The 72,089-nt window shown below is 37.6% G+C and overlaps 3 protein-coding genes and 1 long non-coding RNA gene across 7 annotated transcripts in view; 3 read left to right on the forward strand and 1 right to left on the reverse strand.

Annotated features, from left to right (window-relative positions):
* Positions 1 to 2,253: 2,253 nt before the first annotated feature.
* On the forward strand, positions 2,254 to 31,256 carry CLECL1P (C-type lectin-like domain family 1). 3 transcript variants are annotated; one of them, XR_008419527.1, is made up of 7 exons: positions 2,264 to 2,636; positions 6,380 to 6,466; positions 8,497 to 8,595; positions 19,693 to 19,862; positions 25,046 to 25,158; positions 26,185 to 28,475; positions 29,171 to 30,260. XR_008419527.1 is itself a non-coding variant. In XM_019436408.2 (6 exons), exons 1-6 carry the CDS (start codon positions 2,555 to 2,557, stop codon positions 26,297 to 26,299), a joined length of 666 nt encoding a protein of 221 aa, XP_019291953.2. In that variant the 5' UTR covers positions 2,264 to 2,554; the 3' UTR covers positions 26,300 to 31,256. The 3 variants fall into 3 exon arrangements, 2 of the variants coding, with proteins under 2 accessions (XP_019291954.2, XP_019291953.2); XM_019436408.2 differs by having other exon boundaries at positions 26,185 to 31,256; XM_019436409.2 differs by lacking the exon at positions 6,380 to 6,466 and having other exon boundaries at positions 2,254 to 2,636; positions 26,185 to 31,256.
* An 18,025-nt stretch (positions 31,257 to 49,281) lies between these two features.
* Positions 49,282 to 50,184, forward strand: LOC109259064 (uncharacterized). The gene is made up of 2 exons (XR_002076542.2): positions 49,282 to 49,426; positions 50,105 to 50,184. It is a non-coding gene; the product is annotated as an uncharacterized LOC109259064 (long non-coding RNA).
* Positions 50,185 to 55,317: 5,133 nt separating this feature from the next.
* Positions 55,318 to 59,998, forward strand: LOC109259102 (C-type lectin domain family 2 member D-like). The gene is made up of 3 exons (XM_053894993.1): positions 55,318 to 55,484; positions 58,231 to 58,334; positions 59,120 to 59,998. The coding sequence occupies exons 1-3, from the start codon at positions 55,344 to 55,346 to the stop codon at positions 59,241 to 59,243; spliced, it is 369 nt and encodes a 122-aa protein (XP_053750968.1). The 5' UTR covers positions 55,318 to 55,343; the 3' UTR covers positions 59,244 to 59,998.
* Positions 59,999 to 66,109: 6,111 nt separating this feature from the next.
* The window catches only part of LOC109259081 (killer cell lectin-like receptor subfamily F member 1), a 24,696-nt gene continuing 18,716 nt past the window's right edge, over positions 66,110 to 72,089 (reverse strand). For both annotated transcript variants that reach the window (XM_019436411.2, XM_019436410.2), the window contains 3 exons: positions 71,060 to 71,214; positions 70,292 to 70,404; positions 66,110 to 67,727 (listed from right to left, as the gene is read on the reverse strand). In XM_019436411.2, coding sequence (XP_019291956.2) covers positions 67,595 to 67,727; positions 70,292 to 70,404; positions 71,060 to 71,214 — 401 coding nt within the window. In that variant the 3' untranslated portion in view covers positions 66,110 to 67,594. The remainder of the gene's footprint in view (positions 67,728 to 70,291; positions 70,405 to 71,059; positions 71,215 to 72,089) is intronic.

Raw genomic sequence — 72,089 nt, forward strand, 5'->3', positions numbered from 1 at the left:
CCACAACTTTTAATATCCCATTTTTCAATTAATCCATAAATTGACTACCTATAAAATGGTTTTTCTGGCTAAGTGAGTCCTATACCTACAAGAATCATGACAATCAAAAGTTAAATCTCACCAAACCTAGAGATTACTCCATAACTCATACCTTGGTGACTTACTTTGGGCAAGGAGAGAAGGCAGAGATTATTAATATCAAATGTGGGGGTTGCTACATGGCTCAGTTGGTTAAGCATCAGACTCTTGGTTTTGGTTCAGGTCATGATCTCGTGGTTTGTGAGTTGGAACCCTGCCTCGACTCTGCTCTGACATCAAAGAGCCTGCTTGAGATTTTCTGTGTCCCTCTCTCTCTGACCCTTCCCTGCTTGTTTGAGCACTCTCTCTCTCTCATAAATAAATAAACATTAAATATATATATTTACATATATATATTTATATAATCATATATACAATATATATTAATTAAATATATAATATTTATTATATTTATATATATAATGTTATATATATATATAACTGTAAATTCCAAGGATTTATTACATAAATTCTCCATATGCTAGGATTTTATATATAATAAATTTTCCACCTGCTAGGATTTTTTTTTTAGTTTTAGATGGCTGAATCTCTGATAATATTTTTTATACGAATAGAAGTCTACTTTTTAGTCAAAACCGATTGCTCTCATTCTGGAAAAATGTTAAGAGTTCGGTAATAAAATTCAGTGTAGCCTTAACTGTTTTGGTAATTCAATACATAATTATTAAGTGTCTGTTATGTTTCAAGCATAGATTGAGTGATGGATATAACAAAGAAGAAGAATAAAATGTCATTCTCACCCTCAAAATCTAGAAGGCATTATTGTATTATACTATGGACTTCAGACTGTTTGACGTAAATTCAAATCCTCACTCTAAAAATGTGTGGTCATGCAACCATCTTCATATAACCTCTCAAAGTCAGTTTTTCATGTATAAAATTCAGTTCAACATATAAAGTTTTAGAACATCCCAAGAAAGAGAGAGTGTCACAGTGGTCATGAGGTCAACTTATAGCCCATCCTGGGTCAGAAGCCTTGTGAGTCAGAAGCCATGAGGGAACCCTCGATGCCAGAAAATCAAGATCTGTTCTCTATTTGGTTAATATAGGTAAAATCCTTGGATCTGAGGGATTAAGGATAACTACAGTTTAAATAATTCCATGCAACGTATTTGGGTGAACATTGAGGAAACCAATTCCTTCCGGTACAGAAGCCCATTTAATCTACTGCTTATGAACTAAAGCTTTCTGTCATTTTTCATATCTGGCATTTCTGACCTCTGAGTCTTATGAGAATTTCACAGGTAGTTGGGCTCTCTCCTCAGTTATTTCCCTATGAATATTCTAGACGTCACTTTCTTCTACTTTGTTTCATCAATGATGATATCTCTATCTTCCATGAATTGACTGATTTTTTTTCCTTATCTGTTAGAACTCACTTCTTTTTTGTTATTGTTTGAGACTTTTACATTTTTATTATTCCTTTAATATAATTTTAGTGTAACTTTAGAAAAAACAGGAGAACAAAATTTACGTTTTATACATTGCATTCAACAGGAAATTTCTATGAACCTTGTTTAAACATAAGATTTATTTTCTTTAATGGCATAACCTTGAATTATTTTGACATAGAATTTATTTCTGTGCCTTAAATATAATTATCAGCTTGGAAATCCTCTGCATGATCCATGTTTTAACTCAGTTTGATGCTCATATTATAAAACATAGAAAAGAAGGAATAGGCCTAAGGGAATTTTTACCTAGGTTAAAAAGGTATTACCTAGGTAAATACGATGCATTTCAAGATGAGAAGTCTATCAGTTATTTCTATCACATCCATTATAAAATCCCTCGTTTTCAGGTACCGGGGTGGCTCAATCGGTTAAGTGTCTGACTCCTGATTTCAGCTCAAGTCATGACCTCATAGTCATGAGATCAAGCCCTGCGTTGGGCCTTCAGGGCCTTCAGTGCAGGGCCTTCTTGCGATTCTCTCTCTCCCTCTCTCTCTGCCCCTCCCCTGCTCATGCTTTCCCTCTCTCTCAAAATAAATAAACATTTTTTTTTAAATCATTCTTTTTCTTTGTCCTCCCTTCCAAATTGCTATTCCACTTTGGAGAAAATGCTGAATGGTCACAGAATTTCTGCCAGAGAATATATGTCTGAACTAAAAGAGGAAGTAGTTTATAGAAGAAAAAATGGCAGGAGGTCATCTGTGGTAATATCAAAAGTGAAAACTATTCCAAATTTAAGCAGAAAACTAACTGTAGAGCAAGAAACTCCTGTACGAATAGTAGTTTTCTTCCCTATCGTGAAGTGTTTGGAAATCTCTTGTCTTGATTGGTAAGACTGAACACATTGCTTTGTCATTTATTCATAGGAGAAATCCACCAAATTTGGGAGAGCAAAAGAAAATTGTTCATCTCAGTTTATTTGACTTACCGGAAATTTATTTGCAGAACTATGAAACTCCCTTAGCAGAACATCATTTTTGGTCTCTCTTTTTTTAGTATGTGCAATGGCTGGAGATATAATCTATGCGGATATTAAAACTGATGGGGCTTTTTCTCTAGGAAATTCATCTTCGCTTCAGAAATCTGGTAAGTTGGATTTAGGGGTCCTTCTAAAATTAATATTTTACTTCTAATCTCCTTTATTTCTGTCCTGTGCTTGTATATGTCTTACTAAAAAATAGAAAAATGCAAGGATAAGAGTGAATGTTTTTAATGACACAAATGTTCATAAAGTTAATTGTAATTTATGCTTTTCTTTTTCAAATTTTTATAAATTCCAGTTAGTTAACATCCAGTCTAATATTAGTTTCAGGTGTAGAATTTAGTGATTTATCACTCATATAACACCATGGATGGAGTTGGAGAGTGTTTTGCTCAGCAAAATAAGTCAGTCAGAGAAAGACAAATACCCTGTGATTTCACTCATATGTGCAATTTTAAAAAACAAAACAGGTCAACATGGTGGGGGGAGTGGAGAAAAAAGGCAAACCAGGAAACAGACTCTTAACTATAGAGAATAAATTGAGGGTTACTGGAGGGGAGGTGGGGGTGGGGGTATGGGTTGAATGGGTGATGGATATTAAAGAGGGCACTTATGATGAGCACTGGGTGTTATATATAATTCTATTCTTAATACACAGAACTTCGCTTTTGGCTTTTGTAAACTTTCTATTCTTTGCATTTCTTGCAGTGACCATTTATACTCATACAGTGACATCTGTACTCATGACCCCTTTTTTCTCTACACTTTATATACCCCTGATTAAACCTGCCCTTTTAATATAGAATGATACATTTATTTATACAGAGGGGAAAATTCCTGGCTACTATTCACATTGTTAATTATCTTTTTGAAACTTGCAAATTGATAGGGTAACAATGTTAAACTAAACTAAGGAGACATGAAATGATAGTATTTTATTTCATGAAGTTTAGAATTAGTGACTATCTGAGTAATAGAATATTTTTGGAATATGAAGAGATAGGCATATAGCTAAAGATAACATTGCACCTTAATCACAAACCACTCAAAACTGATAGATTTTAAAATTCAATGTGTCTTTTATCCTCCAAAGTACTAGGGAAAATTTCACGTTGCATTTCCATTCTTTTCTCTAGGATAGAGGTTGATGGGGGTGGGAGGGAGGGGAAAGTGGGTGATGGGCATTGAGGCAGGCACCTGTTGGGATGAGCACTGGGTGTTGTATGGAAACCAATTTGACAATATATTTCATATTAAAAAAATAATTAAAAATAATAATAATAAAAAATAGTTTATATAAAATATTTATGTAATTTAAAATCTCCTCATTGCATTTGCCCTTATAGAATGAATATAATGTATGATTTTCTATATTTTCACAGAATGTATTTCTTCTTTTATATTTTTAAATTTGTTATAAAATGAAACTGATGTGTGATTTTCTCCGATTGCAAAAGCATATTATTCCCTACTTTTAAATGTCACCTCTCTAACTTGCCCAATAGAAGCTTATCTGCTTTCTTTTCTCCCTACACTGGGTGCTTTCTTTTTTGATGAGAAGACAGAACTTAATTTGAAAAATAACATGTAATAGAATTGCATTCTTATTCTCCCATTGTGAAAATTCTCACACTATTAGTCCATTTTTCTAGCATTATTTTAACTCACTTCAAGCAACAAAACCAGTGTTTTCAATTCTACATTCCAGGGTTTGATTTCCTTTTTGTTTACAGATAGAACTTTACTTCCCTCCAGGTTTAGAGATTTGAAAATAACATCTTTAATGCCATCTAGTTCAATATTCCAGTATTAAAGAGAGAAAACATAAATATATAAAGATTAAATTACTTACCCACAATGGTGCTTATGACCAGAAATCAAATACTTTATTACTCTTTCACTGCATATCCCTGGTGTTGGATAAATACAACTTCTGTTCTCATGTGTCATATCACAGTAGAGGGAAAAAATTATTTGGTACACTGAATTGTCATGTCCTCTAGAGCCCTACATATGATATGTCAGGTTCTTAGTCTTCTTCTTACTCCGTATGTTTTACTTATTTTGCTCTGGCTATTGTCTTTCTCTTTGCTCCTTAAAGTTACCATATTCCTTACTTCTTCAGAGCCTCAAAAATGCTGAGACCCTGTCCCTAATCTCTTAATCTTTGCATCCCCAACACCTCACATAGTACCAAGTACCTAACAGGCCATCAGTAAATGCTTGGTAAGTGGATGAATGTATAAATGGATAAATAAATAAACGCATCTCATGAGACACTCAATAGATATTATAGGTTCATTTGTTCTTTAAGATATAAAACAAAGAGGTCATGATGAAATTGAGCTGAAGCGAAAAAGTGGAAAAGTATGATGCCACTGAGAATATCCCAGGCTAAAATTGAGAAATTCACACTTTTGGTAAATCGTACCTTGAGGGTCAAAAAAATGAGCTAATATCCCTTATGTCAGTCCCTTCACAAAATCTGAAATTTTATTCTGTAAGTTTTTAGGTCTGTAACCTGAAACATGTTATTAAAAACATGTCTATTTTATATTAAAAATGTGTGTAGGGATACCATCACATTCTTCTTGAGATTATACCTTGACTGGCACCATTCTCATTGTTTTACATGATAAATAAAAATACACAGCCTTTTTTATCTTCTGACAATTAAAATCCCACTAAAGATGTTTTATTCAATAACAGTAAGAATTTGAACATAGAACAAAGCACTCTATAATAATATACCACTGGGACGTCTGGGTGGCTCAGTCGGTTAAGCGGCCGACTTCGGCTCAGGTCACGATCTCGCGGTCCCTGAGTTCAAGCCCTACGTTGGGATCTGTGCTGACCGCTCAGAGCCTGGAGCCTGTTTCAGATTCTCTGTCTCCCTCTCTCTCTGACCCTCCCCCGTTCATGTGCTGTCTCTCTCTGTCTCAAAAATAAATAAACGTTAAAAAAAATTAAAAAAAAATAATATACCACTAAATAAGCATTCAGGTTAACCGGTCTTGACGCTTGACTTTGTAATTGGTTATGTATCAACATTAATTATTTTATTACTTTCTCAGTGTATATATCATCTATCTAGTGGAATTGATATGCTGCAATTATTTTGCATTAGAGATTGCCCGTTTAATTATCAGCCAAAGCTAATAAGTCCTTTTTTTGTGATTTATTATTATCTTTTGACTACTCCAAAGACAATGAGATAGAGTGAACAGCAAACCAACTACTGGTTTGGTAGTCAGTCAAGACAGCTGAGGCCTGATCTCAGCTCTGTCATCAAATAACTATGTGGCTGTGGACTTGAATATCCCCACTAATGTGCAGATGTTGGGTGAGGTCATCTCTAAGAGTACTTTATTTTAAAATAAAAATGAATGAAACATATGAAATCACAGTTATGTATCACAGTATGTAGGCATGTTACATAAGAGAGAAAAGAATGAATCAATCCACATCAGTGGGTGCTGTCAATAAACTTATTAGAGAATCTGGAGAGTATCAGTCTTATATAAAAATTTAGGACTGCACCCAGTAGATCATTGTAATGCTGTGGAATAAGTGCAATGAACCCATAAACAAAAATTCATACCTATTCAAAGTTTTGTAAGTCCCCTCTTCACAAACCAGAAAAGTATATATGTTCTGCGTGAGTGCGTATGTGTGTGTGCATGCATCCGCAAAAAAGAAGCTGGGTGTATATGTTTCAAAGGAGAGTAACTTAAAAGCATGATAACCAAGAAAATTTATTGAGTCCCCTCTTACCTCTCACCATATAAGGAAATATCTGCTGGAGTTACTATCCAATTTTATCTCTCCAATCTATCCAATTTTGTAGATACTCACCATCATGGAATTTTCTTGAAAGTTGGATGTGCAATTATCATCATCCTTCTTGTAATAGTAATTGTGTTGAGCATTTTGGGTAAGTAATTATCAGTATTATTCATTTATCCTGAAGTATTTTTCTCTAGTGACCTGTTGTAATTGTGTTTGCTGTTCAATGGTTCCCTAAACAATGCAGTACAACTTCACAAAAAGTATGAAATTTGAAACAATTAAAATGAAAGATTCTCCATAGAACTTCAGTATGTGATATAATTGTGGATTCTTTTCATTGATAAAAGAAACAGATGTCAAGAATATATTTATATTTTATGATTGAACCGCACAATGCAGTTTAATATTGAGCTATACGCAAGCTGCTCTAAAACTATTTTCCGATGAAAGGAAATTAAATTTATAAGTTTAAATTTGTAAGTTTATTCACATGAGCTAGTCCTGGGCACTATCAATCTTAAATCAATAGGTGAAAACATTTCTTAATAAACCATTTAAAAATTCTACTCATGTACTTTGAACATAACTGAGCATAATCCAATTATTCATATGGCAAATATTTTCAATTATTGAATAAATGCTTGGAGAAAAGTTCTTCACAAATGTCTATAGAACTAAGGTAACACACAGAGTGTATATATTGCAAGGAATCCAGGTTTCCAGATTAAATCAAACTCTAGAACAGGCCAAGGCATACCTGCCTACATCAAGAATCCTTGTAAATGGTATTAGCAATTATGAATGGCCTTGGAAGTTAAGAAGAAATAGGCACAGTGATAGAATTCCAGAATGGGAAAGACCTAGAAGTCCAGGTCGAACCTCTAGTTGAGATGCACACCCAAAACCCCAGAAAGATCAGTTGTTTCATTAGTTTAATATAACTAGTCTATTGTCTAATTGCAGCTATAAAATTAGGGAGGAGGGAAGCAAAAATAATTAGCATTAAAAACCTATTCTATATATGTTTTTATGTTAAGCTAATAGATTTGTTTGTTACTAAAACATCAGTTTGTCAATAAAACGTATTTTTTACCAATAGAATTGTTACCAAAGTAGATTTTAAATATTTAATTGCCTAATACACATTATTATGAAATTATAAATTACCAAAGGTAATTTCAGTTCAATGGCCATCAGAAAGACAGAAATATTTGTCATTGTAGAAAAAGTACTCCGGGCTCACCCTATACTTCTATATATAGCATTTACATGCAAAGTATTGAAACAATTATGAACCAAATCAAAACATATAAAATCTTTTCCCTGAGGGGAGCCTGGGTGGCTCAGCTGATTAAGGATCTGACTCTTTTCTTTTTTTTTTTTAAGTTTATTTATTTATTTTGTGAGAGAGAGAAAGAACATGAGTAGGGGAGGGGCAGAGGGAAAGAGACAGAGAGAATTCCAAGCAGGCCTGTGCTGTCAGCACAGAACCGGACTCGGGGATCCATCCCACGAACCATGAGATCATGACCTGAGATCATGACCATGAGATGATTTCTTGATCATGAAATCAAGAGTCGGGCAGTTAACTGACCACACCACCCAGGTGCCCCAAGCATCTGATTCTTTGGCTCTTGATTTTAGCTCAGGTCATGATCTCATGGTTCATGAGATGGAACCCCAATTCTCTCCCTCACTCTTCCCCTCCCCTACTTGCATGTGCATGCACACACTCCCTTTCTCTCTCAAAATAAATAAATAAACTCATAGAAGAAAATAAAATCCTTTCCCTGAATCAGGTGACACTTGATTGAAACAAGTGTCATTAACACGATATAATTGTGTTTCATTAAACGCAAACTCTCCAAATGAGGCTTATATCCATGGCTGGTTATTTTGTGCTTATTAAAATAAGTATGAAGCCTCCAGGAAAAAATCAGGTGAACAACATCTGGTCCCAGATCGTATCTTTTCATTTTCACTAAAGTTAACATTAATAAGATTAAGAGTCCAAAGGAAAGTCCAAATCTTGGGGGAAATAATGTTGTTTTTCTCCTTAGAATGTTAATTATTTAAGTTCCTATAGAGTTTCTACATGATTGAACTTTAGTCACTAGAACCCAATGGTTTTGTGTTTTTTATTTAGTTAGGAAAATATGTTTCTTCTTTCATCAGTTTCCCAGTTCAAATCTGCAAGACATAATACAATGGATGATGAATCAAAAGAGAAATTCTGTGCTGGGGAAAGTAAATCTGGAACAATCGCCTCAATAGGTAACATTACTATATATTGTCTAATCCCTGAATAGCCAGGCATTGACAGTAGCTTCAGTTTTACCTGAATATATCTGAATAGAAAGGTTCCTCTGCACCTGCAGAGGTATGGTTGAGATCATTACTTTCTATAGACCCATTACAGTCCATGACAAAAATACTCAGAGTTACAAGGCAAAGGAGAAAAATGAGCTTATATAGAGTTCTAACTAAATGTAAAAGTATTTCATTGAAATATTTGCATTTTATTCTTTTTATTTCTAGTGGGGCATGTGCGGATGTAGAATGTGATCACAATATTTTCATTTTTAAAGTCCATGATTATCCAAGGTAGTTTTTTTTCTTACCAGGTGATGTTATTAAATGCAAAATAATTATAAATGGTAATCTTACGTTGGTCTTTCTCTTGCTGTCTCATATGAATGTATTTGCATTCTTTTATTTCTTTAAAGTTTATTTATTTTTGAGAGAGAGAAAGAGAGAGAGGGAGAGGAGCAGACAGAGAGGGAGAGAGAGAATCCCAAGCAGGCTGCGCACTGTCAGCCCAGAGCCCCACGTGGGACTCGAACCCACGAACCGTGAGATCATGACCTGAGCCGAAGTTAGACACTTAACCAACTGAGCCACCCAGGCGCTCCTGTATACTTTTAAAAGTCAAGAAAACACTCAATTACTTTTAGCCTTTCTGCTTTCTATTTTCCAGAGACCTTATTACATGTTTAAATCTATTAATTTAATTTTAACTATATACCGTTCTTCTTCTGAACATCCAGGTATAATTCTATTAGAAAGACTTACCAGTCCATAATACAGAGTACATTCAAATTCTGAGAATTCATTAAAACCTTAAATTGGATTTTGATATTTCCAAGCCCCCTTGACCACATTCTAAAAGCTGTCTGATACAACACATGTTAATTTTTTTTTAACTGGTGTGACGCTGAAGGAAAATTTTGTGGGACGCCATCCCCAGAGCAAGAGTACTATAATGTACTATACCGGAGACACAGGTCATACTAGTGTTATTAAATAAAGCTCTAGCTTTAAATTTTGTTAGACTTGTTTTCTAATCCTCATCCTATTGCTATAGATGTATGTCACCTCTCCTAGATTCCTAGATCAATTCATCAGGAAAGAACATCAATTCTAAATTTGATCTTAATAAAATAATAAAACTTAAAATATGTAAAATAAAAATAGATCTGTTCAGCCATCAATTCTAATTTTTTGTCCACCTTCTATTTTCTTTCTAGAATTTAAATTAGATGTGCAATAGGCTTACCCTCCATTTCTCTTAGCATCCCGTTGTGTCCTCAAAGTTATCAATTTGTGCTGAAGGCAATGTTTTCAGATATGTTTTGCAGTCCACACATGCTCTCTTTTCCTGGGTCTAAACTACAGACTCATTCATGGAGTCTGATTTCAGGGATTATAGTGTTCAATTCTAAGGACTTAATTTCAGTCACACTTGTGTTAGCTTTCAATAGTCTCCTGTTATCTGATCATTTTTCTACTTATTCTTTTATTCTTTAAATAATTTAAAACATTATGATTTTTGATACATATGATGAATTAAATATCTAAAGTCTTTGGTGACCAAATCTGCTGTTTGTGTATCCTGCAACGTGGCTTGTTTTTTAAAGCATTTGATATGTTTTTATTCTAATGTGAATGATTTCAATTGATGGAATTTCTAAAAGAAAAATACTTTCTGGCAAAGATTGGTTGCAATTTCATCTGCGCGGAGGGAGTGAGGGGCTAATGGTTAAATGACTTGAGATGCTTTTGAAGACACTGGACTGGTGTTCCTGGGTGGCTCAGTCGGTTAAGCATCCCACTTCAGCTCAGGTCATGATCTCATGGTTTGTGGGTTCAAGTCCCAGTCAGGCTTTGTGCTGACAGCTCAGAGCCTGGAGCCTGCTTCAGATTCTGTGTCTCCCTCTATCTCTGCCCCTCCCCCACTAACGCTCTCTCTCTCTCTCTCTCAAAAATAAATAAATGTTAAAAAAAATAATTGAAGAAACTGGACTAACCAGAATCTCACTGGCTCACTCTATCACTTTTCAGCAAACCCAAGGTCTGGATTTAGGACCCTAGAACTAATATAAATCATTAGCTTTGAATTAGGGAGGATACTTGTTGGGATGAGCACTGGGGGTTATATGTAGGGGATGAATCATGGGAATCTACTCCTGAAATCATTATAGCACTATATGCTAACTAACTTGAATGTAAATTTAAAAATAAATGAAGTTAATACAAAATACACATAAATTAAAAAATAAAATTTTAAAAAAGTAAAACTTTCAGTATTTCACCATTAAGTATAATACTTTCTATATGTTAATCCGATTCAGGAAGTTACCTTTATTCCAAGTTTGCTGAGAGTTTTTATCATGGATGGGCACTGAATATCGTTACTATAAATAAATAAATAAATAAATAAATAAATAAATAAACACATACGTGTTAAGATAAAAATAAACAAATAAATCATTAGCTTTGAGGGCAACCTGGCTTTATGAACTCGTTTATGGAAATGCTTCCTATTCGGCTTCTAGCTAAGTGCCTCCCTTCAGCGATTTTCCTTATTTCTTACGAGCGAAGCAATACTTTTATTTTCATATTTTAGAGAGGGAGAGAATGAGACAGCACAAGCAGGAGAGGGAGAAGGAGAGAAAGTATCTCAAGCAGCGCAGAGCCCTATGTGGGGTTCGATCCCACAACCCTGAGATCATGACCTGAGCTGAAATCAAGAGTTGGATGCTTAACTGACTGAGCCACCTGGGCTCTTCTAAGCAATACGTTTTTATCTAATTCTTTTAGGATATAATTATCTTCTAGAAAAATATCTTTAAAAGAGAGTTTTTTCAACACTGCCTTAGCATTGGTATGCCTTAAGCTTCTTGAGCTATAAAGATCTAGGTGACTAATTGGTAAACCATAGACTTTTATTTTTTTGTTTTGCTACACTTCAGAAATTTTTTTATATTCCATAATATAGAAATGGTTAAGAAGCACTGGTTCACACTATCTGGTCAAAGTATCTACTATTAGAAATATAGAAGTACAAATATAGTAATTTCTTATTAAATGTATCCTTAAAAGTCCTAGTTGCATTGTTGCTGGCGTCTTTTTTAAAAAATATAATTTATGGTCAAGTTAGCTAAAATACACTGTATACAGCATGCTCTTGGCTTTGGGAGAAGATTCCCATGATTCATCGTTTACATACAACATCCAGTGCTTGTCCCAACAAGTGCCCTCCTCAATGCCCATCAACCTTCCTCCCCCTCCATCAACCCTCAGTTTGTTCTCTGTATTTAAGAGTGTCTTATGGTTTGCCTCTCTCTCTGTTAGGAACTATTTTTTCTCCTTTCCTTCCCCCATGGTCTTCTGTTAAGTTTCTCAAATCCCACATATGAGTGAAAACATACGATATCTGTCTTTCTCTGACTGACTTATTTCACTTAGCATAATACCCTCCAGTTCCATCCACGTTGTTGCAAATGGCAAGATTTCAGTCTTTCTCATTGCCAAGTAGTATTCCATTCTATAGATATACCACAACGTCTTTATCTATTCATCAGTAGATGGACATTCGGGGTCTTTCCATATTTTGGCTATTGTTGAAAGCACCGCTATAAACATTGGGGTACACATGCCCCTATGCATCAACATTCCTGTATCTTTTGGATAAATTCCTAGTAGTGCTACTGCTGGGTCATAGGGTAATTCTATTTTTAATTTTTTGAGGAACCTCCACACTGTTTTCCAGAGAAGCTGCATCAGTTTGCATTCCCACCAACAGTGCAGAAGGGTTACTGTTTCTCCACATCCTCGCCAACATCTGTTGTTTCCTGAGTTGTTAGTTTTAGCTGCTCTGACCGGTGTGAGGTGGTATTCCAATGTGGTTTTCATTTGTATTTCCCTGATGATGAATGATATTGAGCATCTTTTCATGTGTCTGTTGGTCATCTGGATGTTTTCTTGGGAAAAGTGTCTAATCATGTCTTCTGCTATTTGTTTTTGGGGTGTTGAGTTTGGTAAGTTCTTTATAGATTTTGGATACTAACCTGCTATCCGGTATGTCATTTGCAAATATCTTCTCCCATTCTGTACACTGCCTTTTAGGTGTGCTGGTTGTTTCCTTTGCACTGCGGAAGCTTTTTATCTTGATGAGGTCCTAATAGTTCATTTTTGCTTTTACTTCCCTTGTCTTTGGAGACATGTCAAGTAAGACGTTGCTGTGGCTGAGGTCAAAGAGGTTGTTGCCTGTTTTCTCCTCTAGGGTTGTGATGGTTTCCTGTCTCATATTTAGGTCTTTCATCCATTTTGACTTATTTTTGTGTATGGTGTAAGAAAGTGGTCCAGTTTCATTCTTCTGCATGTTGCTGTCCAGTTCTCCCAGCACCATTTGCTAAAAAGACTTTTTTCCATTGGATACTCTTTCCTGCTTTGTCAAAGATTAGTTGGCCATACATTTGTGGGTCCATTTCTGGGTTCTTTATTCCATTCCATTGGTCTGTGTGTCTGTTTTTGTGCCAATACCATACTGTCTTGATGATTACAGCTTTGTAGTAGAGGCTAAAGTCCGGGATTGTGATACCTTCCACTTTGGTTTTCTTTTTCAACATTACTTTGGCTATTCAGAGTCTTTTGTGGTTCCATACAAATTTTAGGATTGTTTGTTCTAGCTTTGAGAAGAATGACCATGTTATTTGGACTGGGATTCCATTGAATGTGTGGATTGTTTTGGGTAGTATTGACATTTTAACAATATTTGTTCTTCCAATCCATGAGCATGGAATGTTTTTCCATTTCTTTGTGTCTTCTTCAATTTCTTTCATAAGCTTTCTATAGTTTTCAGAGTACAGATCTTTTACATCTTTGGTTAGGTTTATTCCTAGGTATCTTATGGTTCTTTGCATCTGTAAACGGGATCAATTTCTTGATTTCTCTTTCTGTTGCTTCATTATTGGTGTCTAGAAATGCAACCGATTTCTGTGTGTTGATTTTGTATCCTGCAACTTTGCTGAATTCATGTACCAGCCCTAGCAGCTTTTTGGGGGAGTCTTTCAGGTTTTCCACACAGAGTATCAGGTCATCTGTGAAAAGCGAAAACTTGGCTTTTTCTTTGCCAATTTGGATGACTTTTATTTCCTTTTGTTGTCTGATTGCTGATGCTAGCACTTCCAACACTATGTTAAACAACAGTGGTGAGGGTGGACATCCCTCAGTTGTGTTCCTAATCTCAGAGGGAAAGCTCTCAGTTTTTCCTCATTGAGGATGATATTAACTGTGGGATTTTCATATATGGCTTTTATGATGTCAAGGTATGTTCCTTCTATCCAGACTTTTTGAAGATTTTTATTAAGAAATGATGTTGTATTTTGTCAAATGCTTTTTCTGCATCTATTGACAGAATCATCGCTTTCTTACCCTTTCTTCTATTAATGTAATGTATCACATTGATTGATTTGTGAATATTGATCCAGCCCTGCAGCCCAGTAATGAATCCCACTTGATCATGGTGAATAATTCTTTTCATATACTGTTGGATTCAATTTGCTAGTATCTTGTTGAGAATTTCTGCATCCATGTTCATCAGGGATATTGGCCTGTAATTCTCCTTTTTGGTGGGGTCTCTGATTTGGGAATCAAGGTAATACTGACTTCATAGAATGAGTCAGGAAACTTCCCTTCTGTTTCTATTTTTTGTAACAGCTTGAGAAGGATAGATATTAACTCTGCTTTCATGTCTGGTAGAATTCCCCAGGGAAGCCATCTGGCCCAGAACTCTTGTTTGTTGGGGATTTTTGATAGCTGATCCAGTTTCTTCACTGATTATGGGTCTGTTCAAACTTTCTATTTCTTACCGTTTGAGTTTTGGTAGTGTGTGGGTGTCTAGGAATTTGTCCATTTCTTCCAGGTTGTCCAGTTTGTTGGCATATAATTTTTCATAGCATTCTCTAATAATTCTTTGTATTTCTGTCATGTTGGTTGTGATGTCTCCTCTTTCTTTTGTGATTTTATCTATTTGGGTTCCCTCTCTTTTCTTTTCGAGAAGTCTGACTAGGCATTTATCAATTTGGTTTATTTGTTCAAAAAATCAGCTCTTAGATTTATTGATCTGTTCTATTGGGTTTTTTTGGATTATGTGTTGTTTATTTCTGCTCTAGTCTTTATTATTTCTCTTCTTGTGCTGGTTTTGGAGTCTTTGCTATTCTGCTTCAAGTTCCATTAGGTTAGGTGTGATTAGGTTTTGTATTTGGGATTTTTCTTGTTTCTTGATATAGGCCTAAACTGCAATATATTTTCCTCTCAGGACTGCCTTTGCTGCATCCCAAAGGATTTGGACTATCAATGTTTTCATTTTCATTTGCTTCCGTATATTTTTAAATTTCCTCTCTAATTGCCTGATTGACCCATTCATTCTTTAGTAGGATATTCTTTAACCCCCATGCATTTGGAGGCTTTCCAAAATTTTTCTTGTGGTTGACTTGAAGTTTCATAGTGTTGCGATCTGAAAATATGCATGGTATGATCTCAATTCTTTTATTCTTTTTTATTTATTGAGGGGTGTTTTGTGACCCAGTATGTGATCTATCTTGGAGAATGTTCCATGTACACTTGAAAAAAAATGTGTATTCTGCTGCTTTTGGATGAAAAATTCTGAATATATCTGTCAAGTCCATCTGGTCCAGTGTATCATTCAAGGCCATTGTTTCTTTATTGATTTTCTGCCTAGATGCTATGTCCATTGTTGTAAGTGGAGTATTAAAGCCCTCTGCCATTACCATATTCTTATCAATAAGATTGCTTATGTTTGTGATTACTTGATGTATATATTTGGGCACTTCAAAATTGGGAGCATAAACATTTATAATTGTTAACTCTTCTTGATGGATAGACTCCATAATTATGATATAATGCCCTCCTTCATCTCTTGTTACAGCTTTTAGTTTAAAATCTAGTTTGTCTGACATAAGTATGGCTACTCCAGCTTTCTTTTGACTTCCAGTAGCATGATAGATGGTTCTCCATTCCCTCATTTTCAAGCTGAGGGTGTCCTCAGATCTAAAGTGAGTATCTTGTAGACAGCATATAGATGGATCTTGTTTTCTTTGTTGTTGTTGTTGTTGTTGTTGTTGTTTATCTGTTCTGATACTCTATGCCTTTTGATTGGAGCATTTGGTCCATTTAAATTCAGAGTAATTATTGAAAGATATGGATTTAGTGTCATTGTGTTATCTGTAGGTTTCATGCTTGTGGTGATGTCTCTGGTCCTTTGTAGTCTTTGCAGTGTTCCACTCACAGAGTCCCCCTAGGATCTCTTGCAGGGCTGGTTTGTCCTTCAGTTTTTTGTCTGGGAAAGCCTTTTTCTCTCCTTTTATTCTGAATGACACCCTTGATGGATAAAGGATTCTTGACTGCATATTTTTCCTATTCATCACATTGAATATTTCCTGACACTCCCTCCAGGCCTGCCACATTTCAGTGGACAGGTCTGCTACTGTGCTTATGTGTCTACCCTTGTAGGTCAAGGCCCATGTGTCCCTACCTGCTTTCAGAATTCTCTCTTTAACTTTGTATTTTGCCAGTTTCACTATGATATGCCATGGAGAAGGCCCATTCTTGTTGAATCTGAAGGGAGTTCTCTGTGCCTCCTGGATTTGGATGTCTGCTTCCTTCTCCAAATTAGGGAAGTTCTCAACTATATTTTGTTCAAGTAAACCTTCTGACCCTTTCTCTCTCTTTTCTTCTTCTGGAACTCCTATGATGCAGACATTATTACTTTTCACTGAATCACTTATCTCTAATTCTCCCCTCTTGTTCTAGCATTTTTTATCTCTCTTTTTCTTAGCTTCATCATTTTCCATAATTTTATGTTCTATTTCACTTATTCTCCCCTCTGCTTCCTCCATTCTTGCTGTCACTGCGCCTAATTTATTTTGCACCTCACTTACAACATTTCTTAATTCATCATGACTGTTTCTTAGTTCCTTGATCTCTGCAGCAATAAATTCTCTGCTGTCTTCTATGCTTTTATTAAGTCTAGCTATTAATTTTATAACTATTATTCTAAATTCTTGATCAGATAAATTGTTTACATATGTTTTGAGCAATTCTCTAGCTGTCATTTCTTTCTCAAGTTTCTTTTGAGGAGATTTCTTCCGTTTCACCATTTTGGCTAGTTTTCTGTCTTTTATATGTCCTAATAGCTTGTTATATGTCCTGCACCTGTGAGCACTACTATTATAAAAGGGGGTCATACACTGTCCAGGGCCTGGCCCTTCAGAAGGTCTTTTTGGAGTGTATTGTGCCCTCTTTCTTGTTGTGACTCTGTTTGCTTTATTTCCCTACTCATAGTAGTGGTTTTGACCTTCCACCAGGTGTGCTTTGATTTGGTCTTTGAAGTAAACCTGGAAAACATTTAAAAATGGGGTGATAGTGGAAGAAGCCTTATCCCATACAAAGACAGAAATGACAGGGGCAGAGAAAAAGAAAAGAAAAAAAGAGAGAGAGAGAGAAAAATTGACCAAGCAGATAATCAGAGAAACTCTACCACTTAATCCAGAGAAAGAGAAAAGAAAATGAAGAAGGAGATACAGAAGAGGTGTAAAAAGAATAGATTAAAAATTTCTGCTTAAGCAAAACAACAACCAGAATAGATAAAGGAAGAAAAGAAAGACAGAAATTATATATATATATATATATATATATATATATATATATATATATATGTAATAAGAATTGACCAAGAATCAAATCAGAAAATGCAAAACCACTGGACCAATATCTGATTAGTTTCAGCTGTACAACACAGGGACTCAACACTTTCATACAACACTTGGTGCTCATCACAGGTGCACTTCTTAATCCCTATCACCTACTTAACCCATCCCACCATTCACCTCCCCTCTGGTAACCATCAGTTTGTTCTTTACAGTTAAGTGTTTCTTGGTTCTGTTCAACAATTTGAAGATGTTTTTCACTATATTCTGCCCCCCATAATTCATTATGTGAAAGGGCTTTTTTTTTATGTTTCCCTATAAATGGCGTGCAATTTTTCTCTGTTTTCAAGATTTTTCTCTGTTGTAAGCAGTTTATTTTATTTTTGCGTATGTAAAAATACCTGCTTAGGGTTTGATTAGCTCCTTGAAAGTATAGATTTATATATTTAAATAATTTGGAGGAAATTGAACTATTACCATTTTTCCCCTTATTTTCTCTTTCCGATGGTTCTAGGATTTCAATTTCATGTATGTTAAATATTTTTATATTGCCCTGCAAAACATTGAGACTTTGTATATTTTTTCCAACTGTTTTTCCTTGTTTTTTTTATATTGGACAATTTCAAGTTCCCTAAACATTTTTTTTCCTGCTAATTCTCTGCTTTTAAGACCAATCTAATGAAATTTGCATATCATGCATTTCTTAATTATAAATTTCATTTCTTAACAAAAGTAAAAATTCTTAGAAGTATCCCATTTTTTAATTACAAACATATTTTCTTTTACATACTTGTGCCTAATTAGAACAGCTGCTTTAGAATATTTGGGGATAATTCTCAACCTGCATCATTTTCCTGTTGTGCTGCATTGATTTCCTTTCTCGTTTTAATTGGTCATATTTTCCTGATTTTCTTATGTCAAGTATTTTGAGATTGTGCCCTTGGATATTGTGCAGGCTATGCTGAGCGTCTGTATGCTGATGTATTTCTCCAAACAGTGTTGATTTTCCTATTTTAGCAGGGACTTGGTATAGCTGACCTCAAATTTAAATTTCTGTCTTTTGGGAAGTTCCTGGGTGGCTCATTTGGTTGAGCGGTTGAGGGTCTGACTCTTGATTTCGGTTTAGGTCATGATCCCAGGAATGTGGAATTGAGCCCCACATGGGGGCTCTGCACTGAATGTGGAGTCTACTTAAGATTCTCTCTCTCTCTGTCTCTCTCTGTCTCCCATTGCCGCTCTCCCCCACTTTTGCTCTCTAAAACAAACAAAAATATCTATCTTTTGGGCAGTAGCTCAAATCTCAAACAAATTCTTTTTTTTCCCCAAATAAATTATTTTATCCTTAGCTATAATGTAGCTTTCACATGCATCAGGCAGCGACTTGGAAAACTTTTATACTTGGAACTTGGTGTACATCCTTTATGTTTTCTTCTTCATGGGATTCATCCTCCATTTTCAATATCTGTGGTTGCTTCAAACTCTGTTCTCTGTTTTGTTTTGTTTTGTTTTTGGTTTTGTTTTTGTTTTTTAAGTCTCAAAAGACTGCAGATTGTCTATTGAAATTTTACTCACTCTACATGGCACCAACATTGGGCTGTCTTAAGCTAACAGTTGTAAAAATAAAAAATAGATACCTTTCCATACCTATTTCAAGTATCACTTCCCCTCCAAAATCTGCCTGCTTTTGTTCATGTTTCAGTGCCTTCAAGTCATTTTCTGTGTATATGTATGTGTGTTTTTAAAGGATATTTATTTCAAGGGCAATAAATTACTGGTATATCCAGGATGGCTATGTGTCATCATCTAAACCTACTGGCAAATATTATAAATCAAAACTACCTGTTACAAGCACATTTGGGGATGTCAAGATCCTTTTTGTATGGGAGGATCAATCTATCTTAAGCTTTGGGGGCCACTTATTATGCAAATTTTGTCCAAGAAAATATATTCCAGTGTGATAGATAACTCCCAAAATGTCTGGTGTAATGGTGGACCACTAATTAAAATCTCTAATTTGTATTTTACTTTAAAATTTTTATCTGCCTGAGACTTGAGTGCAGGCAGTGTCTGGATTGACCCTATACAGTCTTGATCCTAGTGTCTTATACATTGCCTTGCTGATAGAAAATATGATATATTTTTAAGTGAATTAAACAGAAAAAGAATGGAAGAATGAATGAATATACACATGGTTGAAAATCTGTTCATCTTTATTCTTTCCAAATCCACCTTGAGAAAAGCATATACTTTTGTCAAAGAAAGCTTTAGACCATAATTTAACAAAATTTGAGAAGCTTGTATGTGGTATTAGGGATATAGTTCTAAGTCTCTTTTAATTACTTATCCTTTTTCCTTCCAGTTTCTTTCAACTCTTCTACCGCTCATAAATCATGCCCTTCGAAAGACTGGAGGCTACACGGGGGGAAATGTTACTGGGTTGCTGAAGCTAATAAATCTTGGCATGAAAGTAAAAATGACTGTGCCACGAAAAATTCACATCTCATGGTGATTCGAGACTTCATTGATATGGTGAGATATCAAACTTGGAGATTATAGCATCCTCACACTTTTCTTTACAGTTATTGTGCTACATACTTGGAAATTTCTATGAAAATAATGTGAAGCCTCATTCCTGTTAACTACATAAATGTTGGTTGAATGAATTGTTGAACTACATGTTTATTTTTAAGCTTTTTGGGAGGGAGTGGCTATGGATTGGAGGAATTCTTTTGCTACTCTACACCTAACTTCTCCACCAGGGATCCCCATTGCTTACTAGATTCCATTTTAAAATGTAAGACGGTAAATATCTTCCCTCATCTCTCATGTTTATTGCAATATTCACAATGGCTGCAGTCAGATATCATGGCAGCTAAAATTAAGATGATGCTGAGAGAAAAGAAATACAGAATAGTCCTCATTAAGGACCTTCTTCCTTGAGCAGAATATTCCTCTAACTGGCTTAATTTAAATTGAAGTTTTGTGGGGCACCTGGGTGTCTCAGTCGGTTGAGCGTCCAACTTCAGCTCAGGTCACGATCTCGCGGTCCATGAGTTCGAGCCCCGCGTCAGGCTCTGGGCTGATGGCTCAGAGCCTGGAGCCTGCTTCTAATTCTGTGTCTCCCTCTCCCTCTGCCCCTCCCCCGTTCATGTTCTGTATCTCTCTGTCTCAAAAATAAATAAACGTTAAAAAAAAATAAAAAAGAAAAAAGAAGTAAACTATCTTCTCACCGTAACCGGTGTAACACCAAATCTCAACCTGTAAGACTGTCTATCAGATGCAGTTCAAATTGACTCAAATATGAGCTGAATCCAGGATAGAGTAAGAATTGTATTCTCCTTGAGGTCAATTTTAAGGCAAGAAAGGGGAAGCAGGTATCAACTGGAAATCTTCTCATAAGAATGCTCTGGAAGGGATAAATAACAAATCAATGCACGAAGAAATTGTTCAATGAAATATTTCACTAAGAACCTCATCTATTTCCCTCTTACCATCAAAGGGAAGGATGCTGAAATACAGAAAAAACATATCTTCTAGGCAATCAATAAACCAGATGGGGGAGACCAGTAGACTGAGACAATATATTTTAATAGAAAATTCCTTCTTCCAGCTCAGATTACACCCCTTCACATTATTCCTAAACAACTGAATGGGCCAGGTATAATTGTTCTCTTTCAAGGATAGATAAGAATCTAAAAGGAATCAGCATAGAATTTATACATAAATATTTCCGTTTCCAAATTTCTCCAAAGAAGGCATGTAAAAGTCAGATAGATAAGATATATATTACAGAAGAATAATTACTCCAAGAAACAGAAAATAATTTCTCTAGCAAATTCATCTCTAGCTTTCAAATAAGTTAAGAATAAAGTGAAAGGAAGAGAATTATAAGTCCACCTAGAAAACCCATGTGTCACCTATGGCAAAGAAAAAAAAAAGAAAGTAGAAAGAAGGAGAAAAAGGAGGGGTGGGGGAGGAAGAAGAAGAAAATGAGAAAAAGAAGTATTTAAGCAAACAAACCAACAAAAGCAAGGAGATTTTTCACGGCAAGGTGCGAAGATCATGAAGAAATGTTACTACAACTTTTAGAATAAGAAATAGCCAGTCAACTATAAATTGCCAACTTGTTTCAGATCCATGGGAAAGGTAGGGTTGCAGAGCCAAAATCTATGTTGAAACAGGTACCTGTGGGAAAGAGAAGACACATCCTCACTCACTTGGGATACACAAATCAGGCATTATGCATCAGAAAGAAGAGTTCAGTCAAAATAATTGAAAGATGAGTTCAGGCTGATAGTAAGGTGCAAGAACAGTGTGAGGTTCCTGGGCTCTTTAGAAATAAGGGAATTCTACAAACCCTGGAAGACTATTTTTCTGTCAACGTCACTGGCTCTCAAAGAACAGATTGGAAAGAGGGGCGCGGGGCACCTGGGTGGCTCAGTCGGTTAAATGTCCGACTTTGGCTCGGGTCATGATCTCGCAGCTTGTGGGTTCGAGCCCTGCGTCGGGCTCTGTGCTGACAACTCAGAGCCTGGAGCCTGCTTCGGATTCTGTGTCTCCATCTCTCTGCCCTTCCCCACTCACACTCTGTCTCTCTGTCTCTCTCTCTTGCTCTCAAAAACAAATCAACATTAAAAAAAGAAAAGATTGGAAAGAACCATAAAAAAAATGTCCATTGTGGGACAGACCTGGGAGGAGAAAAGAGCAGTGATGCGGAAGTGGCAAGAAATTCCCCCCTAGATCCTTGTCCCCCTGTCTGTTAACTGTGCTATGGCACAAAAGCCTTAATGTGCGTGCCGGTGACAAGGACAGCTGCCTTTAGGGCGCTGGTGAAACCCACTGCAGGTGAGAAAGAGGACTGGGAACCGAAAATACTCCCGTGGGAGGGTCGAGAATACACAATGGGACCATGACTACATTCAGAGGAGGGGCAGCAGAACAGAGAAAGCCGCACAGAGAAGACAGGGGTGAGTGCCTGCCTAAGACTGAGGCATAATCAGAACAAGAAAGACCATTGCCTCTGCTGCCTTTTATTATCAAGCTAACAAGTTTCAAATAGGAAGTCAAGAAGGGAGAGGGACAAGGGAGGAAGAAGAATGAGCAAAGAGATCTTCATGAGGCATGGTGAGAAGGGAGACTTAAATTCTCAGGTCAAGGAGACATTTCCCTGGCACACAGACAAACCAAAACCACTGAACACAAGATGCCACCGCAGGAATTTGAAACCCGAGGTGCACCAAGGATTACCAGAGCAGCAACAGATGAGAAACCCACCCTCCTAACTATTAACTTCAACCCTAGGACAAACTAGTAACCTCGTTTCATTACTACGCACAAAACCAGTGGGTTTTGTCAAGTCAAGTTAGCATCAAATCATTGGGTATGAGGTAAATAAAAAGACCCAAAGAAACAGGACACTCCAAACAAACAAACAAACAAGCAAAAAAAAAAAAAAAAAAAAAAAGGGAATACTGCAAAATGATAAAGGAGTTGTATGCGGTTGCTGGGGCAGCCGTGACAAAGGACCACAAACTTAATGACTTAAGCAAGAGAAATGAATTTCTTGCAGTTCTGAAGGCTGAGTCCCAAGATCAAGGTATTGGCCAACGCCTCTCTCCTTGGCTTTCAGACGGCCACCTCTTACTGCGTCCTCACATAGTCTTTCCTCTGTGTGGGTGTATCTGTGTCTCTCCGTGTGCCCAAATTTTTCTTCTTATAAGGACAGCAGTCAGATTGAATTAAGATCCACGCTAATAGCCCTAGTTTAGCTGAATCAGCTCTTTAAAGGCTCTGACTTCAAATGCAGTCATATTTTGAAGTCCTGGGGGTCAGGGCTTCAACATAGGAATTTTGGAGAGACACAATTTGGTCCATAATATTCTACCCTTTGGCCCTTGAATCCCACAACAGGAGTCAATTTTATATATATATATATATATATATATATATATATATATATATTTATATATTTATATATTTAAAATATATATATATATTTAAAATCTTCAAAAATAGATCTTCTACAAAGCATGTCTCAGACCTTCAGAAAATTAAACTGGAAATTAGGAACAGAATAGTGTTTGGAAAGTTCCCAAACGTTTGAAAATTCTGCAACACACTTCTGAATGATGACTGGGTCAAAAAGGAAGTGATCAGAGCAAAATTTTTAAACTATATTGTGAATTGAATAAAAACAGCATCTTAATGTGTCCGAATTTACAGGTTTCAACTTAAGCAGAGCTTCGAGGGAAATTTATCGCATTAAGTGCTTATGTTTGAAAAGAAAATAATGTAGAATCAGTCATCTACACTACTTAAAAAAAAAAAAAAGAAACTAAGAAAAGAACAAACTAGCCCCAAAGCAAGCAGAAGAATGGAAGATGTACATTACTCGATCTCAAGTCTTACTATAAAGCAAAATTAGTTAATATGGTGTAGAATTGGCAAAAGACAGATAGACCAGTGACACTGAATAGAGATGCCAGAAGCAGACCTACAAAAATTTAGTCAACTGATTTTTTTTTACCATAGAGCAAAGATAATTCAATGGAACAACACTACGTTGTCTTGTATGCGTGCATAATGACTTTATTTTCTTACAAACAGTTATGACATTTAGCCTATGAGTTCAGCTGCATGTGACAGAGAACCAAAATCACCGTAGCTTAAACAAGGTAGATGTTCACTTTATTGACTCTAAAACAGTTCCACTTATAAGATATCCCTTTGGTACACTTAAAAGCGTTAGGACAATTAGAAAGCAAAAAGAAAACTCCCAGTTAAACTACTATGAGCCATGGATTGTCTGATGTTTCCAATGTTGAAGTGTTAAAATAGGGGGAAAATGTATCTATTCCTCTATGCAATTGGTTATGTCACTCACGTTTTAGTCCGTACAGCTATGGATTCCTAGTCTTGTCTGTGGAGTGCTGTCTGCGTCCACCTATTTCCGGTTGATGGACCACCATATGGACGTTCTAGCCATCAAAAAAGAAGGAAATAATGAATGGAAGGATACAGCCCTACCTTTTACGTGCTTGATTAGAATTTCAGTATCGCTTGAATTGTGTTCCATTAGCCAGAAATTAGTCACATTGTCACACTTCGCCAAAAGGGAGCCTGGGAAACATATCCTTACTATGTCTGGCCATAGATATGGCTCAGGGGTTTTATTACTATAGAAAAAGTTATTAAGAACTATGAACAATATGTACCATGTCAGCTCAGATATTGCTTCCTTTCTTCCCTGTATATTCTCTTGCCTCTATCTATTATTTCTTACCTGTAATTAATTATAACCACTAACACTTATGTAATGAGAATTTATTATGTTCCAAGCAGTGTATAATAATGTTATTTAATAACAAAGCTCTTTGAGATAGGTACTACTATAACCTGAGTCTCAGAGATTGGGGAAAACACAAGTAAAAAGATTCAACAACTGTGCCAAGATGCACAGCAATCGATCGTCGAGCCAGGACTCAAATTTGAAAGTTCATCTTCGCAGTCTTAGGATCCCCGGCAACCACGCATACTTTACAACATTGTAGTGCAGTACTTTGTCCCTCCAGTATGATCCGTTAGAAAAGTGTGACGTTCAATCCCTGTTTCTCGTGTAGGACCAGCATACAAAAGGTCCTCTTGAGAAATTTATTTTGTGTATCTATAAGAATCGATCAGTTGTTTCCTATAATATTTCCTATTCTCTTTAGAGTTTCCTATGGAAGCACCTAAATACCGGAGTGTTTTACTGGATCGGCTTGACTATTCCACCTGGAGGGGAATCATGGACCTGGGTAGACAACAACCCTTTTGACTCCCATCTGTGAGTTTATTGTATTTTAGCTTTTTTGTGATTTTAATCCCATACTGTATGACAAGAAAGAGTCGTCTGATACTGTTGGGCTTGAACTGAGGAAACAGGTATACATTTCCTAACCGAATCATATGATCTGACAAATATTCATATAAAATGGTCTACTCGGAAAGTTGAGGGAAAAAAGACATCATATTCCACACACTCAGAAGATTTAGGGATGGGAAGCAGGATTTGCCAATAGCGTTCTTTTATTTTATTAAAGAGGCAAATTGACCAGTGTGAAATCTCTTGTAAGAGCACAAGTTTATGGGCACCTGGGTGGCTCAGTTGGTTGAACATCCAACTCTTGATTTAGCTCAGGTCATGATCCCAGGATCATGGTGTTGAGCCTCATTTGGGGCTCCTCACTGAGCATGGAGACTGCTTAACATTCTCTTTTTCTCTCCTTCTGCCCCCTCCCCTACTCATGCTCTCTATCCCTCTCTTAAAAAAAAAAAAAAAAAAGACCACAAGTATAGTTTACAAAATATAAATTTCTGCTCTTTTCAACAGTTTTTATTTTTATTTTTATTTTTTTATTTTTTGAGACAGAGAGAGACAGAGCATGAACGGGGGAGGGTCAGAGAGAGGGAGACACAGAATCTGAAACAGGCTCCAGGCTCTGAGCGGTCAGCACAGAGCCCGACGCGGGGCTCGAACTCACGGACCGCGAGATCATGACCTGAGCCGAAGTCGGCCGCTTAACCGACTGAGCCACCCAAGCGCCCCTTTTCAACAGTTTTTAAGTGAACAAAACCAGAAGTGCCATTTTAGCATTATCCACATAACCTTGACTAATACTCCTTAACTATTAACTTCTCTTGCAAAATAAAACTGAGGGGGGGAAGAATTACCTTACCCACCATATTGTATATTGTTTAAATTGTTTAAATACTCATGTTTTTATTTTAAAAATTAGAAAATATTTTCTGAGGCCCTCTTTAGTCTCTGGACATTTGCTGTTGTAAAGATAACCATTTTCTTCCTTCATAGGTTTTCAGTAGAAGAAAAATGGCGGACCCGGAGCATGAAATGTGCCCAGGTGTCTCAAATTAAGATAGCTGAACAAAAATGTGGGAAAGTTAATCCGTGGATTTGTCAACTGTAACCCACACTGCATGAAATCAGTCTCCATTTCTCTGACGGAAAGACACCACATGAAGTTTGAACTCAGAATATATCAAAGTCCAGAGGGCCACGTGTGTCCCAGAGGGGAGTGTGTGTGTGTGTGTGTGTGTGTGTGTGTGTGTGTTCATTTGGGTGGGTATAGTACTACTTCTCAGAGATTTAGGAAGGCTAATAGAGAAAATGAAATGTTGTAGAAACTGAGAAGATAGAATGAACGTATTTTTTCGTCTGAATTATCAGTTATTCAATCCCCATTCTCATTTTGCATGTGGTTTCAAAACTTCCGTCTTTATTTTCTCCACAGCTTCCCTCTATAATATCCTTACCTAATTACATTTTTACGAAGAAATTCATATCAAAATCAAGTTTACATCTCTAGCCCAGACTTTTCCCGGATCACCAGACCCATATAGGTACTGCTTATATAACATATCAAGTTGGGGCACCTGGCTGTCAGTTGGTTGACCATCTGACTCTTGATTTCAAGTTCAGGTCATTACCTCATGCTCATGAGATTGAGCCCCAAATCAGGCTCTGCACTAGGTGTGGGGTCTGCTTAAGATTCTCTCTCTCCTTCTCCTGCCCCTCCCCTGCTTACGAGCAAGTGTGCATACACTCTCTCTACTATAACAAAGAAAGTTAGTTCATAAATGACATTTAACATATGAAATCTGAAATCTCAAAGGCATCTCAAACTCAATATATAAAAATAGTTCAATCATGGGGCTCCTGGGTGGCTCAGTCGGTTAAGCGTCCGACTTCGGCTCAGGTCACGATCTCGCAGTCCGTGAGTTCGAGCCCCGCGTCGGGCTCTGTGCTGACGGCTCAGAGCCTGGAACCTGTTTCGGATTCTGTGTCTCCCTCTCTCTCTGACCCTCCCCCGTTCATGCTCTGTCTCTCTCTGTCTCAAAAATAAATAAACGTTAAAAAAAATTCTTTAAAAAAAAAATAGTTCAATCACTTTCCTCATGAAAGGAACCATCCTCCAGCACTCAGTGTCTCAGTCAATGGCACACCACACAAGACAAGAAATGTCACAACTTAGAGTCCAGCTGTGTCGTCATCACCCTCTATCTGGCCCACCTTTCTGTATTGCTATCCACTCTCCTTCCCACAAAACCAAGTATTGTTAGTGTTTTTACTAAATATCTCTCAAATCTCACCTCTTCCCTTCATTGCTTTCACAACCTTAATACAAAAGTACCAAAATATTAAGTGACTGACCTAACAAGGCCTTCCTTGTTCTACTCCTAATCCGTTTCAGTTATTCTCTACCACGTAACCTAAGTGATATTTTAAAAATACACATACTGACAATACAACCCTTCTTTTGAAAAACACTGCAACGTCGTTCTTAGACTAACACCAGGGATGCCTGGGTGGCTCAGTCGGTTAAGCGCCGGACTCTTGATTTCAGCTCAGGTCATGATCTTACACTTTGTGAGATAGAGCCCCGTGTTGGGCTCTGTACTGACATTAGGGAGCCTGCTTGGGATTCTGTCTCTCCTTCTCTCTGCCCTCCCCCTGCTCAGACACTCTCTGTCTCCCTCTCAGAATACATAAACTTAAAAATGTATGTCAAAAAAGTAATAAATTTAGAATAACACCAAACTCCATAACACAGCCTAGAAATCCCAGTCAGCTCTAATCCTCGCTTACTTAGTGTCTTTCTACACAAAACTTATCCAAACTCCCAGTACCACGACCATAGTAGACTAATTTCAGGAACTCATCCACAATTTCACCACACTGTCTGACAGACATTTTCCCTGTATCTGGAAGTCTCTTTTCTCTATTCTCTATCAAGTGAACTCTCAACCACTCTCCATAAAAAGCTGAATTCTTAAGGATCTTCTCTGAGCTCCACGATGAGGTCAAATATCCCAACATTATATACCCCTTCCCAGAGCTTATCACATTTTTGGTCTTACCTATATCAGTATTTGAGTGAATATTTAATTAATGTTCTCCACCCTCACTTGACTATAAACTACGTAATAACTGGTTTTATATTTCCAGTGTCTTTTAAAATGTCTAGCACATAAATGCTCAAAAAACTACTTATTCCCTAAATGATCACAAAAGTAAAATGCTGATATGAGGCTGGAAAGATAGGCTGCAAAAGACCAGAGGCTCAGACAATGGAGGCCTCACTGGTAAGTCATCGAGTGCCAAGGGAAAACTGGAGAATTTTTCTGCGTGGGCGATGATATTGACAGAGAATCCTATGAATGCCAAATGAGTGTACGTGGAGGCTTAAATGCTTCAGAAACAAACTTTCTCGTGACGTTTATGTTCACCTCTTTATGGCGGTTACATCCTTAGAAGCTTTCTTGTAAGTCATATCATAACGTAAGAATCCTATGTCTGTATGTTGAGTTGGACACTGTATATGAACGGATGGGTAAAGCATTTGTGTTATGGCACGTTGGCGCTACATTCCAACAAAAATGTTTTATTTTATGAGCACAGTGGTGTTCATAGGACTATAAGAATGTTTATTAAACTTGTTTTCGGACTAAACCACTTGAAAACACAGAATATTGTAAGGGATGCTAAGCACCATGGACTTGTGCATGGGGAATAGACACAAAAGTAGCTAAGAGTTTGTGCTGCAAGTAGTCTGGAAAGGTCTTGGGATTCAGACACTGCTGATGACTGTGCAGGGACTCTGGTTTGCAATCAGTTCACTAAAAGGCACGGGGTGGGCGTGCTTTCTGCTCATGCGACTCTACGCTGAAGTCTAGCAAGTGATTCTCTGGTGGTCCTAGAATAATTCATTTAGTAATCTTGGCTCAGATCCTTTGGAAATGAACCTTTCTTATTTTCTTTCTCCTTTCAAATTTGGAAGCCTATCCCATTTGGACATATACATCCAGGAGTTCTTGGATTATAGTCTTCAGGAAATAGAAGCTACCAGCATCCACATGCCTAGTCAAAGGGAGAAGTCTGTGATGGATGAAGAGAACAAAACTCGGGCTTGAGGGACCAGCTGGACTCACTGTGCGGCAGACAGAATCCATAATCGCACTCATCATTTGACCTACTTATACTGTTACTCTGATCAGTATAAAACACTGATGGCTTGGGTCTCCTGAAATCAGTGTCCATTCTGAGCCACTGCCCAGCAACTCCTCAAAAGTTCGATTATTTCTCTTTCCTCAGTGTATAGTCACCCAGGTAAATGGTCATAGATTTCTTTGGGGAAGAGTGGGGGAAAAAGATGAACTATATAATTTCTTTTTGTTTGTTTAGTAGAGTTCTTTCTCAAAGGCTTTCTCCCCACTCTAAATTACAGAGATTCTGGGTCTGTAAAATGGCTCAGGTCTGGGAATTGATGGAGGGAGCATGATCTCCTATTTTTAGAATTAAGTTAGCCTCCTAAGAAAGGGCTACATTTACTGACAAAAAAGACTCAATAGAATTTCGGGTTCCATGTCCCTAGCTTGAGTGGAATCTTCCTGTATGTTCCCATTCCAGTTTTCAAGATCTCAGTCCTTCTCGACCGGTGCCCTCACTTTAACAGAAGACATCTTGCAATGCTGAAAATCCAGAACATCCATCTCTTCAGTCTCTCACAATGCTGTTAGCAGTGGTTTCATCTTTAGGCCAATTTCCTTGGAAAATTTCCAGCTATGTGTAGGAACTTTCCTAGCTTGTCCCCCGTCGTTGTATCAGATAACAAAAACAAGCAGTGCAGACTCTCTCCAGCAGAGGGAGCCATTAAACAAACGTGTTCTTAGGGAGACGGTAGAAAACTTCCCGTTTTCTCTATGGTCTTCTGAGACATTGAGAGCAACTATTAACATCAATAACGGACTTACTACAGCTTAGTGATAAGAAAGGAAAAAGAAAAAAAAAATTAACTAGTAGACACCATACAAAAGCTTAGAGAATGAGAGAAAATAATTCAACTTTTATCTGTTTAAAAAAAAAACAAACCCGGAAACAAACTGCAGACGCAAATGGATATGGAGGCAAGAGCATAAAGGCATGAGCTGACCTGTCTTGAGAGCTTAGTAACACCTTGTTGTCTCTGGTGATTCCCAGGAAATAACAGGAGGGAGGTGTGTGTGCACTTCCTAGGGAATGAGGGTGGGAGGGGCCTGGGAAGAGGGTTTATTTAAGGTCCCTACAGCCAGGTAAGCCATCCACTGACATTTCTGTAACAAAACTTGTACCTAATAACTGAAAACTGGGATATGTGAAGGTTCACAATGAAGCCCAGACAGTGCAGTGGAAATTCGCCAGTGTTCTAACACAATTTTGTGTTCTCCTTGTCCCTTAATTCTGTGTTTAATAGACCCATTGTATGTTGCTATACAATGTCAGGGTTTGCCATTTCAGAGCTATAGTACATCAATTTGAATGACGACCAACACTTTATATTACTATTCATTTATTTGGGGGACACATTGTTACTATTTTTTTTCTATTATATTATAGAAAGAGAGTTGACATTTTTAAAAGTCCACCTATTATTAACAATAATGAGTTTATTAATTTAACAGCTGCATGTTTTCTGCTAATATAAACCCTTTCTCTCAAATATCTCCGAGAAGAAAACTGATTTGACTTTATGGACTAGACTGACTCATGAGTCTGTTAGTTAAAAGAGGTCTTAAGATGAGCATTAGAATGTGATCTCTTTAGTCAAATTTTATGAATTCATTCTAGGTAGTGTATATACTAAATACCTGTTAGTTGAATGAATAGAAGAGTAAATGAAAGCAAGGAAGGAATCTGGCTTTTACAGAACCCTGTTAAGTGATAATTACCCAGTGGTAATGTGATTTTTATGTTAGAAAACTAGTGAGTGACCATATCAAATGTCAAGCGGGAGAAATGATAAATAACAAAATTTAAGGTCCTAAAGGAATTTTCATTCGATTGGATCATAGTAAAGTATTTTTCTCAGTTTGTGGTACTAATCAGAAGGCCTCGTGTATGTGATCAATTTAAGAAACATCCAAATATATCAATTCCTTGTTAACTCCAACTTACAATAGTTTAAAAATTCAAACTGAGGACGTAGTGAGATTTGGAGAGAGGTGATCCCGGGCTAGCAAGATGCTTGTTAGATCACCTGGTGTTCATGTCCACAATTCATCGGATTCCTTGTACAAGCCAATGAAATAAGTTAAATTAGCCTTAAATTTGGGAAGGAAGGGAAGAAAAAGAGAAAGAGAGGGAAACGAACCACAGGAGATTCTTAACAATAGAGAAAAAAACTGAAGGTCGATGGAGGGAGGTGAGTGGAGGACGCGTTAAATGGTGATGGGTATGAAGGAGGACACGTGCTGTGATGAGCACTGGGTGTCGTAGGTGAGTGATGAATCCCTAAATTCTACTCTTGAAACCAACTAAATTGCACTGTTATGTTGACAAACTAAAATTTACATTAAACAGATTTTTGTTTGAAAAAAGGTGAGCATGGAAAACCTAAGTAAATCAGTATTACCACATCTCATTTTTTGCAGTTTCCGTTAACCAGTGAATCCTTCCACTCCACTCTCATATAGAAGTGAACAGTATTGGGGCGCCTGGGTGGCTCAGTTGGTTAAGCTTCCAACTTCGGCTCAGGTCATGTTCTCATAGTTTGTGGGTTCGAGTGGGGTCTGTGCTGACAACTTGGAACCTGAAGCCTGTTTCATATCCTCTGTCTCCCTCTATCTCTACCCCTCTCCCACTTGCATTCTGTCTCTCTCCAAAATAAGTAAACCTATAAAATAAAATAAAATAAAATAAAATAAAATAAAATAAAATACTATAAAACTGACACACAGACTGTGAGAATTTAGTTGTTATAATAAGAACAGTGGCAATTGAACCAGGACAGTAACTCTGAACTATACCAGTTGGGGGGGGGGGGAGATTAGGGCGCTCCAAGATCAACATGAATACTAAAAATTGGATACTGTCGTGGAGAAAAATTGGCCACAGAGATATGAATTAGAAATTACTTTCATCACGACGCTTAAAAGAGTTGAAATGAACAGGGTCTCTGATGTAAATTGAACAAATAGAAGGTAACCATGAAAAATCATCACAGATTGGCTTTAAACAACTGACTCTCGGGGCGCCTGGGTGGCTCAGTCAGTTAAGCGTCCGACTTCGGCTCAGGTCATAATCTCACGGTCTGTGGGTTCGAGCCCCGCGTCAGGCTCTGTGCTGACAGCTCAGAGCCTGTAGCCTGTTTCAGATTCTGTGTCTTCCTCTTTCTCTGACCCTCCCCTGTTCATGCTCTCTCTCTCTCTGTGTCTCAAAAATACATAAATGTTAAAAAAAAAAAACTTAAACAGCCGACTCTCTTGGGTCCCAAACTCCAACACTAAAAAAGTCACCACTTAAACAGCACATACTGCTTGTTGAGCATAGTTTTAAGTGCTTTAAGAATATTAAATAGGTTTGAACCATATCAAAAAGTTGCTAAGTGGATACTGTTATGATTCTCATTTTATTTTTATTTATTTATTTTATTTTTTTTTTGAGAGAGAGAGAGAGAGAGGCAGAGAGATATGGAAAGAGATATCAAGCAGGCTCCATGCCTAACATGGAGGCCGACACAGGGGCTATATCTCATGACCGTGAGATCATGACCTGAGCCAAAATCAAGAGTCAGAAATTCAGCCCGACCAAACCACCCAGGTGCCCTTGATTCTCATCTTAAAGATGAAGAAACTTATCCTTCTGGAAAATCTGAGTACATTTTACGAAGTCTCACATTTAGTAAGTGGCAGGCCAGAAATGTAATTACCTCTGGTAATCTGGTTTCAGAACCCACGCTTAGCTACTGTTATATTGCATCTAACTTCCAGAGAGTAAAGGTAGTTGAGTAAAGATGAGCATTTGGGGGACGGTGGTGAACTTCGGTAGACATTCAAAATTAGTATTGATATTTTCTATTTAAACCTCCTCAATCACAAGCCAAAATACCCTGGCTGTCTTTGGTATGCAGTTCACCTTAGACCAGCATTGTATAAGGTTGATCATGAACATCACACCTATGTCTTAGCCCAGAAACATTAATAGCATCAATCATTAGCAATTCTTTTAGTTCTGAAGGAAATACCTGTATTTTGGTGATGGAGCGTCAACCAAATAAGAGTTTGTCTATGATATAATATACCTCAATACAGAAAATTTCATGTGAGAGATACACTTCTGAGTATTAGAAAAACTAATTTCACAACCCCTGAGGAATGGGTATGTTCTATAATTTTAATAGTGAGAAACATATAAACAATCATGCTTTCCTCCCACTTTTAGCTACCAGAAAGCTCGAAGTTAGATTCAGTCTTTAATAATCACAACTTTTGTCTAGTTTTATGGCAATATATTAAGTTGCCTTCCCATTGTTTGGTACTGATAGTGAATAGAATATTTCCTCTAAGTGTATATATTCCTGCAAATCAGCTCAGAAACGTTTAAAATAAATTTTTGTAGCAATAAGTGTGTTTTGTTTGTATTGTTTATTGTGTTTGAGGCACCTCCAGGATAGTTCTTCTATTTGTAGATGCCAAGATTTGGATTCATACCAAAGCATCCTCCAGAATAATTTGAGAGTAGGTTACTGAGTACCAAGAGCCTTATTTTACATGCATTGCTTCCTGTCCCTTGAGGAACTATATATTTTGCCTCTCCTGTACCACTAACTCCAATGCTACGAACACAGTAGGGATTTGAATGAATTTATTAATAAATGAGTGAATGAAGTAAATACCTTCATTCTCAAGATGCTTGGAAACACCAGTTAAGCTTCTAACTCTCCTTTCTTTGTCTAAGCAGCAATTCTATGAATTCAAAGGATTCAGTTGTATCTCAAGTTTCTATCAGAAGAGTCTTAAGGAGCTCATATGAATAACTGGTGTAGGAATTGAGTCAATTACCAGTTTATCGCCTCTTTGCTCCAAATCTATCATTCACCATCTCCTCTGTTATAATGGACATGGCCTGTACGTTTTTCTGCCATGCCAGCTGGCACAGCGTTAACGTTTGTCAGTTGAAGGAACTGAAGAAGGAAGGCAGTCAGGGGAAGGAGTTTCTCTTCCTGGTTCCAGTGTCCTTTATTCACCAGGCTGTTGCACAGTTGGGTTTCCTTCAGTACCCGATGGCCAGCTGCATGTAGCACTTGCCCCCTGGGGAACTTTGAATCACACCTTGTCAGGTGCCTTCACAACTGAGTGGTCCCAGCAGGGCAGCTCTGATGGTGGGCTTCTCCTCATATAGGATCTGGTGGCTCTGGAATGAATGGCCAATTGTAACACCTTCCTGTGGACGCCCTAAAGGCCAAATTTTCAGATTCCTGCTGACGTGGCACTTCAGCCAGCATCACAGATATCTGCTGAGCCATACTGGTGTCCTCTGCCGAGGTCAGGATTTCAGTCTGTGGTGTGGTATGGGAAAAGCCTCTTCCTTCAATGTACTGTCTCAGCCCAAACGCTGATGGGTGCTCCCTGTGTCTGATTTTGTATTCTTTAGAGTTTTCTTTACCTCCTTTTAACCAAGGCCCTGTAACTTTAATCCTCTACTAATAACTTTATATATTAAATTTTCCCAGTTCCAATTACCGTGGGTTCTAGTCCCTTGATTAGAATTTGATTGATGTAAGAATGATTGATTGATATAAGAATGTAGTTCATTCAACAGGAATTTTACGTGAGCCATTTTTTTTCCTCCAGAGCCTCCAGAACCTCTTGAAATTTCCCTCTGATTCAGTGGTATTCAAATTCTTTAAGTAATGGAATCCTGTTTAGAGACAAAATCCCATGTGGAATACCAACATGGATAAAATACCAACATGGATAAAAAAAAAAAAAAAATAGAGGAGCTTTGATTTCAGTGGGATTGGCTCACAAGATGCCCCAGGTATGACTTCTCCTCCTTCTCCTCACTCTCTGTCCATGATGGTCTTGAAACATCTCTCTGGAACACAAAGGATTCTCAAGACGCTGTCTTAGTCAGTTAGGGCTGCTGTAACAAAACACCACAGACCGAGTAACTTAGAAACAACAGAAATTTAGTTCACATAGTTCTAGAGACTGGAAGTGCAGACCAGAGTGCCAACATAGTCGAGGGAGGGGCCTCCTCATCCAGGCTTCAGACTTCCAGTTGTATCCTCACATGGCAAAAAGAACCAGGAGCTCTGTGGGGTCTCTTTTACAAGGCACTCATTCCATTCATGAGGGCTCCACCATCAAGAACTAATCACCTCCCAAAGCCCCCACCTCTTGATACAATTATATTGGGCGTTAGGATTTCAACATACGAGTTTGGGGGACTACAAACATTCAGACCACCGCACACAACTTGAGAAACAGCTCTGACTCCATCTTGTGGGCAATAAAATAACCCTTCCTCTAAATTTGACAAATTATACTGGCATATTCACTGTAACCAGTAGGCGCTGGATGGATATCCTGTTTCTGTTTCATTCAAGAAATAAAATAATGTCCTTTTAGATTGATCCAACTATCTAATCCTGGAGCAATAGGATATAATAGCCAGAACTTAAGGATCTCGGGAGGAAATGTCCTTATTTCTATTAAACCAGAGTTGACTCAAGATGAGAGACAGCGATAGGGCAGGATGGAATATTTAAAGGAAATAGATTTCTAACCTCAGTGCTGAATATTTAAGAACATAAACTTCTGCTTTCACTTCTTGAGTGGAAGACTCAGAAACTGCCAGCTTTTCTGGAAAGTCCCTATTCTTACTGGGGCAAAAAAGAAAACACTGGGGGAAAACATCTTCTCCTTTCATAGAGGCATATTCAGCCTATAGTAGACCTACCTTCTCAGAAGTCCTCAGCCTGAAAAGTCCTCACCTCAAATCTGCACCTTAACTTAACTTTATCCCCTTAAATTCAGAGAATCAGTAAATATGAGCAACACTGCAGAGGTCTCATTCTATAGAATTAGCATCTGTGGACTGGACCCAGCACAGCCCATCAATATTTTGAAATAAAGTGGAATAAAATTATTCATTTTTGCAATTACTGGCTTTCCTGACATCAACATAAAATATCTCTGGTTTTCAAAACAGTATGGAGAGAACTGCGGTGTAGTGATCATACGGTACAGATTTTGGTGTTCTGGAAGAATTTCATGGAAGGAGGGAAGCACAAAATAAATTAAGAATGTCCTAAAAATAAGATTGCATTCTCGTAAGTTTTCCATGTAATTGGTACATTCTGGAAACAACAGATCACCAGGTTTCATGTTTGCAATCATTCACAAAAGCAAAAAGACACAGAGAAAACACTTGTCCCCAGCTCCTCTTATAAAAAGAACTATAATAGAAAGGCTCACAAACTCTAATTCCTAGACTGTGCATTGATTATTTCCAATTTGATTCCACACATTTGAAACAGGATGACATAATATTTTGAGTGTAAGGAAAATGAAAACCAATGAACTTTAAGTTATTGAATACAGAAGTTCAAATTGCCAATTGAGTTAGGAGTGGAGAATGTGATAGAACAGAATTGACAACTCAAACTTCTACAAAAGTCAGGGAGTCATGTGAGTGTGGAAGTTTAGTGAAGACCATGGAAAATCAAAGAACACATATGCCACATTAGTGTCTGCACATAGAGTTAAGTATGGCTGAGCCTCCATTCAAAGATTACCATGAAGTTGGTCACAAGTGGGACCTAGGCATGTGTGTTTTAAAATCAAAGTGCTTCTGTAGCCAAGAATTCCTTATCCAACAAGGCTGTCATTCAAAATAGAAGAAGAGATAAAGAGTTCCAGACAAAAACTAGAGAAGTTTGTGACCACTGAAACAGCCATGCAAGAAATTTTAAGAGGGGGACTCTGAATGGAGAAAAGACAAAACAAAACAAAAGAAGACCAACAGCAACAAGGACTAGAAAGGACCAGAGATCATCAGTAGAAACACCAATTCTACAAGCAATACAATGGCACCAAATTCATATCTTTCAGGATTCACTCTAAATGTAAATGGACTAAATGCTTCAATCAGAAGACATAAGTGGTCAGAACGGATTAGAAATCAAGAACCATCTATATGCTACTTACAAGAGACTCATTTTAGAACTAAAGACACCTGCATGTTGAAAGTAAGGGAATAGAGAACAATCTATCATGCTAATGGTCATCAAAAGAAAGATGGAGTAGCCACATAGCAGCCACACAAACTATATTTTTAAATAAAGACTGTAACAAGAGATGAAGAAGGGCATTATATCATAATTAAGGGGTCTATCCACCAAGATCAAATAATTGTAAATATTTATGCCCCCGATGTGGAACACCCAAATATATAAATCAATTAATCACAAACATAAAAAAACTCATTGATAATAATACAATAATAGAAGGGGACTTCAGCACCCCACTTACAACAATAGACAGATCGTGTAAGCAGAGAATCAACAAGGAAGCAATGGCTTTGAATGACACACCGGACCAGATGGACTTAACAGATATATTCAGAATATTTCATCCTAAAACAGCAGAATACACATTCTTCTCAACTGCACATGGAATGTTCTCCAGAATAGATCACATACTGAGTCACAAATCAACCCTCCACAAGTACAAAAAAGATCAAGATCATCCCTTGCATATATTCAGACCACAACACTATGAAACTCAAAATCAACCACAAGAAAAAATTTGGAAAGACCAGAAATACTTCGAGATTAAAGAAAATTCTACTAAAGAATGAATAGGTAAACCAAGAAATTAAAAAGGAAATTTAAAAGTACATGGAAGCCAATGAAAATGAAAACACAACCGTCCCCAACCTTTGGGATGCCACAAAGGCATTCATAAAAGGGAAATATGTAGCAATTCAGGACTTCCTAAAGATGGAAGAAAGGTCTCAGATACACAACCTAACCTTACACCTAAAAGAGCTGGAAAAAGAACAGCAAATAAAGCCCAAATCAGCAGAAGGGAAATAATAAAGATTAGAGTAGAAATCAATGATATCGAAATCAAAACAAAACAAAACAAAAAACAATAGACCAGATCAATGAAACCAGAAACGGGTCTTTGAAAGAATTAACAAAATTGATAACCCCCTAGCCAGGTTGATCAAAAAGAAAAAGGAAAGGACCCAAATAGAAAGTGGAGAAATGACAACCAACACTGCAGAAATACAAACAATAATAAAAGAATATTATAGCAATGATACGCCAACAAATTGGACAATTTGGAAGAAATGGAAAAATTCCTAGAAATATATAAACTACCAAAACCAAAGCAGGAAATAATAGAAAATTAGAACAGACCCATAACCAGTAAAGAAATTGAATCAGTAATCAAAAATCTCCTAGCAAATGAGAGTCCGGGGCTGGGTGGCTTTCTAGGGAAATTCTACCAAACATTTAAAGAAGAGTTAACACTTACTCTTTTGAAACTATTCCAAAAAATAGAAATGGAAGGAAGACTTCCAAACTCATTCTAAGAGTTCAGCATTACCTTGATTCCAAAAGCAGACAAAGACCCCACTAAAAAGGACAACTACAGATCAATTTACCTGGTGAACATTAATGCAAAAATTCTCAACAAGATACTAGCCAACTGGATCCAAAAATACTTTGAAAAAATTATTCACCACAATCAAGTGGGATTTATTCTTGAGATGCAGGGCTGGTTCAGTATCTGCAAATCAATCAATGTGATACATCACATTAATAAAAGAAAGGATAAGAACCACATGACCCTCTCAATAGATGCAGAAAAAGTATCTGACAAAATACAGCATCCTTTCTTGATAAAAACCCTCAAGAAAGTAGGGATAGAATGATCATATCTCAAGATCATAAAGGCCATATACAGAAGACCCACCACTAATATCATCCTCAATGGGGAAAAACTGAGAGCATTCCCCCTAAGGTCAGAAACACAACAAGGATGTCCACTCTCACCACTGTTATTCAATATAGTGTTGGAAATCCTAGTCTCAACATCAGACAACAAAAAGAAATAAAAGGCATCCAGACTGGCAAGGAGGAAGTCAAACTTTTACCCTCTTCACAGACAACATGATAGTCTATGTAGAAAACCCAAAAGACTCCCCCCAAAAACTACTAGAACTGATCCATGAATTCCGCAGTCACAGGATATAAAATCAATGTACAGAAATCGGTTGCATTTATACACACCAATAATGAAGCAGCAGAAAGAGAAATCAAGTAATAGATCCCATTTACAATTGCACCAAAAACTATAAAATACAAAGGAAGTATAAAGATTGAATCCCATCGATAAGTCACCTGGTTGTAACTTTTGAATTGGAGACTTCCCCAAGGAGATCTAAAATATACAAAAGGGAATTTGGCTTTGGAAGAGAAACGCAATGGAAAAAAACATGAATTTGGGAATCAGACAACCTATTTTTAGGTGTGTCAAACCGAGTTGCTTAATCTTTTGGTTCCTGTTCTCTAAAATGCACATAGTAAAATATTTGCTACCTAGAAAACAGAATTTTCATGAGGATCAGCTTTACATGGGAAAGTAGATTGTACTTTTCTCAAACTTTGACAAATTTTTTTTAGGTTTGGGGTTACATGCCACACTTTTGACCTCAAACTTTCTTCCTTTTGGAAAACAGGAAGATGTAAAAAATAAAATAAAACCAAAAAAAAGGCAAAAAAAAAGAGAAAGGAAAGGAAAGGAAAGGAAAGAAAAGAGAAAAGAAAAGGAAAGAAAAGAAAAGAAAAGAAAAGGAAAGGAAAGGAAAGGAAAGAAAAGAAAAGGAAAGGAAAGGAAAGAAAAGAAAAGAAAAGAAAAGAAAAGAAAAGAAAAGAAAAGAAAAGAAAAGAAAAAACACAGATGCAAGAATCTTCTCACTTTCTCACTGTTATGCAAGCCCTACCATCATCTGGACCATCTTTTCCCTCTGACGTTACTTACCACTTCTCAAAGTAAACCTACACTCCAGCTGGGTCAGTCACCTCTCTGTTAATTAAAAAAGACATAGCCATAATTATTCCAAAAGTAAGGGCCTCTGGTATTTGCCTAGGTCTGGATTAGAAGAGCAATTGTTCCAATAAGGGAAGGGAAGCAAAAATAATAGAAAATCAGGGAGGGGACAAAACATAAGAGACTCTTAAATATGGAGAACAAACAGAGGGTTACTGGAGGGATTGTGGGAGGGGGGATAGGCTAAATGGGTAAGGGGCATTAAGGAATCTACTCCTGAAATCATTGTTGCAGTATATGCTAACTAATTTGGATGAAAATTTTAAAAAATTAATAATAATAAATGAAATAAAATAAAATAAAACAAAATATGAAGAAGAGGAAGAAGAAGAAGAAGAAGAAGAAGAAGAAGAAGAAGAAGAAGAAGGGCAATTGTTCCAGAGAAGGTGAGAATTGTGATCCATGAACAGGTGGCCAAGCATCTGCTCCCTGTAGGGAAAGTAGAAATGAGGTAGCAAAGTAAAACTGAAACACTAAATGAAGGCCCCACTGCAGCAGAACATTAACCCTATCTTGTCCCTCCAAGAGGCATATTATTGCCTGAATTTGGGACCGCTAAGGCAGCAATGGAAACAGCTTCTGGGAAAGGAAAAAAAAAAAAAAAATTCGTCTGTTATAGTACTAGCCTAGGGTCAAGGTATGAAGAAGTTTAGGGTGATGGAAATAACAAGAAGGAAAAAAATGCTGGTTACTTTTTCATGAAGGCCTCACAGGTCTGTACCTTCTTTGCCATCAGTGTAAATTATCTGGTAGAATAATGCCAGCTGATACAAACTCCCTTGTATAGATAGCTTCTGACGATGATCCAGAATTCATATGCCCCCGTCTCCCATCTCCAATCTTAAAAACAGAAGATCACATCCTGGATTACCCCGAGGTCAATGCTATCAAGTAAGGAATGCACAACACCTGTACTAAAGAGGTAACATCTACTTCCACTGGCCTTTTTTTTTAATCTTTATTAATTTTTGAGACAGAAACAGAGTGCAAGTGGGGGAGGAACAGAGACAGAGGGAGACACAGAATCCGAAGCAGGCTCCAGACTCTGAGCTGTCAGCACAGAGCCTGACGCAGGGCTCGAACCCACGAACCAGGAGACCATGACCTGAGCTGAAGTCGGACACTTAACCGACTGAGCCACCCAGGCGCCCCCATTGTCCTTTTGTAATGAGAAAATAAACACATTAAAAATAAACATTAAGCTAGTTTTTGTCTGTTTAAAAATATGTCAATCAAGCAATCTAGTGGCAGGTAGTGAATTAGTAGATAGCTCCAAACATCAAATGCTTTAAAGAATGCTGAGTTAAAGAAAGTTAAATGACTGGTAATCAAAAAACAAATTTGAGGCTAAAAGAAAAAAATAAATTATTTCACATCCCATATACGAGGCTTGAAACGCAGTGCAGTAGATCTTAACTTTACAAAATTGCATGTGAGATATTTATTTATATACATGTTGATTCTTTTTTTTTTCCCTAGGAATGGAGGTTTTTATTTTTTATTTTTTTTATTTTTTAAATATAGTTTATTGCCAAGTTAGCTAACATACAGAGTATACAGTCTGTTCTTGGCTTCAGGAGTAGATTCCCATGATTCATCACTTACATATAATACCCAGTGCTCATCCCAACAAGTGCCCTCCTCGATGCCCATCATCACTCATGGTAGGGAAAACGGGTATGTGTTGGTTCTTAAAGGTAAAAGTTAACGTGACATAGAAAAATTTCATATGTACAAATAGTTAATTCTGCATTAAGCAAATTAATAAATACTTTGTGTTATAGAAACAAAGTTATGAATAGTCTATGAAAATGAAGGTACCATATTTGTTGCAAAGAAAATTGCTCGAATTTTGTCAGTGAGGATTCGACTTTCATTATTTGCTATTGCTCTGAAACAATCCACAGAACCCACGAATACAAACGTAATAATAACACATTTGTTCTTCCTATCCGTTGGTTCAATCTATTTATAGATAGGAGCTCAGTTTCTGCAAAAAAATGGAACTAAACTGAATTGTTGACTGGCAGTTAGCTTTGGCCTGGGACCCAGGTTTCACACAAAAGAAGGAAGCCATGTTGCCTAATAAATCGGGGAGAACAAAGGGGAAGCAGTCCAAAGAATAAGATTGGGCAACATATTAGGGAAAAAGTATAAAGAATTTCCTTTTAAAAGTGAAGCAAAGTTTTTGGAAAAAAAAATGTTAATTATAAAATAATGTGAGTAATATGATACTCCTATATAAAAATTTTATGCTTACTCCATACACTATTTATATGTACACTTGACCCTTGAACAAATGGCAGGGTCAGGGGCATGGACCTACCTACCACACAGTCAAAAATCCAGTTAACTTTTGACTCCCGGAAAACCCGACTACTAATAGTCAACTGCTGATCAGAAGCCTACTGATAACATAAATAGTTGATTAATATACATTTTATATATATACTTTATTCTCAAAATTAAGGAAGGTAGAGAAAAGAAAATGTTATTTTATTAGTATATTTTATATATATAGTATATATATATATACTAATATATATATATTAGTATATTTTCTATATACTATTAGTCAACTGATGATCAGAAACCTACTGAAACGTAAATAGTTGATTAATATACATTTTGTATATATACTTTATTATCAAAATTAAGGAAGGTAAAGAAAAGAAAATGTTATTTAGAAGATCATGAAAGATCATGACTGTACTACATTTATCAAAAAAATTCTTAGAAAGATCATGAAAGATCATGACTATACTACATTTATCAAAAAAATTCTGCATATAAGCATACCCACGCAGTTGCAACATGCGTCGTTCAAAAGTCGACTAGGCTTTTTTCCATACCCAAAGCTTCTGCCGACTCCTACATATGGACAATTTTAAGCCTTTAGCTTTAATTATATCTCTTCCCTAAAATCTGGAATCTTGTATACCAATGCCTACTAGACAACTTTACTTAGATGTTCAGAGGAACTTTAATACCGTTGTGCCCCCACATGAACTATTTATCACTATGTTTGTTCGGTATTTCTTTTCCATTCTCTCTCTTCTCTTCTCTTCTCTTCTCTTCTCTTCTCTTCTCTTCTTTCTCTTCTCTTCTCTTCTCTTCCTTTCTTTCCCTTCCCTTCCCTCCCCTCCCCTTCTTTTCTTTTCTTTTCTTTTCTTTTTTCTTTTCTTTTCTTTTTTTTTGAGAGAGAGAGGGAGACAGAATCCCAAGCAGGCTCCTCATTGTGAGCACAGAGGCCAATGTGGGCTGAGCTGAAATCGAAGGCTTAACTGACTGACACACCCAGGTGCCCCTTTTGTTCTGTATTTCCTTCTTTCTTTTTCTTTTTTTTTTTTTAATTTTTTTCACATTTATTTTGAGATGTTTATTTATATTTGAGAGATTATTTATTTATGAACGGGGGAGGAGCAGAGAGAGAAGGAGACACAGAACCTGAAGCAGGCTCCAGGCTCTGAGCTGTCAGCCCAGAGCCCGACGCGGGGCTCGAACTCGCAAACCGCAAGATCATGACCTGAGTCAAGTCAGCCGCTTAACCGACTGAGCCACCCAGGCGTGCCTGTGTTTCTGATCATAGCTCTAGCAAACAAAATCCGCTAGCACCAATGGAAAACGTTTTTGGCCCCATGAACGCACTGCAATTTAAATATTGCTCATGTTATTATGCCACTCCTACCCGAGACTGACTTCCCCACTTCCAATGCTTCTGTGCATAAATAGCTCCCTACTCAAGGTTTGACTAGGGCACATCTAAATGGACATAGCCCATATGCCCCTCAGCATCCTAAGTTCCAGGGGAGGTTGGGAAAGTGAACAGCTTTTTTAGCTTCTATGGTGGGGAAGGGCTTGCCTACCATCTGGATTCATGTGGCAAAGACCGCCTCAGCAAAGGAGAGTGACTCAGTTGCTGCACATCTGAAATGATGACAAATAAATATCCACTACACCATATTCTTCCCAGTCACCCAAATCAAATGCCTGCAAGTTATCCTACAATTATCTGTCTCCACGCATAAATCTTTGATGGGATGTATCTTTTTTTTTTTGAACTTTTTAAAGTTTATTTATTTATTTTGAGAAAGAGAGGGAGAAAAAGAGAGAATCCCCAGCAGGCTGCACGCTGTCAGCACAGAGCCTGACACGGGCTCGCTCTCACGAATTGTGAGATCATGGCCTGAGCCAAGATCAAGAGTGAGACACTCAACTGGCTGGGCCACCTGGGTGCCCCTTCATGGCATGGATCTTGATGGAGACAAAGAAAAGTGGAGCAGAGGGCCTTAGTATGACATTAAAGAGGGTCGACAGAAAGACAAATTTTATTTATTTATTTTTAATTTTTTTTTAACGTTTATTTATTTTTGAGACAGAGAGAGAGAGAGACAGAGCATGAACAGGGGAGGGGTAGAGAGAGAGGGAGACACAGAATCTGAAATGGGCTCCAGGCTCTGAGAGGTCAGCACAGAGCCCGACGCGGGGCTTGAACTCACGGACCGCAAGATCATGACCTGAGCCGAAGTCGGACGCTTAACTGACCGAGCCACCCAGGCGCCCCAGAAAGACAAATTTTAAAATAAAGGCATACTAAGTAAATACATTTTAAAATACAGGGATACATGACACGATAAGTCTATGTCTTAAGGCTACCAACAACTGACAAATATCTCTTACAGGAAGGTCTCTAGGGGTCCGGTGAAAGAAATGGCACAGAAACATGTAAAAACAGACACGTAAACACACTCACACTTCCAGATGTCTGTAATTGTTCATATATTTCTTGAAAGTCAAGACCTTATTTTATAATGTATATTTAACTATACTTCCTTTGGCCCTTTAAAAAAAAAAGGACAGGGGCACCTCGGTGGCTCAGTTGGTTGAGTGTCCAGCTCTTGATTTCAGATCAGGTCATGATCTCACAGTTCATGGCATGAAGCCCCGTGTCAGGCTCTGTGCTGTCAGTGCACAGCCTGCTTGGGATTCTCTCTTTTCCCCCCATCTCTTTCTCAAAATAAATAAATACACTTTAAAAAAAATTTTTTTTTAAATTTTAAACAGCACAGAGCTTGCTTGGGCTTCTCTCTCTCTCCCTCTCTCTCTGCCCTTCCCCCGCTTACACTCTTTTTGTCTCTCTCTTTCTCAAAATAAAAATAAATAAGCATTCTTAAAAATTATAAGAAAAATGTTTTTAAAATGATGGTACGCAGCACAGTTTAAGTTGCATGGCCTCAAAAAATTTCTGGTCTTGACTAGAGTTTCTATATTCAGTATTAATGAATTGAATTCCCATGTAGAATTCAGAAGTTAAACTCATAAATTAGAAATATTAAAATCAATGGCATTTTTTCCCCGAACAAAAAGAAATCTCAAATAGTAGTGATTGCTTGGGCACAGTGAGCAAAAGCATGTTTTTTTTTTTTCTGAAAATATGAAAAGTGATGTAATGGAGGTGGAAAAACCACCTGCCCTAATATTTTATAATAGACTTCTCATCTTCAACAGCCTTTATGCATGTTATGCGTTTTATGCATAAATGCAACAGCATTTATGGTTAGCTGTAAGAGGAAGAGCGCAATGAACAAGAATTTGAGAAACCCTGGTCTTTCCTTCCCTTGGACATGTACTAAAATTCTCTATCCTGAAAGACTCTACACACTGGTTCTCTCAAACAATATTTATATAGTAAAAGAAGGGAGGTCACTCATATAAAAATATCATTACAAATACATGCATATATGAAGAGTTCCAAATAAGTTCTATCGACACTATGAGAGGGTACAACTATTTTGAAGGCAGATTAGGGGCACCTGGGTGGCTCAGTCTTGAGCATCTGACTCTTGATTTCTGCTCAGGTCATGGTCTTGCGGTTCGTGGGATCGAGCACCGGATCAGGCTCTGTGCCGGGTGTGGAGCCTGCTTGGGGTTCTCTCTCTCCCTCTCTCTCTGCCCCTCCCCTGCTCACACTCTCTCTCTCTTTCTCTCAAAATAAATAAATAAAACATTGGAAGAAAAAAATGTGCATGTTTGGAAAATGATGCAAAGTCCACTATGGAAAAGAAGGAAAAGAAATGACCTGGATGATGTAATTTCACATTTGAATTGCTTGGAGTCATTCCAAGGAGCCTACTTTTTATTCTGGAGATGACAGAGAAGAATTGAAAACAATTAAGCAACGAGACTTCTGAAGAGATTTATGATGTAGGAGAAAAAATGAGAGTAATGTGAAAGTTGGACTGAAAGAGAAGGAAAAGATTGGGCTGGAGGAAAAGTAATTAGTTAGAGGCTGTCATAGATGTGTGGTTGAGAGACGGTAAGACGCTAAAATATTTAGTAGAATTGGAGTGGGAAAGAAATATACACATTAGAGAGATATCTATGTATAATTGTGACCAATCTTATTTGTGGGAGAATATTTAAGTTGAATATTAGTCCTCAGTCTCTGGTTTGAACGTCATATGAGAGTTGAGAACAGGCTTTCAAATCCCAAGCAAATTTATCTACAAAGTTGGACATAGACGCTGGAGAGAAAATGAATTGGCAAACAGAGAGTCAGAAGCCTTTACCAATCAGCTGAGTACCTTGAATAATTTATGCATTTATGCCTGGATTCATTTCCCTTATCTATAAAATTCAGTGGTTGAAATAGGGTCTTTTGTCTCTAAAATCATGACTCTACTTATATGGATTAATTTTGCATTGCTATACAACTTTGTCCTTGCAGAGTTAGATTACTGGATCTGCAACATTTATTTTTGAAAACATAACAGAGCCAGCAGGAAATGGACATATAGAGGAGTGAAGGAAAAAGGAACGTGATAATAAACAGAAAAAATATGAAAAGTTTACATGGAACTAATTTTGAAAAAAAGATTAATCTTACTACTTAGTATAAAGATGCTATCTCCCATAAGGGAAAATCAGAGGCAGAAAGCAGCACTCTTAGGTAAAGTTCTTCACTGAAAACCAAAACAAAATCAGGGCACCTGGATGGCTCCGTCAGTTAAGCATCAGAGTTCAGCTCAGGTTCACACGGTTGGTGAGTTCCAGCCCCGCATCGGGCTCTGTGCTGACAGCTCGGAGCCTGGAGCCTGCTTCGGATTCTGTGTCTCCCTCTCTCTCTCTGCCCCTCCCCGACTCGGGCTCTGTCTCTCTCTTTCTCCCTCAAAAATAACCAAACATTAAAAACAAAACAAAAAAGACCTAAGAGACTGATTCCAAAAAAAAAAAAAGGCAAAATGTGACCAGGAGGGTTCAAGAAGTGCTCCAGCAAGTTAGGTTGTGGCCCTAGTTCACTCCTTGTACCCATACAGCTTTGCAATTCCTCTTAAGGGTAGTGAAGTGCACTTCCCCATTCCTTGCCTTTGAGGTCAACCAGGAGATAACCTTCAGCCAATGAGATGTTAATAGTGACTTGAAATAAGCGGAATTGATGAGCTTACCCTCTTGTACCTCTGACATCTCTGTGCGAAGAGCTTCTGGAGTAGCGGCTGACTTTTCCGCCTGGACCCCGGGGTAGCCAAGAAACCAGCACACCAGACTCACGGCTTGAGGCAGGGTCACAGCCGCAATCAGCCTTGACCGGACAACGCAGACAACTCGGCCAACGCAGCACAGACTAGCGAGTGAGCCAGGGTTTGGGGCGTGCTTTGTAAAATAGCCTGAATACGGCAAGAGCTAATCGGTAAGCAGGGAAAATGTATGCTTTTTAAGTAGCACGTAGAGTGTTGGGATAATCTTTGCTTCGGATAAAGGCTTGAAAAATTAACCTAGCCATAGATTTCCCCATTCTCTCACTCTCTCTCTCTGTCTCTCTCTCTCTAACACATAGCCATGGCTCCTGAAATAAACGTTTTATTTGGGGATATGAATTAATAATCATATATTAAAAACATCAATATGCAAAATTAGAGAGAACTCTGTTCCTTATAATCCAGCTTTAAAAACTGTCAACCCATTACTTTCCGTTTGTCTCCCAAGGAGGGGACTTCGAAATGCTGTTGTTGGGGCACCTGGGTGGCTCAGTCAGTTAAGCGTCTGACTTCGGCTCAGGTCATGATCTCACAGCTCGTGGGTTGGGTTCGAGCCCCGCGTCGGACTCTGTGCTGACCGCTCAGAGCCTGGAGCCTGCTTCGGATTCTGGGTCTCCCTCTCTCTCTGCCCCTAACCCACTCGCATTCTGTCTCTGTCTCTCTCAAAAATAAATAAACTTAAAAAAAAAAAAAATGAAATGCTGCTGCTGAATGGGAGGTCTGCTTTCTACATCTGGAAATAGAAGTTCAGCATATGAGAACGCTCACAGAAAGGACCAGAACAGACAGAAGCAGTACAGTAGAGCAGAGTCGTTCAGTGATCAGAGCCAACGAATATATAAGTTTGGCCACATACTGGCTATATTACTTTAAGAACCCTTTTTACCTCTCCGTTACTTTCAGGAGGTTACTTCCTCTGTAAAGTAATGATAATAATAAGCTCCTGTTTCATTTCATTGTGAGTATACATTAAGTCCTAAAACCGAAAAGCTCAGAACCAGGGCTACCATAAAGTGAACACACAATACACCTGAGGTATGATTGTTTCTATTATTATTATTAGAGTAAAGTGATGCGATGTTCTTTTCACTGCAGTGTAAATTGCTATTTCACGCTGGACTTCTTTAGAATTGGTCTGTGGCTTGGATCCATCATGGTCAGAATTAACTAAAAATTTTGGTAGGTCAAGGTGACGGTGTGAAAACTCTATCTGTCGGCCTCATAAACTACTGGACCTCACTTCCTTTCCACTGAACCCCACAGTCAAAAGAATCATTTCGGAGGCCCCCACCACCTCCAGTGGCTCCTCAAACCACAGGGAAGCTGAATGATTTCTGGATGGCAATGTAGCAAAAGGACGGGAGTCGCATGATTGCTCAGACTTCCGAGGCGGTTTGTCATAATTTTGATATTCATGTGGAATTCTCATTTTAGTTTGCCTTAACTTTACGTTCTCATTTTAGCTTGTCTTCGTATTGCTGACACTAAATCCAACCGGCGGGCGGAGATCTGGAATCCTGGGCATTCCCTACGACCAATCTGTATCGTTCCTTTGCTGAAAAAGAAACATGGACGATGGACTATCGCTGGGGAATTCAGATTACCAGTCTAAGGGTAAGAAACGCATGCGTGACAGGCTCTAGGTGCTATGTGTGCAGTAAACAAATTTACATTTGGTGGGCACCTGCTATCGATTCTGAGTCCTAACTCTCCTCAGAGAGTTGGTATCTCCCTGCTCATTTCTTCTAGCCGTGGCATATTATTTTCAGCTATCGGTCCAAAGTATCTTATAACCAGATCCACACTGTGTGGATAAAAGATAACGAATTTCTGTACTATTTTTAACAGCATCATTAGATAAAATTGACATACATTGAAATGCTTAGAAACAGCTTGCCAATTTCCACCCCCCCTCCAAAAAAAAAAAAAAAAAAATGCCGGCTGAGAATTTTGTTTGGGATTGTGATGAAGCTATACATTCATTTGAGTGAAACTGACAACTTCACAAAGTGAAGTCCTCTGACTCACAAAAACAGTATCTTTCTCCATTTATTCATGTCTGTAATTTATTTCAGCAATGTTTTGTCGTCTTCAGTGTACAAGTTTTGCATGTCTCTTGTCAGATTTATCCATAAGTATTCAATATTTTATGCAGTACTGTAAATGGTATATTTTAATTTTCCATTGATCACTGAGAGCAGATAAATATGACCAGTTTGCATATACGGATCTTGTTCTTCTACCATTCCAAACTCGAGTTAATAATGAAAAACTGATTGATTTTTTTAATAGGAGACATTATCACTTTCAACCTTACCAACAAACCACAAGGACCCTCAAAAAGGAATAAAGAGAGGCTTTGTATCTGTAAAGTTATCACCATTGTCATGTTCTTTCTGATGATTTTGATAACTACCCTGGCCACAATTTTAGCAGGTGAGTTGGCCACTTCCCAAATATGCTCATGTTAACTCTACTATAAAATATTTCACCGTATGTGTGTTTTAAGGGTAATTCTTGAACATCTTTGTGCATGGAATGGACATATGTTTCTTCTTCTATAAAATGAGGATAATAGCTATATTTCATACTGTGAAGATAACAGTAACACAAATGAAACTTTCTTCTAAACTGGTGTGACTTATAGTCCTTACAAGGTAAGGGGCTCATGGTAAAATAGTACATCTCCATACTGCATCCTTCATCAAAAAAGTCTCATTATGAAGAAATATAAAAATAACTGCACAGTATATTTGTAGCATAGTTAACAGTGAATCACCAGGTCCTTACTCCCTGTGGACTGGTAGCAATTTATGGAATATTATCTAGTTGGGGACTACCTTGCCCTAAACCATATACTTTTACATATATATTAGTATTTTTTTTTCTAAACTGCTTCTAGTTAATGACTATGTTGATAAGAATGGAAATTGAGTTTAAGGTGCAAAACATTTGATCTGTGTCTGGTTTTGCAGCTTCCAATGACGGGGTCAGATTACCAAACTCCAATTATAATTCACAGCTATACATATGGGCTACAGAGAATTGGACAAGAAGAAATTGTTACTAACCTAGTGACCGTATTTTGTACACAAAATATCAATTACTCTTAGATTCTAAAAGGAAGTTTAGAATGGTATATCACCCTCTCATGATAGCAAACTATGTACATATTTTCTGAAAATAACTTGAAACAATTTTAATGAGATGTTTCAAAATATATGCATAAGTATATATGCATTTGGTGGGCATATATTCATGTGTATATGATTTACACATGAATATATGTATTATACATGTATATATGTACATATATACGTGTTTATATTTCTATACACATGTATATGTATATGTATATACATGTATACACATGTATATGATTTACACATGAATATATGTATTATACATGTATATATGTACATATATACGTGTTTATATTTCTATACACATGTATATGTATATGTATATACATGTATACACATGTATATGATTTACACATGAATATATGTATTATACATGTATATATGTACATATATACGTGTATATATTTCTATACACATGTATATGTATATGTATATACATGTATACACATGTATATGATTTACACATGAATATATGTATTATACATGTATATATGTACATATATACGTGTATATATTTCTATACACATGTATATTTATATGTATACACATGTATACACATGTATATGATTTACACATGAATATATGTATTATACATGTATATATGTACATATATACGTGTATATATTTCTATACATGTATAGATAGAAAATATATACACATGTGAATACCCTGTATGTATATAAATAGATAATTAGATAAGGAGATGGAGAAAGAAATCATTATATCAACTCGGCAGTAGGCTGTGTGTTGACAACAAACGAGACAGATACGATTCCTGCCCTCATGGAACTTATTCAACAAAGCAAAGTCATGAGTCAAATAATAATAATGATGAGTTCCATGAGGAGGAGATAGGTAATGAAGTCCAGGTGAGTAAACAGCTTTGCCAAAAAGACTATGACATCCTATTAGGGAAATGGGCTTAAATATTTACAGTAAAAATGTTAGCACCAAACTACTCCTCTTTGAGGCATGGTCTAAAGTTATAATTTATACCTAACTACAAACTAAGGAGACTGTTGCCCAAGTAAAAGCATAAATGATATCTATTGGTCAAGTTAAGGAAATAAACATTATTGATATTTTTACTCAGCTTAAATTACACTGTAATTGCAGTCATATAACTTCTCTGGACAAAATAATAAAAATAAGAGGAAGGAGGAGGAGGAGGAGAGAAGTTGGAGGGAGAGGAGGAGAAGGAGAAAGATTTTTGATAAAACAAAATACATATTTGTGAAGTGTTTTATGCTTTATAAAATATTTTAATACACAACATTTTACTTGCATTTTCTAGTGACCCAGAGCAGTAGTAAAGTATTAGTGTTCTTATTTTCTTTTGCTATACACAAGGACTTTGAATGTCAGAGATAGCAGCTGTCTAAAGACCGTTGAGTAGACCCAAGTTACAACCTGAATCCAAGTCTTCTGCATTTTATTCATCATTCTTACAATATCTACAATGCTGTCTCTCTCTTTTTTGTTAATTTTTTTTTAATCTTTATTTTTACTTTTGAGAGGGAGAGAGACACAGAGGGCGAGCAGGGGAGGGGGCAGAGAGAGAGAGGGAGACATAGAATCCGAAACAGGCTCCAGGCTCTGAGCTGTCAGCACAGAGCCCGATGCGGGGCTCGAACTCGTGGACTGTGAGATCATGACCTGAACCGAAGTCAGACACTTAACTGGCTGAGCCACCCAGGTGCCCCTAATGTTGTCTCTTTCTAAGTGAGCTTATTTCCTATGGTTTATATAAAATAAATACCCACTTATTTGTTAAAGGAGCTGAAATATGTGCAACCTGTTCTTAGAAACGTAGGGTTTCTTCCAGGCCGCCTACTGCAGTCAGTACAGGCCATGCTCACAGATGCTCCTAGTTTTCTCTCAGTGGAATTTATTCAGTGGACTTCCTAAGGATCCTCATTTGTGTTCTCTGATTCAAGCCATGTTCAAGAGAATATTTTATAAACTGGGTCATACAACGCTATAGACAGTTTATAAAGGTTAATATGCTTTATCTTGTAGTGATATTGAACTGTGGGACCAGAATTCCATCTCCCGGTTTTATCTTTGGTTATAAGTCATCCAGCGTCTAGCATCTCAGTGTCCCTATTTATACAGCAAAGGACTGGATTCAATAGTTTTTAGTGCTGCTTGTGATGCTAAAACTCACTGATTTCCTAAAGCTATCAAGCAAAAGTAAAGGTTATTTAACACAACCTAGGATGCTAAATTCCTGTACCCAGATCAGATGATGCAGTTTGTGCGTTGATGTAAAAATGAGCTTTTCTTACTTAATAGATATGAATACTTAGGTTAAAATAGGCAAAGGTCTAATCAGGTCTAGAATAAAAATTGTTCCTTCACTTAGGTATACTTGAGAACAGTTATATAGATTTTTCTTGGATGGGTATGACTGCTATATATTCTGTTGATTTATGCAGCAATCAGACATGACATAATCACCAGGTATAACGATTTACCTATAGAGAGGAATAGAGAGATAGAGATAGATGAGATAGAGAGAGAAGAGGCAAAAATTATATATATATATACATATATATATATAATATATATAATATATATAATATATAATAATGTATATATGAATATAGCTATAGCTATATATATAATGTCATAGCTATAATGTATTAAATCTGGTAGTCTATTAGAAGCCAAGAGCATGGAAAGTAGAGTATGATCAATTCCAATGGGATGGAGTGGAGGAAATTCATAGAGGAAATTGTGCTGTAACATAATAGATCATTTAAATACAAGTTGGACAGGATGAAATTGTTTTATTGCAAGTTAAGGTGGGGGTATGGCTTTGAGGAACACAGAGCAGCGTGAGCAAAGGCCCAGATATTTCCTAAAGTAACATGATATGTATAAGGGACTAGGAGAAGTTTGGTAAACAAGAAAATGGAGACAGAAACAAAGGGCCTACAGAAAAATCAGATGAAATAAAGCTGCAGATGTAAACAGAAATCAAATTCTGATGCACTTTTCATTAAAGTTCAAAGAAAAAGTTAGACTTGAAACATAACTTAAGCATCATAGAAGCATATGCAGAACCGGAACAAGTATCTCCCACTTAGTTATTTTGTGCATTTTATTTTTTTATTATTTTTTAATACATAATTTATTGTCAAGTTAGCTAACATACGGTGTATACAGTGTGCTCTTGACTTTGGGAGTAGATTCCCATGATTCATAGCTTACATACAACACCCAGTGCTCATCCCCACAAGTGCCCTCCTCAATGCCCATCACCCATTTTCCCCTCTCCCCCGCACCTCCCCCCCCATCAGCCCTCAGTTTGTTCTCTGTATTTAAGTCTCTTGAACACTTGTCTTTTCCCCAAATCTATTTTTCTTCTAACAAGAATTTTAATGAATCAACAGGCCATCAATCCAGTCCATACATCATCACCTATCTCTAATTTTGAGACAATCCTTTTAGTGTAAGGTGTAAAACCTTAACCACGTGTATAAGCAACACCTAGCTCCTGTTCGAATTTCTGGCCTTGGTTATGGTCCACTCATGCTGATTTCCCTTTCTCAAGTGAAAAGGACCTTTACCCTCGAGGACCTTTACACGCTCACTTCCTCTTTGCTGAGAACGTGCTCTCCTCATCCTTAGTCTAGTGAGCTAGCTCTCTGCATCCTTGAAGTGTCACCTGAAATGTCGACTCCAACCCCCACCCCTGAGCGGGACCAACTCCCCTCAACTCTTGTTCTCTTAGTACCTGTGGCTATCCCTTTTGTATCACTCCTTGAAATTTGTTAATTACTTGCTCACTCTCTATCTGCCCCACTAGGCTCTCAGCACAATGATGGCAGGGACCATGTCTGTAATAAATACACACAACGATGCTTAACATAGGGTACAGTCACAAATATTTTCATTTTATTGACTGGATGAGTGTCCATTAGGCAATTGTATATAGGAGATCTCTGACGAGAGGCCTGGGTTGGGCACATCAATTCAATAATTATCAGTATAAGCATGACAGCGTCATGAGAATGAGTGTGCTCACCTGGGAGGAGTGTGTCACCGGAGAAGAGCAGGGAGTCTTGAATCCGAGCAATGCCAGCATCTACACGAGTGGCGTCTGCCATGGATTTCTTTCAACTTAGCAAGAAAATAAATACGAGAATTTACGATCTGTCCTCATTTGGAGAAAAACGAAGAATGACTAAGGAAATCCCAAAACTTCAGACTGAAGGGCCAAAAGCTAATCTGGTGAATTTCATATCTAGGGATAAGATAATCGTTTTACATCAAATTCTAATGTGTCTCAGAGCAGAACATTCAGGGCGTGCCTCCGCCTCGGTAGTTAATATATCAGGAAATTGTTTTCAGTTGAAAAACACAAATCTTCCGCTGAACGCATGTCATGCTTGGATGGCTGGATTGGTTACCTAGGAAAGTGCTTCTATTTCTCCGAAAGTACAAGAACCTGGACAGCAAGCCAGAACTTCTGTGCCTCTCATGCAGCCACTCTTGCTGTCTTCAACACCACTAAAGAACTGGTAAGGCAATTCTTTTAAATTATGATTATGTTCTTGGGGGTTATAGCTGATACGGAGGATGCACACTGGAAATGGAAATGGTCCAAAAAAGACCCTCTCATCCATCATAGAAGAAACCCCCCCCTTTTTTTTTTTCCACATCAGCTTAATCAAAGAAAGAGCTCACGTCAGACCACACTCACCTCCCAGGTCAGGTCAGATCAACCCTTAGAGTAAAAATTATTAGACAACATTTAGGACATGACTTTCCCCACCTGACTTTTCCAACTGGGAGTAGAAGGATTTAGAAATAAGTTACATACTAAGCATTTTTCCCTATGCTTAATATAGAGCAGCTTATATATTCCTGCCTAGACTCTAAAAGCAGGGTTAGAGTGGTATATCTCCCACCAGAAAGATCCGACTATTCTTCAAAAAAATGCAACTGCATAATTAGCTAGCTCTATATTTTTGAGTGAAATACAGCAGCAAAATCCAGGGAAAGTCCAAAACCACTTCCCACGAAGCTCAGACCCATGAAGCCATAATAAAGCCCTCAGTAATGAACTGTTATTGCCTACCTGTTTTACACCAAATTAAAGTTGCTTTTTGTGGAACTATATTCAAAAAATAATAATAAGCAGAAATTCATGGCAAACCAGGTGTCAGAGATACTGGAAAGGATTAATAAAGGAGTCAAGCATAACCAAGAAGGTCTGGTAGGTTCAAGGCTAAGAAAAGGGTTAATGGAAAAACTTAAAAGCACACAGTACAAACTTCCCCCAACCAGGAATAATAGAGATAGAGAACAATAGAGGTGGCAAGAGACAAAACAGTTAAGACCTCAAGGAGCACAGGGATGTATTTAACATTTATGGAACCCTTACTCTACCAGGAAAGGACAGAAGAGGGATTGTCCTAAATTTGAACTAATTTTGTAGCTCGTTCTGACAAGGATTTTTGGATAAGTACATTCAGATGGCTGAAAAGTAGAAATGAAGTCATACATTCCATTCTATAGAATAATAAACCAAGAAACTAAAGCAGTGAAAAAACGGGAAGTATCAGATGAATACGGAAACAAAACAAAGGAAATACTTTGACTGAAAAGCACAGTCACTGAAATAATTTTTGCAATAAACAAACAAGAGTTCAACAAAATAATGAAGATATACAAAAGCAATGCTGCTTCTGTACATAGATAGAATTGATCACAGAAAAAGAAAACAGATTTATGCACCTGATTATAAACAGTAGAGATTATAAACAGTAGAGATTTTTTTTAATTTTAAAAATTTTAAACTTTTTAATTTTAAAAATTTTAATTTTAAAAATTATAAACAGTAGAGATTTTTAAAAAAAATTTTAAATGTTTATTTTTATTTTTGAGACAGAGAGAGACAGAGCATGAACAGGGGAGGGTCAGAGAGAGAGGGAGACACAGAATCTGAAGCAGGCTCCAGGCTCTGAGCTGTCGGCACAGAGCGCGACGTGGGGCTCGAACTCATGGAGACCATGACCTAAACCAAAGTCGGATGCTTAACCGACTGAACCACCCAGGTGCCCCTAAACAGTAGAGATTTAAAAGCATAAAATCTTACAAATAATTTTATGCTAATGAATTTGAAAACTTTGAAGAAATGGATAATTGTCTAAATAATTATTTAAACAATTGTGTAGACAACCGAAATTTGGATATGTATGGACAGACATATTTTTAAAAAATTGAATTGTAAGCATCAAAGGGTAAAAAGTGTTCAAACAAACTAAAGCGTTCAAATAAATTAAAGACATAGAGAAAGTATCAACCCAACAGAATTCACAAAAAGCTAAAATAAGGGGAAAAAAACTAGTAGTCAACAAACACGACACTGACAAATCCAAATACGACAGCAATCGTGATAAAATGATTTTTAAATGCTTTTAGTTTCTTAAATGAAAAAAAATTATCAGATGGTTTAAAAAAAAAAAAAAAACAATAAAGTCCGGTAACGTGCTACTTACGGAGACATACTTAAGTGCATACGCATACACACACGTGTGAACACACACATAAAAGTTAGACAGAAAAATGAAAGGAAATATATGCAAAGCAATTACTAACCAAATCCAAACAAAACGTAAAAGCTAGGCTATTGGTAATAATATCAGAAAATATAATGTATCAGAATGAATTACAAAGATATATAAAACCAGAATGAACCAATTGTTCAACATATTTTACTGCTAAGATTGTCCTGTTCCAAAAGGCACCAAACCTAAGATTTACTGGCAAATTTGACCAAGCCATCACAGAACAGATCATGTCTGTCTTCCAACAATGCTTTTAGAAATGAAAAAGAGGGGCACCTGGGTGGCTCAGTTGGTTAAGCATCCGACTCTTAATTTCGGTTCAGGTCATGATCTCATGGTTCATGAGTTTGAGCCCTGCGTCGGGCTCTGTGATGGCAATGCGGAGCCTGCTTGGGATTCTCTATCTCCCTCTCTCTCTGCCCCTCCCCTGCTCTCTTTCTCTCTCTCTCTCTCTCTCAAAATAAACAAACACTTCTTAAAAAAGGAAATAGAATAGGAAGAAAGCTACCCAATGCAATTTACTAGGGTAGTTGTTACAGAAGTAACTGAACCCATGAACTAACCTGTGAACCAGATAAGGACACTGCCGCCTTCCAAATATGAAAGTCTGTGTTTCTCCAAAAAGTATAACGAGACAAAAGAAAATCCAACCGAACGAAGCATTTGCTATTCATCCTAATATACTTTCTTAAAGGATTTCCTGAAGCGATATTCTGACCACTCTCAATATTGGATTGGACTGAGTCGAGAAGCAGGACAGAGCTGGAAGTGGATAGATGGAACCATATACAGTGGTTGGTAAGTCCTGGGTCTGTAATTTATCCACCGAAAGCTGGGGCTCTAAGCCCTTTACCACCACAGAGAGATCTGAGCTAAAATCCATACACACCATTCTCCTGGAAGTTTCCTTTGTGGTGGAGAGTAAAATGAGCCCAGAGAAAAAGTGGTAATATAAATTATTGTATAGAGTAAAGGGGTGCCTGGGTGGCTCTGTTGCTTGAGCGTCTGACATGGCTCAGGTCATGATCTGACCGTTTGTGGGTTCGAGACCCACATCGGGCTTTGAGCTGGCAGTGCGGAGCCTGCTTCAGAGTCCGTCTCCCTCTCTCTCTCTCTGCCTCTACACTGCTTGTGCTCTCTCGCTCTCTCTCTCTCAAAAATAAATAAACTTAAAAAAACGATTGTACAAAGCATTTAATACTTGTAATATTCCAACAATGTTTCATATCATTTGACTTCCACAACAGCCGTGGGAAATAGGCATATTTATCTCCACTTTACGGGGGCGAGACATCAATGTTCAGAGATGTGAATGCTTCTAGAATTTCACAACGCATATTTAATACGTACTTAGCGGTAAATCCTGCACTTCTTCACCATATAGGTTACAGGTTTTTTTGAGTTTCTGAAGCCGCATTTAAGGCCAACAACGCATATGAGTTCACTTTGCGTTATATTCAAACACTACCGTGTTGGGTAAGAGTAAACGCTCCCAGCAGAGGAAAATTTTTCTGCAGTCACTCCAGTCAGGACTCACTCATCCTGTCGCCTTTGTTTTTTCCCCCTTCTGTGTTTTGTTTTAGGTTTCAAGTCATTGGAATTGGAGAATGTGCCTATCTACACAAAACAGGGATCAGAGGCTCCAGTACCCGCTTGGTTAGAAAATGGATTTGTAGCAAATCAGACATATGCATACCCAGAAGTTAAGACATCATGGATCTAAGATATTTTACGTAAAATAGTGTAAAAGGGATAATTTTTATTCCTCTTGAAGGAAACATATTATATTAATATGAAAGTACATGAGATTCATGTTTAGAAATTTCCATTGGTGTTTTACTCCGCATCTCTAAATCCATGTTTATAAATCTTCTAGAGTCTTAGGATTCAAGAAATACATGCCCCAACGTCCGTTCCCAAATCTCACAGAATAAAACTTCTGATACGTAATACATTAAATACGAATGAAAAACTTAAATGACATTTTACGGTATTTACTCCTATGGATTCAGATTAATGTCATTTAAAGTGGCTTGTTCTTCTAAGAACTGTAATATTTTTGCCCTGCCTCCTTACTTTTATTATCGATACTAGTTGTTGATGTTCTTTCGGTTTTGCAATATGTATGAGAGTCACTCGTGAATGTAGCGTTATGGAAACACAAGCCTCGTGTTGAAATGCGTTGAGTTACTAGCTAAACGAATCGCTTTCATGCGCCAACCCCACAGGCCATCATGTTCAGACCATCAGGATTTTGAGTAAATAGTCTGAACTAGCACCTGTCTAGTACCGAATGCCAGGAACCTATTGTACAATGGACAATATCAATAGTATAAATTTGGGGAACAAATGGGTGAAAGAGGTATTTGAACTCTGCTGCTCAAGCCTCTAGTTGAGAAAACGACAAATCAGGTTCTGTGGCAGAATGTGTAAATTTTCAGAGAATATGATCTTCCCATTTACTCAAGGTTAACCAACTCAAGGTTAATCTGTTTGTTAAAAATGATCCTTGCATTAAAGTGAAATCCGTGATCTGCATCTTATGGGTGCGTAATTTATGTTCACTGCTAGAAATGAAAACAGTTGTCACAGAACACAGACTGGAGAACGGGACAAGTAAGAACTTAGGAAAAGAGCAGTGGGGTCTCATTCTTGTATCTTTTCCAAGCCAGGCCAAAGTTTCCATGTTTTCATCCCCTCTCCGCACCCTCATTTTCACTTCCTTTTCCTCCCTGTACTTCCCTCTCTCCTATTCTTCAGAAAATCAGAGATGGGACAGATGAACCTTTCACGTTTAATTATCAAACAGTAGAAGAAGTGCACAAACAAATGTATATCTTGTATGGAAAGGTTCAGCGGCAACAGAAGGAAGTGCGTGCCCAAAGCCGAGAAGGAGGCTCCCAGTGAAATCATTACAGGGGAAATATTGTTTGTTTTTTAATTTTTTTTTTAATATTTGTTTATTTTTGAGAAACAGAGTGAGACAAAGCGTGAGCAGGGGAGGGGCAGAGAGAGAAGGAGACACAGAATCTGAAGCAGGCTCCAGGCTCTGAGCAAGCCGTTGAATGCACAGTTCTGGAACTCATGAGCAAGTCTGGGCTGGATACACGACATGGACACGAGTAGAGCCCCCAGAGGTCCGAGGGAATATGTTGACTTGACGAAAGTAGAAAAGCCCTTCGTAGCAAAGAGTCATTGCTTGCCTAATGAGAAAATAATTTTCTTTTACAAATGCTTGTTACTTGATTTTTGTTTTATTTTTTAGGTAGGCTGTAAAGCTAGATTGCTTAGTCTTAGTCACAAAGCTGAATCTGTGAGCACTAATAGAACAATAGTATAATTTCAGACAAATAAATTAGTTCATATGTATTTATAGAACTATTAAATGAGAGAAGTGCATAGTTTTCAGAAGATGAGATGCCGAAACATTTGAAGATGGTTGGACTTGCAAAACTTCCAATACTGGATAGTGTCCAAGATCACATAGGGAAATGTAAAATGTTTCTTTGCCCTTTCAAGTTACAGTTTTAAAAATGAGGGGATCATTGTATCTATATAGTAAAGCAAAAATGTCAAGAATCCCTTTGTATGACTCATGGCTTTTATGGCATCCAATGCTATTGCATACAGATTTTAAAGTTGTCTGCCTCAAGTTTACTAATTAATACTGAAATAAAGCTGTTCCTGTGAAAACAAGTTGAGAGTTTTGGTGGTTTGGTTTTTTAAGTTTGTTTATTTATTTACTTGGAGAGAGAGTAAATGGGGGTAAGTGAGGCGGGGCGGGGAGGGAGACCGAGGATCCAAAGCAGGTGCTGCACTGTCAGCACGGAGCCTGGCATGGGGCTCGAACTCACAAACTGTGAGATCACAACCTGAGCCGAAATCAAGACTTGGAGACTTAAGCGACGAGCCACCCAGGCCCCTCAAGTTTTGGTGTTTTGTAAATAAAATAAAAATATTCGTACATCTTTCTTCCAAGACAATAAAGAATAATTATGCTTCGAAGTGCATATCCCTGAGATTCTAGAAAGACAAGTTCTTTTTTTTTTCTTTTTACCATCTTATTTAATTTATTTTTTAAATTTACATCCAAGTTAGCAAATAGTGCAACAATGATTTCAGGAGTGTATTTCTTAATGCCCCCTAGCCATTTAGCCCCTCCCTCTCCCGCCACCCCCTCAGTAACCCTCTGTTTGTGCTCCATATTTAAGAGTCTCGTATGTTTTGTCCCCCTCCCTGTTTTTATATGATTTTTGCTTCCTTTCCCTTATGTTCATCAGAAAGACAACTTGTAAAAGTTAAAATATGTTTATACTTGATGAAAATTTTTTTATACTTTTAAGTATACTATCTATATGCACTTAAGTAGGAGTATATATGTATATGTTATATATATACACACACACACACGAAGTATATATTTTTATTTTTAGTATGTATATATTTATAGTATATATATAATCAATAGTGTATATATTTTTATACACATACAAGTATTAAAAAGTATGAAAGTAACATGGCAATTTATACAGTGATTAGTGGAGAAGCCAGGGTGTTCAAGACAAATGAGGATAAATGAAGAAAAAAAGATATTTAGGAATACAACGTTATCATTGTGTAAGAGTGAATATATGATACTTCATTTGACTTGAAAAATGCTTACTTGGAAATGGGAATACTAATCCAGTTGCTATACAGTATCTACGGGGATATGTTCCCAGAGTAGTAATTTAATACTCATGAACAGCTTACTGTTGAGGGTTTATTGAAAGATTCTCTTCTTCTTCTTGCGAGTTCTGCGTTTGATCTGGCCCAATGCCATATCTGATATGTATCTCAGACCTACCACTTTGGAGTTGCCATATCATCCAATGTGCATTTTAACTATTAAAATAATCTCATTTTTTGGTCTTTTTTTTGGGGGGGGGGTAATCAAACTGGTTTCTGGGAATTAAAAAAAAGTTCAGTGGGAAAATAATAATGGCAGAAAGGGAACCCTCAAGAGTAGAGAAGAAGAGTAGTATGGAGAGTTCCTTAGCCAAGGCTATTCCAACAGGTTCACCTTGGTGACCTGGCTACCCAGCAAATCAACGCGAAGGGGGCCATCCACTGAGGTGCACCTTCCTATGTGAACACAGTGTTAGAGAGAAACGTGCTGAGAGGGGCCGGGGTGCAGTACAACTGGTTTTCTCTTTTTCACACTTCTAACCACCCTAATGTTAGGTCTTTTTCTGTTATTAGAGGTAACATACCAGATGAGTTGAAAAATTGTCATATAATATAAAATTTGTCAAAGAAGGGAAGAAAGGGCCAGGGAACAATGGGAGCAGGAAATGACATAGTAAAATTTCAGGAGCAAAGGAATCTCAGCCCTTCTTCCTTTCTGGGGAAAGGGAGGCAGATTTGGCACTCGACTATAATAGGAAAATAAGTGGGAAGTTGAAGGTGGTCTCATCAAAGTCTTTACCTACTGAAGCAATAATTTTCTCCAAGCCACATACATACACAGAAACATACATGAATTCCAAAAGAAGTCTGAAGCTTAAGGATAAAAACTTTTAAGGTGTCATAAATTATGAATTTATTCCTAAAGGATTTTTCACTCAGAATCTTCTTTAAAAAAAAAAAAGTTTTAATGTTTATTTATTTTTGAGAGAGAAAAACAGAGTGTGAGCAGGGGAGGGGCAGAGAGAGAGAAAGACACAGAATCTGAAGTAGGTTCCAGGCTCTGAGCTGTCAGCACAGAGCCTGACGTGGGTCTCCAACTCCTGGACCATGAGATCATGACCTGAGCCAAAGTCAGACACTTAACCGACTGAGCCACCCAGGCTCCCTTCACTGAGAATCTTCTAATTTACATTATTTGATATACTCCCTTCCCAACAATTAGAATCACTATATAATTAAGAACATTAAATTGGAGAACTGGGTAATCTAAAAATAACTTTAGTTGTGATTCAGGTGATCTAATCCCTTAAAATATACACATATGTAGATATATAATGGAAATAATGACAAGCTTTGCTTTCTATTAGGATTTTTAGACATGGCTAATTAAATTCACAGTAGTTTTAGAATTCTCATATCAAAATTTCACCAGTTTAATATTTCCTTATGTGCAAACACACATTTTACAACTTAATCAGATATATTATTTTGAGAATACCCCTTGGATAGGAATTTTTTAAACATCCAGGTAGACTAATTGTTGTATGTTTTAATATTTAATTATTTTAATGCTTAAAAGTTTAAACCAAAATCTGAGTTTCAAGGAGCATTGATAACTTGGCTTTGAATTTTATTTATTTTTTATTTTTAATTTATTTTTGGGAGAGAGGAAGACAGAATGCATACAGGGGAGGGACAAAAAGAGGGGGAGACACAGAATCCGAAGCAGGTTCCAGGCTCCGAGCTGTCAGCGCAGAGCCCAACGCGGGGCTCGAACTTACGAGTTGTGAGATCATGACTTGAGCCGAAGTCGGACGCTTAACTGACTCAGCCACGCAGGCGCCCCTTGACTTTCAATTTTATTTTATTATTTTTTTTTTAATTTTTTTTTTAACGTTTATTTATTTTCGAGACAGAGAGAGACAGAGCATGAACGGGGGAGGGTCAGAGAGAGAGGGAGACACAGAATCTGAAACAGGCTCCAGGCTCTGAGCAGTCAGCACAGAGCCTGACGCGGGGCTCGAACTCACATACCGTGAGATCGTGACCTGAGCCGAAGTCGGACGCTTAACCGACTGAGCCACCCAGGCGCCCCTCAATTTTAAAAAGATCTACAAAGTGGAGGTTCCTCAAAAAATTAAAAATAGACCTACCCTATGACCCAGCAATAGCACTGCTAGGAATTTACCCAAGGGATACAGGAGTACTGATGCATAGGGGCACTTGTACCCCAATGTTTATAGCAGCACTCTCAACAATAGCCAAATTGTGGAAAGAGCCTAAATGTCCATCCACTGATGAATGGATAAAGAAATTGTGGTTTATATACACAATGGAGTACTACATGGCAATGAGAAAGAATGAAATATGGCCCTTTGTAGCAACGTGGATGGAACTGGAGAGTGTTATGCTAAGTGAAATAAGCCATACAGAGAAAGACAGATACCATATGGTTTCACTCTTATGTGGATCCTGAGAAACTTAACAGAAGACCATGGGGGAGGGGAAGGAAAAAAAAAAAGAGGTTAGAGTGGGAGAGAGCCAAAGCATAAGAGACTCTTAAAAACTGAGAATAAACTGAGGGTTGATGGGGGGTGGGAGGGGGGGAGGGTGGGTGATGGATATTGAGGAGGGCACCTTTTGGGATGAGCACTGGGTGTTGTATGGAAACCAGTTTGACAATAAATTTCATATATTGAAATAGAAATAAAAATAAAAATAAAACAATCCTAACAAGAAAAAAAAGAATAATAAAAAATAAAAAGATCCACAGACTCTTGATCTTTCAGCATTTTTTTTCTCCCTTCCTCTTAAGTGTAACTTCTCTCCTATCATTTTTTCCCACATTTCTCAAATGTTCACATTAATAAAATAATATGTATATTTGCATTCATTATACTAAATAAACACGGATTTGTGCTGTGTTTAATTTTTAAAATGAGCTGAAGTTTTTATATTTCATTCCCTGTAAACTATAATTACTTCTGTTCACACATATCAATTTGGAATCATTTTTCTTTTAGAAATTCATGTTATGACCTTTCAGTTTTACTCCTAGTGGATCTAAGACCTTAAAGCAGGTTTCCCACTGATGAATTTATATTTAATTAACAAACATTAATGTAATAATCTCTCTGCTCCAAGTCTCCATATAGGCTCTAGGTTAGAAACAGAAACAAACAGACAATAAACCTGGAAAATATCATCTATTAGCCCATGTAAACCTAACACTGACCTTTCCTGAAAAAAACAAAACAAAATAAAACAGAGTGGTTTATTTGTCTACATGCAGATTGTGATTATCTAGACCAAGGGAAGCTCTCCACAACTAGGAAAAGTTGTTCTGGGGAAACATTAAGACATGTTACAAATAATACTCAACAACATAACAAGAGCTTACTCTTCATCCATCACCCCACAGGCATCTTGTCCCTCCCGTACAATAATGGGGATCATTTTCCTCCCAGAGCTCACAATACAGATTAATAAACAGTGGTCAAAAATCCAGTATCAAATATTAGGATTAGATAAGTACAGGAAACTATGAACATATTCACAAATGCATGTAATTTAGTCTGGAGCGGAGAATGGTTAAGGAAATATTTTCCACCAAATGGCGTTTAACTGGCCATCTGAACAATAAGCAGGAGTTCAACAGGGGAGTACGAAAGGGAAGAATGTTAAGCTGAGGCAGACATGAGTAGATTAGAGGCAAGAGAAAGCATGACACATCTGGGAAACTGAACAAAATTTAGTGTGTTTGCATCATCAGAAGCATGGCAGTGGGAAAGAAATGAACACGGGCGAAGACACACAGGTTCTGGTAAGAGATGATCAATGAAAAACAAGGTAAAGCAATGAAAAGTCCCTGAAGGAAATCAAGTAGTGAGTAATGTGGCACAATTGCTATGATCACAAGATAGAGAATGGACTTTGGCAGACAAAACTAAAAGCAGACAAAAAGACTGTTGCAGGAATCGAGGACAATAAGATGGCTATGAGGACATATAGATGGATTCAAAAGTAATTATGTAGTCACATTGACAGGATTTAAATGAGTGAATATCGAGGGTAAAAAGAAAAAAAAAAAAAGTCATGTTTGATTCCAAGGACTCTGGCTTAGGCTAATGGGCACATTGCTGCCATTCACTAAGCTAATGAGTTTAATTTTTAACATGGGAAGATTGAGGGGCTTTGAGACGTCCAACCAGAGATGTCCAGTGGGCAATCTGCTGTAATAAGGTCTGGGTTAGAAATATGGGCTTGGGAGTTATCAATAAATTGATGGTAACTGTACCTACAGAGTGGATGAATTTAGCCAAGAATTGTGTATGAGAGAATTCATGCAAAACTCCAAGGAATGTCAATATTTAAGAGATCAGAAGAGAGAAGCAATGCTTCAAACAAACAAACAAACAAACAAAAAACTGAAGAGCAATGGCAAGGAAGGTAGATACAAGTTGAAGAGAGCATTGTGTCATAGATGCCAAGGTCAGAGAATATTTCTAGAAGAAAGGATAGGCCACAAATGAACAACACTGCTGAGAGTTAAGAGGAAAGCTAAAAAGCTGTCATTGTGTTTAGGCAGAAGAAAGGCATTCTTGACGTGATGAGAACACGTTAGTGAAATAGTGGGAAAAGCAGAAACCAGATTGCAGAAGAACCTGGAGTGGGAGGTGAAAAGAGGAAAAAGTAAGTATAAACAATTTCTCGGAAGTTTGACTGAAAACAGGTGGGAGACACTGGATAGAAACTGGAAGCCACAAGTGGTTCAGGGAAAATTTTCTTGCGTTCTTGCATTTTCATTGTCGAAAGAAAAGGAGGCGTAAGAAGAGAGAGGTTAGAAGTGGAGGTGATGAAGGAAGGAATCTCTTTGAAAAAAATGAAAAGAGATGCGATCCCGGCTGTAGACTTTGAGATTTGATTTAGCCAGACAGAGGAAGACCCCTTCTTTGGAAATAGGAGGAGAAGGAAAAGAAATAAGTAAGATGCAGACAATTGTGTAGACTCAGTGGTGGAAAACTCATGAATGTATCATCTGACGGCTTCTCTTCAAAAAAAAAAAAAAAAAAAAGCTCCCCTGCTAATGGTGAATGGGGCTGTCGGGAGAGAATTGTTGAAGAGATGAAAGGCCAACTTCTGTCTAAAAGAGCCACTATGATGAATGGGGGATGACTGCTGAATTATAGCACCAGTGACAAGAGTGACAAGGCCAAAAAGAATGAGTTAAGCCTGATTGCCCAGAGTTATAGTGACACAAATCTACACCATTATCATCATCATCACCATAATATTTGTTGTAAAAATGATGTACATCTACAAAAATACATAAATAAAAAAAGACTTCCGATTTTTTTTTTTTTTGATAGGAAGGATAGACTGCAATCAATTTAGAAGTCATTGTCTGAAGAAATCACATGTTGACAAATCCAGTAACTCTCATTACAACACTTTTCGGAAAACACACCCTTCTTTGTTATTACGGCACAGGCGTTATCTTCAACTTGGCCCATGACTTGAAATCTGTAGATGAAAAGAATGTTCTGTTCTCATTCTGCTAAAAACACAACTGTGAAATTTTGTGTGTTTATCTCCTGCCTTGGGAGGCATGTGCTCTCCAAGCTGGAGATCTAAGACTCTAAATTTTCAGACAAGGAGCACCCGTTAAAAAATGACATCTTTAATGAAGGTAGCTGTTCCAAATAGTTTCTTAACCAAAAATGGCCATTGGTAAATGGAAATGCTGCATGGAATTAAAATAAAAATAAAAATGTGAATAAGAAACACTGGTTTCCCAATGTCATGCCATCATACAAAAACATAAAGATCTTAGAGGGCTGTTACTTGTTGTGGTCTGAATGTTTGTGTTCCCCTCCCAAATTCATATGTTAAAATCCTAACCCATAAAAGTGATATATTAGGAAGTGGAACCTTCGGGAGGTGCTTAAGTCATGAGGTGGAACTCTCATTAGTTCCTTATACAAGAGACTCCAGAGAGATCCTGACTTCCTTCCACCATGTGAGGTCATGGTGGATGGAATGTGGCTACCAACCAGGAAGAGGGCCCTAACCCAGACATGACCATGCTGATATTTTGATCTTGGAATCCCATTTTCCAGAACAGTGAGAAATAAATTTCTGTTGCTTATAAGCTACCCAGTTTGTGGTGTTTTGTCATAGTAGCCCAAATGGACTAAGACAGAGGACGATCCTGCCCTTTTAGGAGAAAAATTCATTTTATTACTCAAAAGATTCCAGATTCAACTTTCTGAGTATGTGCAACAATGGAATGATACCCCCTTTAGAACGGACAATCTCATATTTATCATTCTAAGATTTAGAAATGTCAACACATCTAAAAACATCCAAAACATGCATGTTCTTCAAAAAGTACTAAACTGACTTTCTGAGGAAAGCTGAACTGTTAACCTTTTTCACTTTCCAGACCCAAATCCCAAGTATCACACCTTTCAAAAATCTTCCTTCACTGTTTGCCTATAATAAGCAATCTGGCTTCTACAGAAGATCCTAAGAAAGAATACTCTGGTACCTCTATACTTTACATGTTAAATGTAACCCCAGACAGAATGGGGGAAGGAGTGAGTGTTGGGGTGAGCAACCAGGAAGAAGACCTCCCCATTTTTAAATGTTTTAAACTCACACAGACACCTCAGCAAGAGAATTTCTGTTCATTTGTGTACATATGGGCATACCCAAATCCTTTTACCCTTTATACAAAAGAAGGAAAATTCCCCTAAATTCTTTTTTTCCATGATATTTAAGCCAACCTTTCTTGTCTTAGACAAATAAGCCATAAGACATCTGAAAAGTCAGACAAAGGGGCACCTGGGTGACTCAGTCGGTTAAGCTTCCGACTTCAGCTCAGGTCCTGATCTCACAGTTCGTGAGTTCAAGCCCCGCGTCGGGCTTTGTGCTGACAGCTCTGAGCCTGGAGCCTGCTTCAGATTCTGTGTCTCCTTCTCTCTCTGACCCTCCCCGGCTCATGCTCTGTCTCTCTCTCCTTCAAAAATAAATAAACATTTTTTAAAAATTAAAAAAATTAAAATAAAAAATCAGACAAAACCCCTCAATTAAAAAAAAAAAAAAAAACAACAGATAATTCTAAGCCAGTTTGCAAGTGGGTTGACAGAGCATCGCTTTAAAAACATGATGATAGATTTCTATTAGCGATAAAGATCAAGTTTTAAAATTATTTTAGCGTGATGTACAGAGAGTAGGCTATGGGTGGGTATAGAGTGCAAGTTTTAAAAGAAATATTATAAATAGTCTTTGGGTAAGCATATTCATTTATAGGGTGACTTTCTGTTTCAGAGCATTTTTTTTTACTGCCCCTCAGCCAGTCCAGTGGGCCTGCTCTATCACTCCAGACCATCTATAGTCTCCCTAAACCTCCTTCACATCTCTTTGAGATGACACAACAAAACTCCAAATTTTCAAGAAGTGAAATTAACTTTTGATGATCCCCAAAACCTTGATGCTGAAAGTAGCAAGTTTTACCCTGGACCCCCAGGAGCTTCTGCCTGTGTTCTGGGGATTAGTTAGTGCCTGGCGCCCAAAGATTTTAGCACTCTCTACCCATGGAGTTTAAACAAAAATGAATGAGTAGAATGAATTAAGCAGAATGAATGGAACGGAAGCAGAAAGTAGCTACACATATTGTTGATTAGGGTGACAGTATTAAAAACAAGTCAAATGGCTATTTGTTGTATTACCCATAACATATTCCTTAATATTTGAAATATTCCCACTAATTGAAATCTTCCTGTAAGTTAAAATAAGGGTTGTTTTGTAAACTTTTAAGAAACACTTCAAAAGAAATGAAATTTAGAGAATTTCAGGTTAACTACAATTTTCCATTTACATCTCTAGCATTATGGATAAACTAAAAGAGAACCCAAATAAGCCAATAAATTAGCTTCCTTTCTGTAAGGTAAATGGCTTAATCACTCACACATTAACAAATCAAAGTCTTCCATCTCTGGGAACCATTTTGACCAGCTGGAGTTTCAGGCGGGCATCCCCCAGCACGAGTTGGCTGGTGAGAGACTCCAATGCCAAATACTCACAACTGTAGATTTAATGGGGTGCCGTCCAGCCAGGTCCATGCCTTTTGTGGGTGCGTGATGTTCAGACCCATCCAAAAGTAAATTCCATCCGGTATACTACTCTGTATGAAATTCTGTGAAAGAGAACCCAGAGGTAACGGAGTTAAATGCAGTAAAATAGCCTCTTCTGATCTTCGCCCAGACTTGAGAAAGTTTTGCCAGATACTGATAATGCTCAAAGAGCTTGTATCTTTCTCCCCAAGAAGTGATGTGGAAAGACAGCATCGATATCCCAGCTTTGCCATTGACATGTGAAATAGCATTGTTACACAACCTGTCAAGTTCAGCGGATTCTTCTTATGAAAATGGAAAATACTGCCTATTTCGTAAAGTTATTGTGAGCACTAAGTTTTATATAATTTGTGGCATGCCTACCACAGTGCCTGGTATATGCTAGGAATTCAATAAATGGCTGTAATTATCAGCAGTATAATTCCTTTATCATAAAATGTACTTTGGGGGCGCCTGGGTGGCTCAGTCAGTTAAGCATCCAACTTCAGCTCAGGTCATGATCTCACAGCTCGTGAGTTCGAGCCCCGCGATGGGCTTTGTGCTGACAGCTCAGAGCCTGGAGCCCGTTTTGGATTCTGTGTCTCCCTCTCTCTCTGCCCCTCCCCTGCTCATACTGTCTCTCTCTCCTTCAAAAATAAACAAACTTTTTTTTTTTTTTAATTTACTTGTTTCTCTCGGTTTTAGAAGCGTTAATTTCCCTGGCAAATTAGCTCTTACCAGTTCAGCCATGTCTTGGATCATCAAGAGATGTGATTTCATTATTAAACAGGATTTTTGGCTATCGGTCCATGATTTAAAGGTTTTAAAGAAATTATAGCATTTCCCTTTTTTCTGCAGCCAGTTATTAGGGCATAAGTTTAGCGTGGACTTTGCTGAAATGGAAAAAAATGGAACAAACAGAAGAGTAAGGTTTGAATATCAAAAAAATGCACTAATTTCTAAACTTTTCCCTTAAAAATAAAGATTTTGCCCCAATTTTAAGCAATGAACTCCCTTGGGGCACCTGGGTAGCCCAGTCAATTGAACATCCTGTTCTTGGCTTTGGCTCAGGTCATGATCTCACCGGCTGGTGGAATGGAGCCCCGAGTAGGGAATCCCTGCTTGAGACTCTCTCTCTCCCTCTCCCTGCCCCTCCCCTGTTCACGCATCTCTCTCCCTCTCTCTCTCTCCCTCTCTCTCTCTCTCAAAAATAAATAAATAAACTTTAAAAAAAAAACAACGAAATTTACATGAGACAGCTTAACACAAGCAAACACCAAAGTGGGCATGCACGGAGGCCCAGTAATGAATTTGAGACCCAAACAAATGACCGAGTCAGGCAGTTTTTATACATTTTAGACTAAGAGACAATAAATTTGTGAAGCATTGACAGGATAAAGCAAACGTGTTTGGGAGCTTTAATTAGCAAGGAATTCTAAGAAGTGGGGCTAAGGTAGTGGATTAGAAAAAAAGGAACGAGGTTTGTTTTAGATTTTTTGGCATTAAAGTTTCTATCTCTGGTGATAAGGATGTCTTTCCACTTCTTAGTAAAAGGGGTACCTTTGGGGGCTCCTAGGTGGCTCAGTGGGTTGAGCCTCCGACTTGGGCTCAGGTCTCATCTCACTGTTCATGGCTTTGAACCCGGCTTCGGGCTCTGTGCTGACAGCTCAGAGCCTGGGAGCCTGCTTTGGATTCTGTGTCTCCTTCTCTCTCTGACCCTCCCCCGCTCGCACTCTGTGTGTGTGTGTGTGTGTGTGTGTGTGTGTGT

This window comes from Panthera pardus, unplaced genomic scaffold, assembly GCF_024362965.1.
Source record: "Panthera pardus isolate Hobbes unplaced genomic scaffold, ASM2436296v1 HiC_scaffold_6, whole genome shotgun sequence".
In the NCBI taxonomy this organism is placed as follows: Eukaryota; Metazoa; Chordata; class Mammalia; order Carnivora; family Felidae; genus Panthera; species Panthera pardus.

Excerpts from the sequence above, each read along its gene's own strand:
- LOC109259102 (XM_053894993.1), top strand. The coding sequence starts at position 55,344 with ATGTCATGCTTGGATGGCTGGATTGGTTACCTAGGAAAGTGCTTCTAT. Across the intron at positions 55,485-58,230 it reads TCAACACCACTAAAGAACTG|GATTTCCTGAAGCGATATTC; the intron begins GTAAGGCAATTC and ends ACTTTCTTAAAG. Across the intron at positions 58,335-59,119 it reads GGAACCATATACAGTGGTTG|GTTTCAAGTCATTGGAATTG; the intron begins GTAAGTCCTGGG and ends GTTTTGTTTTAG.
- CLECL1P (XM_019436408.2), top strand. The coding sequence starts at position 2,555 with ATGGCTGGAGATATAATCTATGCGGATATTAAAACTGATGGGGCTTTT. Across the intron at positions 6,467-8,496 it reads AATTGTGTTGAGCATTTTGG|TTTCCCAGTTCAAATCTGCA; the intron begins GTAAGTAATTAT and ends TTCTTTCATCAG. Across the intron at positions 8,596-19,692 it reads TGGAACAATCGCCTCAATAG|TTTCTTTCAACTCTTCTACC; the intron begins GTAACATTACTA and ends TTTTCCTTCCAG.